This window comes from Psammomys obesus, unplaced genomic scaffold, assembly GCF_907164565.1.
Source record: "Psammomys obesus unplaced genomic scaffold, mPsaObe1.curated_primary_1811, whole genome shotgun sequence".
Lineage (NCBI taxonomy): Eukaryota > Metazoa > Chordata > Mammalia > Rodentia > Muridae > Psammomys > Psammomys obesus.
This window is the reverse complement of record NW_026596256.1, coordinates 7,509,423-7,581,511: the sequence shown is the minus strand read 5'-3', so window position 1 is coordinate 7,581,511 and position 72,089 is coordinate 7,509,423. Positions and strand designations below refer to the sequence as shown.

The 72,089-nt window shown below is 41.0% G+C and overlaps 3 protein-coding genes across 5 annotated transcripts in view; 2 read left to right on the top strand and 1 right to left on the bottom strand.

Annotated features, from left to right (window-relative positions):
- The window catches only part of Rnf13 (ring finger protein 13), an 81,638-nt gene extending 72,296 nt beyond the window's left edge, over nt 1-9,342 (bottom strand). For all 3 annotated transcript variants that reach the window (XM_055596860.1, XM_055596859.1, XM_055596861.1), the window contains exon 1: nt 9,208-9,342. The gene's annotated coding sequence lies outside the window, so the exon portion shown is untranslated. The remainder of the gene's footprint in view (nt 1-9,207) is intronic.
- A 21,911-nt stretch (nt 9,343-31,253) lies between these two features.
- Ankub1 (ankyrin repeat and ubiquitin domain containing 1) lies at nt 31,254-48,949 on the top strand. Its single transcript, XM_055596718.1, has 5 exons — nt 31,254-31,343; nt 32,286-32,429; nt 39,170-39,386; nt 45,102-45,216; nt 48,010-48,949. Exons 1-5 carry the CDS (start codon nt 31,254-31,256, stop codon nt 48,947-48,949), a joined length of 1,506 nt encoding a protein of 501 aa, XP_055452693.1.
- A 10,637-nt stretch (nt 48,950-59,586) lies between these two features.
- On the top strand, nt 59,587-63,534 carry Commd2 (COMM domain containing 2). Its single transcript, XM_055596831.1, has 5 exons — nt 59,587-59,703; nt 59,784-59,861; nt 60,462-60,544; nt 60,984-61,157; nt 63,008-63,534. Exons 1-5 carry the CDS (start codon nt 59,637-59,639, stop codon nt 63,203-63,205), a joined length of 600 nt encoding a protein of 199 aa, XP_055452806.1. The 5' UTR covers nt 59,587-59,636; the 3' UTR covers nt 63,206-63,534.
- The last annotated feature ends 8,555 nt before the right edge of the window (nt 63,535-72,089 follow it).

The window sequence follows — 72,089 nt, the reverse complement described above, 5'->3', positions numbered from 1 at the left end:
TTGGTAGACAGAGGCGGGTGAGGTCTGTGAGTTCTAGCCAGCCTGGTCTACACAGCAAGCTCCAGGCTAGCTAAGACTACATACTAAGACCCTGTCTCAAAAAACAAAAGGAAAAGAAGAAAGCAATATAGACAGATAGCTGAGTTAAGATTCCATGTTAGCAATGAATTCTTAGAAATGATGAATAAAAGAACATGAATAAACATAAATTCAGCTTCCTCAAAATTGAAAACACCTATGTATCAAAGAACATTATTAAGATAAAGAGACCACACACAAAAGAAAAAAAAATCTGTATTATCATTTATCTGATAAGGATCTCATATCCAAAGTACAGAAAGAAGCTGGAGAGATAGCCCAATCATTAAAACTACTTATTGCTCTTTCAAAGAACCAAAGTTCATTTTCAGGTTCCCAGCATCTACCTCAGACCACTCACCACAACCTGTAACTGCAGCTCGAGGATCCAACAACCACTTCCAGCCTCCAAGAGCAGCAACACACACACACAAGACACACAAAAATAAAAAACAAAATAAATCTTTTTTAGTTGGTTGGTTGGTTGATTGGTTAAACTGTATTTTGGTTTGGGTTTTTTGGTTTTTTGGTTTTTGGTTGGGTTTTTGTGTGTGTGTGTGTGTAGGGTTGGTTTTTGAGACAGGATTTCTCTGTGTAGCCGTGGCTGTCCTGGAACTCACTTTATAGATCAAGCTGGCCTGGAACTCAGAGATCCACCTGCCTTTGCCTCCAGAGTACTGGCATGAAAGATGTATGGCACTACTGCCCAGCCAAATAAACTACTTTTTAAAAGAGGAAGGGTGGGACGGGAAGGGGAGGAAGGGGAGGTTTACAGGAGGATACAAAGTGAATAAAGTGTAATTAATAAAAATTAAAATAAAAAAGGGAAAAAAATCAATTATCAGAAAGACATTTTTTTTAAAGAGGCAAAGAACATAATAAACAAGTCTTCAAAAAATATGTAAATGGAAACAAATGTATGAAAAATATTCAAAGTCATTCATATCAGGAAAACACAAATCAAAAACATGAGTAGGACTGGGCATAGTGGTGCATAGCTTTAATTCCAGCACTTGGGAAGCTGACAGAACTCTACAATTTCAAGGCCAACCTGGTCAACTATGCAAGTTCCAGGCATAGTAAGACCTTGACCCAAACAAACAAACAAACAAACAAACAAAAAAAAATAGGTACCACTTTACACTCACAAGGGTTACAATAATATATTTTTTTGAGACAGAAAAATAGGAAGCTAGAGAAGGATCAGGAGATAAAGTGCCTGTCACACAAATATGAGGAACTAAGTTCAGATACACAGCACTCAGAAAGTTAGCCATGGTGGTGCACAACTATCTCCCCAGTGCTGAGGAGACAGGAAGAGGAGGACCCTGGAGCTTACTGTCCAGGTGGCTTCCTTAACCAGCAAGCCACATGTTAGTAAGAGGCTGCCTCAATATTAATGTAGAAAGAGACTAAGGAAGGCACTCACCCCCACACATACATGCACAGGTAGAAACCACAGACATACACACACCAAAATGGAGGGAGGGAGGGAAAAAGAGAGGGAGAGAGCGAGGGAGGGAGAGACGGAGGGAGGGAGGAAGGGAGGGAGGAAGGGTTACAAAGATGTAAAGAAATTAGCAACCTCACACATTGCCAATGCAAATCCTTATTTAACAGAAATACTACACACAACAGGTAGAGTTGAAACAATCCAAATATCCATCAATGACTGAATTGTTTGTGTTTGTAAAGGAATATTATACAGCAGTAAAAAGTGCTGGTACATGTTACTATATGTCACTAAGTGAAGGAAGCCAGGCATAAACAATCATATAACATTTGATTCCATATAAAATACCCAGAGTGAGTAAATACATAGAAAGAGAAAATAATTAGTAGTTGATATGGCTAAGGGCATTAGGAAATAAAGATAAGTAACTGCTAACAGTATAGGATTTTTATTTTGCATGAGGAAAACGTCTTAAAACTAAACAAAAATGGTGGCAGGCAAAACTGAAAATATGCAAAATGCCACTGAATTGTTAAATCTTAAAGTGGCAATTTTTGGAGTGTGGGGACATTGCGGGTGTGTGGTGTGCGCATGTGAGTGTGCTGATATGCAACATATGCACACATATGTGGAGGCGGCACAGGAAAAGGAATGTGTTCCTCCATCCCTCTATGACTTACTGCCTTAACACAGGGTGTCTCACTGAAGCAGAAGTTTACCCTTTCAGCTAGAGTGGCCAGCCAGCGAGCTCTCAGTATCCGCTTGCTATTCACAGCCTTGCTCAGCTTTTTACATGGATGCTACTACACATTAGAACTCAGGTCCTCATGTTGCAGGGCAAGTGCTCTTACCCACTATGCCACCTTCCCAGTTCCTAAGAGCTTAATTTTGTTAAGTGAATATAATTTTTTAAAAAAATCAATTAGCATTTATAATTTATAAGTATATAATGCTTTCTTTGTAAAAGTCAAACATGAAAATTACAAGAACAGTGGCCAGATAATCTTGAACATTAATGAGATGTTTTATATAAGAAAAGCTGAAAAAAAAAAAAAGAAAAGCTGAAGTTCAGTGTCTGCTTTCTCTCTCAGAGCTTCACTCAGAAATATTCATCTCTCATCAGCGCAACAGAATTTTTCCCCAGAGAAATTCACTCCCTCTGCAAAGTTTAAGTGGCTATTTCAATCATTAGAAGCTGAACTTAAACTAGACATCACTTACATAATGAAACATTAACACATTTCTAATTTCCTTAGAAGTTATTTTAAATCAAATTCTTTACCCAGCCAGAAGTCCTTATATATTAGTAAACAAAATTATCCCCAAATTTGTTGCTATTTTAATTATGTAAATGTGGCTATATATATTTACATGTTTAAATGTGTGGATGTTTCATAATTATCAGCACTCTAAAAATAAAAACAAGATTTTGCAGTTAAAAGACTGATTTCCCCAAGAAGGTCTATGATCATTACTGAAATAGTATAAATGTCTTCTAGTCTCAGCTTCTTGTAAGAGAAAGGGAAAATTACACATAAAAATGTCTCAACAAGAGTAAAAGGGGTATAAGAGAGAATAATAGTAAATGAACCTGATCATTAATAAACATAAATAAAAATATCATAATGAAACCTACCATTATGTATAATTAATAGAGATTGGGGAAAAAAAGGAAAAATGTCTGATCGTATCATTTTCTGTGTAAAATTCTCTAACAGATTCACATGGATGTCAAAATACAGTTTGTATCCAGCTTGTGATTCAGCCCAGGAGCTCTACATACACACTTGTTCTCTCTTAACTCAGTCCCTGCCATCCTCCATGCTCTCTCTTCTCTTGTACCTCAATAAACTCTGTCTGCTCCTAGCCTCCCATTCTGTTCTTTGTCTGTACCAACCACAAGATGGTACGAACTGTTCATCCTCTTGTTCTGTTAGCCCCTCATGCTAGGGATCCTTTTTCTTTAAGCGTCTTCAAAATAGGGACTGACATTTTCTGATTCTATACGCCAGGAAATGACACAGGTGGACACTGCATAAACTTAAAACATGAAAGGGTGAAAAACTACCATGATCTAGTACTAAAGCTAAATAAAGTACTACGGCTCATTTTCCTCCCTATAAGACAGCTGGCAATTGCATAGCAACTACATTTTACCATGTTTTTAAAAGGTACACAGCAGTCATTAGTAAAGAGCATCAAACCATAATAATGATTTTCTAGAAACCTAGTCTTAAAACCTATTTTGTTAACCAAAAGCATTATTTAGCTTGATTTGTATTCAATGAAACTTTATAATCAGCTCTATTTTATCTATGCTAGTAAAGCAAAATATTAGTGCAACATTTTTGTAAGGCACCTAAAAAGCTGGTCTTTTAAGCTGAAAAATTCCAATTGTCTTACCAATGAGAAAATTAACTGAAAGGTTTAAAAAATGTTATTTCTAGTGAAGAATATCCCCAAATTCCCTTAATGGTGATACTTTTGTCTCCAATAACCTTATTTTCATTGGTCTCCTAGATCAGCCAAAAATACAATTCACAGCACTCTTCTCTTTGTTCATCTAGAGAATGCATGGCCTTTAATACTTAACTGCGTACAAACTTCCTTCAAAACCTGGTCCCTGCCTTGGCACGGCTTCTGCTTATTTATTGTAAGCATCTGATGTACACCTACATTTGCTGTACATTAAAAGCTTTCTGAATTGAAATGTTTTGTCTAGAGGAGACAATGAAAGTAAATTTGGGAGAGACATTTAACATTCAACATATGTATAACATTTGGCACTGTTCAAAGGGTAAGCCATTGCACAGGGAGGGAAGAGAAAAGAAAGGAGACATAAAGACATGATCCCTTCCTTCAAAGTGTTCTACATGACCAACTGGGGCCTGGTATCATTATTCTTATCTGCATAGTATAGCTTGAACATGCAGTACAAAAAAAAATCTAATTATCATTATTAACAAGGTACCCATTTCTCTCACAAAAAGACAAGCTTCATACGGACAAGGGTTTCTGTCCCTTCAGTTAAGGGATGCTCCCTAAGTGCCTAGAGCACTATATGACAATGAAGGTACTGAATAAATATTTGTTCATTGAAAAGAATGCTGGAGGAGAGAAAAGAGAAAAAGAGGAGGAGGAGAAGAGAAATGCAAGCAGCAGAATTCAAGTAATGTTTTCTACTGAGATGGCATATATGCAAACCTTCTGCTCTCTCTTCATGCTCACTAACAAACACATTTTTGTTTGACTGGTCAGTTACTCAGGCCTAACATGACAGCAGAGAACTAAATATGATTCAGTGACAAAGTTCACTGCATAATTTAAAATCAAGCAATTGCATGTAAGCCCTAGAAAATACGCTAAGAAAAGAAACTTACGGGCCCTTCTATTACCTAGTTCTGAGTTCTTTTGATGTTAAAGAGGGCTTTCAGATGTTGTTCCTTCTTTGTTACCACACATTCCATTAGCTAAGATATGATAGCTACCATTTTTCATATATTAACTAATTTTTAAAACAACTCCAAATCAGTACTGTTATCATTTCACAGAACAGTAAAACTGAAGCCAGAGATTGGAAAGAACAGGACCTCTTCACAGGTCTTTATTCTGCCCACTGTCCCATGTAGCCTCCCTATCCCTTGAAGTTCTTTCTGTGCACTCTCGGATAGAACAGAGTAAACACTTTTAAGTTGTGCACCCTTTTTGTTGTCTCACCTAAAGTCTCACCCCATCTCTGAATAAAAGGATTCACGTTAACAAAAAGATAATAAAATTCGACTGGAAATGTTGTTGAAAACATGTTTAATGCCTTTCAAAAAACAAAAGTCAAAACATCTTTCAACATTCTTAGTATGAGAATCTCTAGTCTCCAATTTATTGTTCTTAAGAAATGGGAGCCTTGTATGTTTACAACTTTTCCTTCCCATCACTTTCCCTCCTGTTGCCCTGGAACACTAATAAAACACAGTACAGGGGAAATAATCAGTGCATTCTTACAAAGTGGGGAATTTTCAGTCCTGAGGAATTTCAGGAGTTGAGTCAGGCCAGTGACCCAAATAAGATGGCTGTTTGGGCCATTTCCTCATGCTGTGAGCATCACTCCTCTGTTCATTGAATACAGAGATTCCAGCGTCCATTTTATCTTTTCACATGCTGAGTATCTTAAAGGTCCAAAACTAAATGCTCCATCATTCAGTCTCTTTCTAAATATCAGCACACTAAAATTTGTTTACCGTAATATCCTTTATTTACATTAATAACTTCAATACCCCACTAGGAAATTTGCCCAAAGCCATGTCAGTTCTTAGTGTTATTTTAAACATTTCAAACCCATCCTTCATTACAATCTTCACACTTTGTCTTAACTCTATGGAACTCCCACCTGCAGGCTTCTGCTTTTCCACTCAGCCTCTGTTCCCAAGTTAATATTCATAAAAGAGGGTTAATCTCAACTAAAAATCACATACAAAATTCTTAATCTGGAATTAAGAATCTCTACAGTGTGTACCATTGATCTTCATCAGCCTGTTCCCTAAATATTACAGCCCTGGCAAATGTGTTGACTCTTCCTTCCTCTACACTTTTTCCCTGACCATGTCTTTATTGGGACTGTTCTATCCCACTCTCCTCTATGTACTAACAATCATGCAAATAGCCATATCCTCAATGTAAGAACAAGTTTGAGGCATATCAATCAATAAACACGTTCTGTCTAGTGCTTTATAAATTGTCCTAGCGCCCACATTATAAGGAAACAGTTAAACAGACTACCCAAAGTCACCAGAAACTAAAATAGTATTTGGGAGTAGGGGTAGAGTTATGATGTGTGTAATATATGCATGTATACACGTGTGCGTATACTTGAAAAGAGAGGGACATAGGGTGTCCTTTATCAGTCTACAAGTCTACACTTTATTTCCCTGAGACAAGGTCTCGTACTCTGGTTTTTGCTAGTCTGATGGCCAGCAAGCCCCAGCCATCTTCCTGTCTCAGACCATCTCCTAAGGCTAGGGTTACAGGTGTGTAGACCACTCTCAGATTTTCACATGTGTGCTGACGTCCTTATGCTTGTGCAGAACATCCCCTTATTCACTGATCCATCTTCTCAGTCTCACCCTGGCTTTTGTTGTTGTTTTCATGAAAGTGACACAGAGAGGCTTTATATAGTCAGTTGCTGTCAAATTGAGAATTCATTTCCATCTACTCCACAAGCTACATGCATGAACTCATGTGTGAAGCCTTAGCTTCTCATCTGTAAGAAAGGTATAATTGGGGGCTGCAGAGCAGGCTCAGCAGTCATGAGCATGGTCTGCTCTTCCAGAGGACCTTGATTCAATTTCCAGCAACCAAACGGGAGCTTCCAATTGTCTAGAACTTCAGCTCCTCCATTCTTCTCAAATCAATCTTTATGCAGTACAAAATCTTCATAAAAGTTTAATTCTATGTTTTATATGTGTTCAATAATTATCAACAGAATACAAGAATTTAAAACCATGTCTACTAATTCTGTTTCTTCCTCTGAGAAACAGCGCTTACGAACTTCCTTCCCCTTTTTATATCACAGGAAACCACCATATGTGGCATCATATAGTAACAAGTAAAACAGCGTAAATCACTATTTTGATTTACTCCTTTTGCTTTCGGCTATACACTATTAATTTCCAATTTTAAAATGTCCAAAGTCATAATTTTTATTTTAAAAGCCAACTTTTTAGTTAAGGCTAACATAAGTATATTTTATCAAGCCAGTTAATACCTATTCGTAATAAAAACTACAAAACATAAAGCGTCTTGCTCAACCCTATAAGCCAACCCCTAGAGTCAAACCCCTACTCTGCCCTCATTTTGCTGAAATTGGGGCCTGAAAGCTGATATAAAAATCTATTAATCTTAGATGTAGAAACATCAAAGGAAATAAGCTGCGTGCTAGCAACAAGCTAGGCTCCTCTGAAATCCTTAAAGAAACGAGGATACATGAGAAGTTAGCCCCCAAAGCCTTCCATATTTAACTTCCCTAACCATGGTTTTCACACATTACTTACACTTCACATCAAAACATCACACTGCCTTACATCAAGTAAGGCAGAGAGGAAAATATAAACAGTCCACTAAGAGAACTGCCATTCCTTATACAGAGACAACTGTGGTTCTACACAAACAACTCAGTAAAGCTTAACTATGTAACAGACAGGCTTTATTTCATTTAACCTTCAGGTTTCTTTTTTCCATTTTTTAACTTTTTTACTTATTGTGTGTGTATGGCTTGGTAGGTAAGGCACATACCACAAGGTTCACGTGGAGTGAGTTCTCCACTTGCACATCTACATGGATACTGGAAATCTAATCCAGGCCATTATGGGTGCACAGCAAGTTCTATTGCTCACTGAACCATCTCACCAGCCCTTTCCGTATTTCATACATAACACTAAAGAGTTAAGTCTAGTCTGACTACCAAATTTGAAACTCCAGTCTTTTGAAACATTTGTTTTTCCTGAATCTGCAATGACACATTTTACACCTTCCTCTTGACCCACATTAAAAAAAAAAAAAAGTAACTGAAACCAATTAATGAATCCTTGTAGTCCCGTATATTCAACTCCTGTTTAACTACCACAGTCCAGCTGTATTCCTCTAAAATGGAGTTAGTTTTTTGAGCCATTAAAAACTATCTTTAAACAAGGCTTGACGGCCCTGCAATTCCAGTACTGGGTAGGCTGAGGCAGAAGAATGGCAAGTTTGAGGTCAGTCGGGGCTACACAGAGGGACCCTGTCTCAAATATATAAATAATGACCTTCTGAACTATTAACTCGAAAAAGCTCTTCCCTAAACCTTTAAATGACCTGTTTCTACCGGCTCTTTGGAGGCACGGCCACTTTACTGTATTGTATCAGAAAGTGCAGCTGTCTTCCCGTCACTGCTAGAAGGAATGCAGTTTCCACCGTAACTGCTGCATCACTGGCAGCAGCAAACAGTAACACCCAGGCAGGTTTGGGGCAGACATCAGCCCCTAGCAGCTGCCCACGGTGCTGAAACTGAGGATAAAATGGGAATTATGGAAATTAACTACTGCCAGATTAGAACAAAAACAGGGCAATTTACCATAAGCAAGCAGAGAACATGCAGCAGAAGCTACCAAAGTTGTTTCCCTCTTAAGTACAGGTCAATTCAACAAGCGAACTCACAGAAGTTCGGACTTTCAACATCGGTTAAAACAAACAAAATGCAAAACAAAACCAATAAAAAGGCGGTGTGCAGCCCTAGCAAGGTCACATCCAAGCCTGCAAGCTGAGCTTTTAGGAAAGGAAAGGGGAGTGGGTGAGAAAGGAAGGTAGCGAGCGATAGCATTTTTTCTTTTTTTTTTTTCAAAGACAAAACAGCCACAACCGAATTTTCGCCGAGGACTTAGAGAAGTGTTAGACTAAGAGAAGTCTTCTAAGTACCCCTCCAGGCCACAGGCACCTCTGAAATGGAACTTGGGAAGCAAAATCCATAACCCGACAACTTCAGACCTACAAGCCCACAGGATGGGGTGCTAAGGACCAGTCTCCAGTACGGGCCTAGGCTGTCACTGCACCGAGCCGAGGGGCCGCCGCACCCAGGCCGGAGGGGGTGTGTTCTCCCGGCCAGGCCCGACAACCCCCGCCTACCGCTGCGGAGCCACTCCGGTTCTTACCTGAAGTCCGGCCCGGGACCCCAGGCTCGCGGCCACCCAGGAGAAGTCGCTACCCGGACTTCATGACTGAGTATCCGCACTGAGCCGCTGCCCAAGCAAGTCGGAGAAGAGACGGCAACAGCGGGCGGGCGGAAGTCCCGCCTCCCGCTCCTCATTAGTCTACGCTTGGAGGTAGAGAGACACTATTGGTCCGTAACGTTGCCCGTCAAGGTCCCGCCCCTCTCGCAGAGTTGCACCGCCTGCTTCGGCTAGGCTGGGAAAAGTGCCCAGTAGTTGAGTGTCATTCTGAGCCTCGTGATCCATCATCCCTACTAGGGAATTGATGAGGAGGGAGGAGCGACTTTTGGAAGCCCTGGGTGCGGTGGAGAAGCCACCCTGCACTGCCCCGGGCTGGTGGGCGGAGGATTGGCTCGCGGGGCGCGAGGCCCCAGCGAAGGTTGTGTGTCTGAGTGGCCCGCGCCTCTTCGCAGCTCCCACCCCGGCCCGAGGAGCCGCCGAGTGCCTTGCGCCCCTCCAGCGAGCAGGCCTGCGAAGGCGGGGAACGCTGGGCGACGCCTCGCGCTGGAATCCAGGTCGGGTTAGAGCGAGCTGCCCCAGGTCAGAGCGTGAACCCCGAGGCCTGGCAGGGAGCCACGCAAAAGTCCAAAGCACGTGATTCAGTCCTCAAAAGAGCCTTTTAAAAACCTTGTCACTCTCTGAGGAACTAAACTCATCCCCCTGGCTTCTCCTTATACCTTTTCTCTCCTAGTCTGACTCTTTAAGAACTTGGATTTAAATGACGTATTGGGCAATAGCCCTGAACAGCTACTAAACTACTGCTGCTTGTTTTTAATGCGGTTTAATGCAAAGATTGCAAGATACTGACATACCCTACTGGTCCTGCTGTAGCTTGAAATAATAAAGCGTCTTGGAATGATGCCCATTCTGGCATCAAATCCTTTAACATGGGTGTTAGGGAAGAGGAGTTATAAAAAGCAATATCGGTAGTTTATAGCCTCCTTTGCTTCAAGAGGCCTAAGTAAGTGGGGAACAGGAATAAAAAGATGTCCTGCTCTTTCTCCTTGTTCCCTTTTAATTAGAACCTACTGTAAGTAACACAAGCAATTGAAAAAGCAAGTCTAACGCGTTGACGACTTAATTCAGTGGCAGAGAACTTGCTCAGCAAGCAGTAGGCTCTAGGTTACAAAAAGAGAACAAAAAAGAATCCAATTTGAAAATTTAATTCATCAAAAACATTTTTACCTGGTAGCCCACAGTTATACAGTCAATGTATTTCATTTATTGAGAAGACATTTACTACTTCATAGTTCTGCTGTGACAGAAGTCATAAATATCAGGTTTGGGAATATTGCTATAAGGGCTAGAGTAACTACTATAGATAGACTTGCCATACCTTTAAGTGCATTTTTTATTATATTCTCTCAAAATGATTTTCTATATTAAATCAGATTTCTTACGTGATATAAAAGCTTTTTTTAAAAAAAAAAACAGCACACATGAAAACCAATTGTTAATTCCTTAGACTCTTAAGAGAACATTTCGCTTCTGTTTTCAGTCTGCTCTGTAGACCACGGTAAATATGTGGTTCTCTCAGTAATAAGCATGGTAATGAATTTGTGTTGCAAATGCTATAGTTTATAAATATATACCCCCTTGTATTGAATGAAGGCAAATTAGAAGACAGATTGGAAAATTGTGGTTTTTCAAGAATATAAAAAGTTTAATAGAGTACGTGACGATTTAAAACAAAACACTAATTATCTCCTCCTAAAAATAAATCATCTGGGTAAAGTGGGATAGGCCTAAATTCCCAGTCCTCAGTAGGATCAGAAGTTAAATGGCCTCTTGAGCTTTATAGCAAGTTCAAAGCCAGACTAGGTAACGTAAGACTGTCTTATTTACTGTGTCAAAACATCATGACCAAGGCAACTTATGAAAGAGTGTATTTGACCGGGCTTTCGGTTTCAGAGGGTGTATTAGCCACAGTTCTCTAAAGTAACAACTTATAGAATTTATCTCTATATATAAGGGGAGGGGGGGCTATTAGAATGACGGAAAAGCTGCTGTCTAGGTAATCCAATAATGGCTGGCTATGAACAGAATGTCCAAGAATCCAGTCATCTCAGCTGGGCTTCAGTATATGTTGGAATCCCAAGGAAGTAGGCTCTAATGCCAGTGAAGGAATGGACTTTCTAGCAAGGCGAGAGCAAATAGACAAAGAGCAAAAACTTCCTTCTTCTATGTCCTCATATAGGCTTCCAGCAGAAGATCAGATTATAGGAGAGTCTTCTCACCTCAAAATATCTGGATTATAGGTGTGTTTTCCCAAATAAAAGCTGGATTAAAGGCAAGTCTTCCTATCTCAAAATTCTAAATTAGAAGTGGATCTTCATACTTCAAATTCAGCAAAAATCCCTCACAAGTGTGTCCTCCATTTTGAGGTTTTAGTTCATTTCAGATGTAGTCAAGTTGACAACCAAAAATAGCCATCAGATAAGCCTTTTATTGTAATTTATATTTAATTTTACTTTGAGACATGGTCTCTGTGTGGTTTGAATCAGAACGACCTCTGTAGGATCACATGGTTGAATACTCAGGCGTAGATAGATAGATAGATAGATAGATAGATAGATAGATAGATGATAGATAGATAGATAGATAGATAGATAGATAGATAGATAGGCAGACAAATTCACTTTATAAACTCTGGAGAACCCTGACTAATACACAGCATATAAAAGTGACATATGCTGGTAATTCCACCAAGTGGCAACTAAGCAAATGGAGCACTACCTGACCTATGAGGTAAGATTTTACTTCAAGAAAAAATTTAAAATAAAAATAAAAAGAAGTGAGATTTCCAAGCTTGGTGGCTGTCAGTTCTTGTTCTTCCTTTAAAAAAAAAAACAAAGGGCATCTATGGCAACCCCTATCCACACCCCTATCACAACCTCCACCCCAAAAATGTAACAGCCTAAAAAGAAAGCCAGCAAAGAAAATCCATACTCGTGATTGGGCTGCTGGGGTGTAGCTCTCCACAGCTGATGACATCTAGAGGGGGTTCGTGGAGAAGGACTCAGTTCTTTCTAGGAAGCGGGGCACTGGGAGTTTGACCATCTCCAGTGAGTATACAGACAACACAGGTTGGCCTTGAGGTTTTCTTTCTCTCTCTCTCTCTCTCTCTCTCTCTCTCTCTCTCTCTTTTGGAAGGTGGGGGTGGAGAAGTCATAAGAGTGGGGAGCAGACATGGGAAGACTGGGAAGTGAGTATGATTGGGATACATGCTGTGAAATTCCCAAATAATAAGTAAAAATATTATGATAAAAATTAAATCAAAAGAAAAGAAAAGAAAACAAGCTGAGAAGCCCTGAGGAGCAATCCAGTACTCAACGCTCTATCATGACCTGTGCATCAGTTCTTACCTCCAGATTTCTCCCTTGAACTACTCGCCATCTTTCTTCTATGATGGGACTATGATGTGGAAGTGTAAGCACAATAAAGGCTTTCCTCCCTAAGCTGGTTTTGGTACGGTGTTTTATCACAATGGAAACCCTAACTAAGACACCTCCCTAAATACAAGATAATATTGTAGTCATTTTTTAAAAGATAAAAGACAGAAGTTAATAAATGGAAAGAAAAGGATAGAATACTTCTAAAGAAATGACAACTTGTTTCTCAATAACAACAAAACAAACCAGAGTTTAGTACAGCATCTGCTAATACTACCAAGTAATTGCACTCTGAATTAACCATTTGAAAGTAACAGTAAAATAGACTTTTTTAGGCGGGGGGAGGTGCCAGCATTTTTCACTAACTGACTTCTGCTTAAAAAGAACTTTCAAGGATATCTTCAGTAAGATGAAAACCTCAGGGGGCAAAAGAGAGTGTGTATGCTTCAGTGGTGACATGGGTAGCATTGGAAAAGCATAGCGGATAGAAATATTAAGTACAATTTCTGCACCAGTAGACATAAAAAAATGGAGTAAAGAAGTTAAGCATGGTGGCACATGCCTACAATACTAACACTAAAGATGTTGAAGTGGGAGGATTGCCAGAATTTGAGGCCAGCCTAGGCCATATAACTTGTCTCAGAAATACCACAAAAAGAAAAGGGAATAAAAGAAACATCATTACTGAAAAGCAGGGAAAGACTGATGCAAAAGAAGCAAATAAAATGTACTACAGACACCAAATTCAAAATTAATTGGCAGGGCATCACCATCAAAATGGCTGAACGGAATTGTGGTGATTGGAACGGGAATAGACCCCATACAGTCATATATTTGAGTGCTTGGTCCTCAGTTGATGAGCTGTTTGGAAAAGATTAGAAAGTGCAGCCTTGTTGGAGGAAGTGTGTGACTAGAAGTTTGCTTTGAGTTGAACATCCCATGCCATGCCCAGTCTCTCCTTCTCTCTGCCTCCCTTCCTGTAGATCAGGATATAAAGCTCTCAGCTACTGCTCCAGTGCCCATGCTACTGCCTTGCTACTGCCATGATCCCCTCCACAATAATGGACTAACCCTCTGAAACTGTAAGCATGCCTCTAATTAAATGTTTTATTTTATAAGAGTTACCTTGGACATAGTGTTCACAGTAATAGAACAGTAAGAGAGGGATGTTCCTTCTGTCATCCCCCTGCACCCTTAAAAGCCCAAGGACAAACAATGCAAAAGAGTAGGAACAGTTTCCCCATGTATGACACAGCTCCATTTTGATACTCCTTAGGTCTGTGATTTCTCACACAGAAAACAGCAAGAACTTAATGTGCATTTGGGACATTCCTCAAGAAGCCCATAGGGCAGAAAACAACAAATGGCAATAGAAAACACCTAACTACTGTGGATGGAATTGACTCAATTCTTCAATCAAGAGTTATAGAATAGATGACTTAGCAGTTAAAAGTGCATGCTGCTCTGATAATGCCAGTTGAGTTCCCAGCTGCTTGGCAGCTCATGCCTGCCTGTAACTACAGCTCAAGGGGAATCCCATGCATCTGGCCACTAGGGCATCTGAACTAATGTGCACATGCTGACACATAGACACATAATTTAAAAACAAAATAAATCTTTTTAAAAAGAAAGATATCAATTGTTTGAAAGATGAGAAGAGTCAGCTAATAATGCCTACAAGAGACTCTAGTCAGCCTCCAGAACACACCTGGACTAAAAGTGAAGAAATGAAAACAAGATACTTCATGCAAGTAGAAACAAAACAAAAAAGCAGAGTAGACATGTCATTTAAAAGAAAACCTGTAAATGTTGGTCTGTAAACATTTCCTCAGCTGTACCCAAGCTCTCATCTTGCTGAGCCCAGGACATTTCTTTCTCTGTTCTAGCTATTTCTAGGCCTAGGCCTGGAAGCTTCTAAGCTCTGTACAATCTAATCTTCTGTAAGCCCAGACCTTGAAGGCTTCAGCTTCCAGCCTCAGTCTGCTAACCTAGGCCTAGAATATTTACAGCCTCTCAGACTTACTGCTGAATAAATTCACCCTTTCTAGTTTGTTTGTTTTGTTTTGTTTTGTTTTGTTTTGTTTTGTTTTCCTGAACTCTAGCTGGCTGGTTTAACTCTCCCCTATGTGCTAACTGATTCAATCCAGCTTCTCTTGGCTTCTGACCAAATTGTTCTGCTTGGATAAACTGCCTCTGATGTCCACAAACTGAACTGCATGATTATACTGACTTCACACACGAACTGAATGAAAATGTACTGTACTACCTAAGCAAACTCTACTGTACTGTTTCCATAGACTCTCTTTCTCTGACTATCTGCACTGTTCTTAAGTAGCCTCTCTTTCCTGACTCTTCTCATGAGAATTGGGCATATCCTATTTCTGACTCACTCTGTCAAATCATTTTCTAATTTGTCACTTTGTCTGCTCCTCAACTAGATGTTATTGCTTGGGATTAAAGATGCACACTAAAGGTGTGTTTGTACTCCAGGCAGAGGGATTAAAGGTGTGTACTAAGGTAATGTCTGTACTCCACCTGGATCACAAAGACCAGGTCTTTGGATGTGATCCCTTGCCAAAGTAGCCATGTTGCTGGATTAAAATTCCTCTATAGGAATCAGCTAATTAAGATGAAATAACTACAAATTATATGCACCCAACATTAAAATAGCAACATGTGAAAGAAATAATTAACTGATCTTCAGGGAGGAAAATAGTAATGTGATACTACACTTCAAAATCCACTTTAACAATAAATTGGTCAAACAAAAAACAAATCAGTAAGGAGAGACCGGATTTGAACTTCACTTCCAGGTATGTCTAGCCTTTTGACACTAGGATACCATATTGTCTTCTACAATTTGTTATTCACACTTGAAAATCACACAATAAAATAACAAAAAGTGCAAAAAAAAAAGTTTAGGCCTGGAAGCCATCCTGGCACCAGGAACCCCAGGTAAGACCCTGTTCTATGCCCTTTGCCCACCAACTCCCTTTAAAGCACACCCAAGAGCTGTAAACTAGACCACCATTTTCCAGCCCACAACTCTGCCCACTTTCCCAGAGGCCACACTGGCACCAGGAACACCAGGTAAGGTCCGATTCTATGCCCTATGCCCACCAATATGCCTCAAGGCACTCCAACAGTCGTAAACTGCAACCCATCACCAGGTTCCATATTTCAGCTCTCAACTTCAAGAGAAGACCTCTGCTTTCCTGGAGTTTCCCAGGAAACTGCTTTCCCAGAGGCAACCTTGATACCCAAGACCCCAGAGGTCACTCAGGCTACAAAAACCCCAGGGGAGACACCCTCCTGGATCTGGACCTGAAGTCTCACTGCTCACTAGAGTACCAGGTCACTCAGGCCAGAAGACAGAAGATGAAACAGAACAAAAACATCCAAAAAAACAAAACAAAATAAAAAACAAAAAACCCCACCCATCTAACAAAGATAAACGCAGAAATCAGCACCTAAACTCACAATAATCCCCACACCCAGGTAGCTAGAGGCCAGCATAAGAACACAACAGCCAGGGCCATATGGCAACACCAGAGCCCAGCTATTATACAACAACAAGCCCTAGATATTTCAACATAGCTGAAGCACAAGAAAATGATCTTAAATCCAATCTTATGAAGATGACAGAGGCCTTTAACAAGGAAATAAAGAAATCCCATAAAGAAATTAAGGAAAATACAAAATAAGGAAACACAGGAAAATTAAACAACTGCAGGAAGTGAATAAAATTGTCTAAGACTGAAAATGAAAATAGAAACAATAAAGAAAACAAAAACTGAAGGAATCCTGGAGATGGAAAACTTAGGTAAGCAAACAGGAACTACGGAATCAAGCATCATTAACAGAATACAAGAGATGGAAGAAAGAACCTTAGGTATAGAAGATATAATAAAGGAAATTGATACATCAATCAAAGAAAATGTTAACTCTAAAAAGTTCCTGACAGAAAATATATCCAGGAAATCTGTGGTAATATGAAAAGACCAAACCTAAGAACAATAGAAATAGAAGGAGGAGAAGATTGCTAGCTCAAAGGTCCAGAAAATATTTTCAACAAAATTGTGGAAGAAAATTTCCCTAGCCTAAAGATATACATATAAAAATACAAACATAAAGCTTATAGAACACCAAATAGACTGGAGCAGAAAAGAAAATCTACCTACCATATAATATTTAAAACACAAAATGTACAGAACAAAAAAAGAATATTAAAAGCTGCAAGAAAAAAGGCCAAGTCACATATAAAGGCAGACATATTAGAATTACATGGGACTTCTCAACAGAAACTCTAAAAGCAAAAAGGGCCTAGGCAGATGTCTGGCAGACTCTATTAGACCACAGATGGCACCCCAGACTACTATACTCAGTAAAATTTATATAATCACCATAGATGAAGAAAACAAGATATTTCAAGACAAAACCAAATTTAAACAAAATCTATAAAAAACTACAGCCCTACAACAGATAGTAGGGAAAAAACGCCAATCCAAGAAATCTAACTCCACCAAAGAAAACAGAAAATAAATGATTTCACACCGTCAAAGCCAAAGAAGGGAAGAGCATGTGTGCACACACACGGGCGCGTGCACACACACACACACACACACAAACTACCACCACCAAGATCAAAATAACAAGAATTAACAATCATTGCTCATTAATCTCTCTCAACATCAATGGACTCAATTCCCCAATAAAAAGACACAAGCTGACAGAATGAATGCAAAAACAAGATCCACCCTTCTGCTGCATAAAAGAAACACACCTCAGTATCAAAGATAGAAATCACCTCAAGAAAAGAACTAGAAAAAAATTTCCAAGCAAATGGACCCAAGAAGTAAGCTTGTGTAGCCATTCTAATATCTAATAAAATAGACTTTTAACCAAAATTACTGAAAAGAGACGGGGAAGGACACTTCATACTCATCAAAGGAAAAATCCACCAAGATGACATCTCAATTCTTGCCCGAAATATAAAGCCACCCATATTTGTAAAAGAAACATTACTAAAGCTTAAATCACAATCAAACTTCACACATTCATGGCAGGAAACTTCAACATCCCACTCTCACATCTTGACAGAAACTAAACAGAAAAATAATGGAACTAACAGACATTAAAGAATATACCTTCTTCTCAGAACTTCACAGAAAATTCTCCAAAATTTACCATATGCTGGTCAGAAAGCAAACCTCAAGAGATATAAGAAAATTGAAATAATCCCTTGTATCCTGTCAGATTACCATGGATTAAAGTTTGACTTCAACAAGAAGAGAGACAACAGAAAGCCTACAAATTCATGGAAACTGAGCAACTCTCTGCTAAATGACCACTGGGTCAAGGACCAAATAAAGAACTCTGACTTCCTCCAGCACCTCCTCATAGTGCACATTCATACATGTAGGCAAAACCATTCATGCACATAAAATAAACAAGTTTTTAAAAAAGTGTTTGGAATATAGTCCTATAAAGATCGAGGAACCCCAATTGCTGTACCTAATCAATGTTTTTACCTGGTAGTACTATCCAGGCATTTTCATCATTCTGTTCCTTGTTGAAAACACAGTGAGATAGATATTTATTGAGGCAAGGTGAAACATATGACCATCCCTTGCCTAAGGTGTTCTCATTAACTGTCCCACCAAATCATCCAAAATGGCAGAGGAAGGGGGGAAAAAAGAGCCAATGTACATTCCGTAAGAATGAATGGCATGCTAGACAGAACACACTTTCAATCCCAGCACTCAGGAGGCAGAAGCAGGTGGACCTCTATGAGTTGGGGTCCAGCCTGGTCTACATAAAAAGTTCCAAGACATCCAAGAGTACATAGAGAGACTAAAAAGAAAGAAAGGGAGGGAGGGAGAAACAGAGAAAGAGAGAGATTCAAAAGCCCTGAAACTGGCACATCTTGTCTCGCATACCTGAAGGTATAAGGATAAGAAAGACTTTTACAGGGGCTGGAAAATGGTGATTTAATGGCAGACTGATGGAAGATGAGCATGGAGTTGGCATTGTTGTTCAAAGTATGGTCCTTGACTGACCATATCAGCCTCATCTGGAGGCATGTCAGACAATCCCATTTTGGTCCAGGATAAGTATCAGATTTTACAGGAGTCAGAGACAGGAATTTATGTTTAACCCACTTTCCTGGTGATTCATTATCCTGGAAGTACCTAAAATCTTTTAAAACAACAGTAAAAATTCAAGCTGTATTTTAAAGGCTATTGAGAAATTCAAATAAAGCCAGGCGTGGTGGCACACACCTGTAAGCCTAGCACTCAGGGAAGCAGAGGAAGAAGATCTCTGAGTTCGAGGCAAACCTGCTCTTCAAAGCCAGTCCAAGATAACCAAGGATACACAGAGAATTCCTGTCTCAAAAAAAAAAAAGGAAAAAGAAAAAGAAATTCAAACTATAAATTTTATGAATTTTAAACTGAAGGAATTTAATTTTACTTTATTAATTTAAAATTAATTTTATTGGTATCAATACACTGCTTTCATCAATATAGTCCTTCAATATACTGCTCACATCCTACTTTTATCATTGGCAAAAAAAAAAAAATTAAGAGAAGTAAAAATAAACCACCATTTTGTGAAATTATGTTTAGTGAAAGTTACAAAGCAATATTTTTCTCTCTATTAAGTTAGAGAAAGCTGGATCAAAATCTTTCCTTATAATTACTTTTTAAAGATTTATTTTTATTATATTTAAATATGTTGTAGGTGTGTGTGCTTGCACGTGGGTATGTAAGTGTGAGATTAGATACTGGTAGAGGCCAGCATCATCAGATCCCTTGAAGCTAGAATTACAGATGGTTGTGGAGGACCTGACATGAGGGCTGGGAACAAAACTTAGGTTCTCTAGAAAAGCAATGCTTTTATCTTAGCCAGCTCCCCAGCCCCTGGAACTTTATTATTATCCAGATAAACCACTTCTGATGACATGCCCAAAACAACCAATCAGCTCACCACAGGAAAACTTGAATACCACTACTGCTCACAAAAGCTAAATAATGAAATCAGCCTACGTGCCATCACGCGAAGAAAATGTGGTGCATACAAACACAATGGAGTTTAATTCAGATATTTTTTTTAAAAAGCAAAATTAACCAAACGTGGTGATGTACACCTTTAATCCCAGCAGTTGGGAGGCAGAGGCAGGAAGATCTTTCAGTTCAAGGTTAGCCTGCTCTACAGAGTGAGTTCCAGGACAGGCAGGAATACACAGATAAAACCTGTCTTGGAAAGGAGAGGAGGAGGAAAAAAAGAAGGAAGGAAAGACAGACAGAAAGAGAGAGAGAGAAAGAGTGGAAGAAACTATCATTTATAAGCAAAATATATGGAACAGGTGATCATCATGTTTAATATAAAAAACAAAACTTATAAAAGCAAATATCACATATTTTCTCTTATATGTAAAATGTACTGGGAAGAAAGTACATGAAGGTTAAAGGACTCCTCATGATTTGGAGCAGTAAAGATACAAAGGGAGAAAGGGCACAAAGGAAGATAATTAGGAGGTGAATAAGATCAAAACACAATATATGCATGCATGAAAATATAATGAAACACATTACACTGAATAATTAATACATGCTAAAAGTGGTTAAGTAAGTTGTTACTAAAACAGGAGCCACTATCCATCTCAGCATGTCACCGCTGACATTTTAAATAACAAAGTAGGTATCAGTGAGGTAAAGGACTGTCAGTCATTCAGCATTTTTTAACTCCCCAAATACTTCTATTTTATTTATAAAACAAAACAAACACTAGCTTTAACAAAATTATAAAGGGTTAAAGAGATGGTTCCTTGGTTAAGAGCATATAATCTTTTGTTTGTTTGTTTGTTTGTTGATACAGGGTTTCTTTGTGTAGTCCTGGTGGTCCTGGAACTTGCTCTGTAGTCTGAGCTCGAGATCCGCCTGCCTCTGCCTCCCAAGTTCTGGAATTAAAGACGAGTGCCACCACCACCCAGTGGTACTGCTCTCACAGGTGATTCAAGTTCAGTTTCCGGCACACATGTGTGCAACTTAACAACTACCAGCTCCGGGGGATCTCGTGCCTTATACTATCCTCCAAGAGCACCTGCACGCGTGTGCACATACACACATGAATATACATATAATTAAAAATGAAAATAGATTGGGGCTGGAGAGACGAGTCAGTGGTTAAGAGCACTGTCCGCCTTTCGAGAGGTCCTGAGTTCAATTTCTGGCAACCACAGAGGCTCACAACCATCTATACTGGGATCTGATGCCCTCTTCTGGCATGCAGGTGTACATGCTGATAGGGCGCTGTCATACACAAAATAAATCTTCTGAAAAAAATAAAATAAAATATTGAACAATCCCCGAATCCCTGGGATAAAGACTACTTGATCATGGTGGATGATGAATGATGTGTTTGGTGTGTTCTTGGATTTGGTTTGTATTTTACTGAGTATTTTTGCATCAGTGCTCATGAGGAAGATTGTTCTGAAATTCTCTTTTCTTTGTTGAGTCTTTGTGGTTTTAAGTATAGGGATGACTGTGGCTTCATAGAATGAGTTTGGCAATGTTTCTTTTTTGTGGAATAGTTTGGTATTAGTTCTTTGAAAGTTTGGTGGAATTCTGTGATAAATCATCTGTCCCTGGGTTTTTTTGTTTTGTTTGTTTGTTTTTTGGGAGACTTTTGATGACTGCTTCTGCTTCTATTTCCTTTGGGGTTATAGGGCTGTTTAAACTGTTTACCTGATCCTGATTTAGCTTTGGTAAGTGAAATTTATGAAGAAAATCATCTATTTGCTTTAGGTTTTCCAATTTTGTGGAATACAGGCTTTTGAAGTAAGACTTAATGATTCTTTGGATTTCCTCAGGGTCTGTTGTTATATTCCACTTTTCATTTCTGATTTTGTTAATTTGGATACTGTCTCTACCTTTTAGTAAGTTTGGCTAAGGGTTTGTCTATCATGTTGGTTTTCTCAGAGAATCATCTCTTGGTTTTATTGATTCTTTCTATTGTTCTCTTTGTTTCTAAGTTATGGATTTCAGCCCTGAGTTTGATTTATTTCTTGTTGTCCACTCCTCTTTTGTGTGTTTGCTTCTCTTTGTTCTAGAGCTTTTAGGTGTGCTTTTAATTTGCTAGTAGGAGAACTTTCCAATTTCTTTATGAAGTCACTTAATGCTGTGAACTTTCCTTTTAGCACTGCTTTCATTGTATCCCATAAATTTGGGTATGTTGTGCCTTCATTTTCATTGAATTCTAGAAAGTTTCACAGTGGTCATTGAGTAGGGAGTTGTTCAGTTCTCCTGAGTTAGTAGGCTTTCTGTTGTTTCTATTGTTGTTGAGTTACATAGCTGTCTTCTGAGAGGCTCTACCCAATAAAGGATGGAAACATATGCTGAGACTCACAGCCAAAGACTGGATGGAGCAAAGGGAGCCTTGTGGAAGAGTTGGGGAAAAGATAGAAGGACCCAAAGTGGACAGGAGCTTCACAAGAAGACCAACAGAGACAACCAACCTGGGTTCAGGTCCGGCGGTGACTGAAGCACCAACCAAGGACCATGCATGGACTGGATCTAGGGCCCCTACACATATATACCCTATGGACAAGTTGGTTTTCTTGTGGGCACCCTAATAAGGGTAACGGGGGCTGTTTCTGACATGGACTCTGTTGTATGCTTTTCTATCACTTCCCCCAGTGGGGCTGCCTTGCCAGGCCACTGTAGAAGAGGATGTGCTCAGTCCTGATGTGACTTGAAGTGTTGGGGTGAGTTAGTGGTGGTAGGAGAGGGGGAAAGTGGAAGAGGGTGAGACAAGCAGGAGAGGAGGCTGGGGACTATGAATGGAATGTAAAGTGAACAACTAAATAAAGTTAAGTAAAGTTTTTTTTATGGAAATAAAATAGATCTTTCAAAAACATTATACAAGACTTTCACAAATTCATGTCAACCAACATTCTAGCATAAAGGGAAGGAGAGGTTCATGAGTCCACATCCTTAATTGAGTAGCTATTGACAGCTGGTGGCTCCTGAGGGAGGAAGAGCAAGGTTTGTTGTTGTTTACTCGGAGCCTGGTACCTGGTACTACACTCCAGTGGATGGCTAACACCTAGGAAAATTAGGACAGTACAAACTGGCTTCTGTGAGTTATTAAAAACAAATGAAAAGACCACATGAAGTTGTGAGGGGTGGGAAGGTATGGGTAGGTCTGAGAGGTATTAATAAAGTTATAATAAAAAAATTTTAAAAAGATAAAAAAGAACCTAGAGAAAGTAAAATTCCGTCTGAAGTCTCATCATTACACCAAATGGGAGATGATGAGCATTCTTAGCATAATATGTGCTAATAAAACATAATATATACATATATGCACATAATTACTATGTGTAATAATTGGTTTGATATGATATTTTCATACATATGTATAATATTTTGTTATCCTCTCTCACTCTCCCTGATGCCCTTCCTCTTGCCAACTAGTTCCCTTCAACTTACATGAGCACAAGCTACTTATCAATGGCTACATCCCTGGAGAAATTGTCTCTCCTTCCCCCAGTGAAGAATTAAGTATCTCTAGAGACTCTGGGAGGGGTCAACCTCATAAGTCCCAACCCCTTGCTATTGTTAACAGCCTATAAATTTCCGGGGGTAGGGGGAGAGTTCTCATGAGCTGATAGATTCGATTCTGTACAAGTTATCCCAGGTGCTGAGAGTTCCGGAGTGCAATGTACACATTCTGCCCAGAACACAGTATTTCACAACAGCCCTTCCTACAGCTCTAAAATTCTTCCCATTTCCTCTTATGTGCTGAGTGTGGGGGAGGCTAATGGAGATGTCCCCATTACTGTGACCAATAAGGAGTCTGTTCAGTAACCACTGCCAACTACAGAGAAGGAAGCTTCTCTGGCCAAAGGTGACAGGATCATTAATCTCTGGGCATACTACAAATACTTAGAAGCCAATTTGACAGGCATGTGATGCCCATTTAGCAAAACAACAGCTGTAATTTCCACTCCAATGCCTGTGACTCAAGCTATAGGCTTTTGAACTCTGCCCCATGGCAAGGGCCTCAAATCCTAACAAAAGCTGTTTAGTTACCCTCAGAACAGACTTTCTACTGTTACACTAGGTCTGCCTGTCTGATAACTCATGGGAAGGTTACCCACACCCAGCACTGAAATTTTTGTTTATAACCTAATGGCTTCTGGGAGCAGCTTCATTCCCCCATAAGGAATACCTAGGTTTCAACGTACTTTTATGGTGTGTGTGTGCGTGCGTGTGTGTTATCGCATATACCTGGCAGTCAGGGCTGGTTCTCTCCTTCCACCTAGTGGGTTCTAGGATTCGAACTCATGTCATCAGGCTTGGCAGCATGTGACTTTACCTGCTGAGCCCACCTCTCCAGCCCCTTGCTTTCATTTTAGTTTATTAGTTTTCTTTGTTTGTTTTTTACTTGTTTTCCTGTGTGTATATGTATGCACACACATGATGTGTGTGGGGAGAGGGAGTGTACATGCCACAGCATATATGTGGCAGTCAGAAGGCAACTCTGTTGAGTCCTCTCCTCCTACCTCTCTGTGGGTTCTTGAGATTAGACTCATACTTGTGAGGCAAGCACCTTTACTCACACAGCCATTTCAGTAGCCTCTACATTTTCATCTTATGTTTTATTAGCTCACAGACCATCAGCTTTACTTTTCATGTCTTCGTACATTTCCAGTTAAAACTTTCCACTCCCAGGACTCCACCTCCCACTTTCTTGTCATAAGGGTACTCTTATCCACCTCCTTTGGGTGCCTTTCTCTTTTCTGGCTTCTATACTCATTCCCACATAAATACACATTTATAAAAATTAGAAGCTTCAAGACATACAAGTACAACTGCATATATATATATATCCATATATATATCTTAGTTGCTGTGAAGATACACTATAGCCATACAACTCTTACAAAGAAAGGCATTTTAATTGGTGCTGGCTTGCAGTTTCACAAGTTTATTCCATTGTCACTGTGGCAGAAGCATGGTGGCATGAAGGCAGACATGGTATGTTATGCCTAGATCACGAGACCCCTCAAGAGACCACCAGGAACATGACTCCGACACAAACACAAGAGAGTTCTTTTATTACAAGCTCGAGCCCAGATCGTAATCCTTCCTGACACAACAGGTTAGGAGAGCGACCCCAAGGTCTGGGGAGACAGGGTTTTTGTTTCTTTGTTTGTTTAGTAATTTGAACATTTGTTTATGTATTTCAGTTTATTTACTTTGTATCCCAGCTGTAGCCCCCTCCCTCAGCCCCTCCCAATCCCACCCTCCCTCCCTCTTCTCCTCTCATGCCTCTCCCCTTCCATCTGACCCTAGTCTATCAAGTTTCATCAGGACTGGCTACAATCTGGCACTTTCTCAGACAATTAGGAATAGTGGTACCTCAAGATCCAGCTATACCACTCCTAGGCAAATACCCAAAAGATGCTGAAGTACACAACAAGGACATTTGCTTACCCATGTTCATAGCAGCTTTATTTGTAATATCCAGAAGCTGGAAACAAACCAGATGTCCTTCAGTTGAGGAATGGATACAGAAGTTGTGGTACATTTACACAATGGAATACTACTCAGCAATTAAAAACAAGGAAATCATGAATTTGCAGGCAAATGGTGGAAACTAGAAAAGTTCATCCTGAGTGAGGTATCCCAGAAGAAAAAAGACACACATGGGATCTACTACCTTATAAGTGGATATTAGATATATAATATAGGATAAACATATTAAAATCTGTACACCTAAAGAAGCTAAGCCAGAAGGAGGACCCTGAGTAAGATGCTCAATCCTCATTCAGAAAGTAAAAGAGGGTGGACATCAGAAGAGGGAGAAAACAGGGAACAGGACAGGAGCCTACCACAGAAGGACTCTGAAAGACTCTACCCTGCAGGGTATCAAAGCAGATGCTGAGGCTCATAGCCAAACTGGGCAGAGAGCATGGAATCTTATGAAAGAAGGGGAGATAGGAGGAGACAGGAGCTCCACAAGGAGAGCAACAGAACCAAAAAACCTGGGCACAGGGGTCTTGTCTGAGACTGATATTCCATCCAAAGACCATGCATGGAGATAACCTAGAACCCCTGCACAGATGTAGCCCATGGCAGCTCAGTGTACTACTACTACTAATGGGAACAGGGACTGTCTCTGACATGAACTCAGTGGCTGGCTCTTTGACCACTTCCCCCTGAGGGGGGGGAACAGCTTTACCAGGCCACAGAGACAGGGTTTTTAAAGGGAAAAACTGCAAGCAGGGACTTCCAAGCCTTGGCATTACATTATTGGGTAAGGGACAAAGGAATGCAATGTACTGTAAACAAATTGGTTGATCACATCCATCAAACCACAGAGAAAAACAGTTAGTCCAAAAGATGTATCTTGATCTGGGAGCAACTCAGGTTTTTCTTGACCATCCCGGTCGTTATCTGTTAGCCTCAGTTGCTATGTCTGGCTACAAGCTGCTGAGGACATTCTGCAGCTTTTCCTGGAATTCAAGCATGGGAGCCAAGTCACTCTAAGGACAGTCAACTTAAGATGGAGTCTGAGAAAACAAAAATGGAGTTGGCCCTGTTATTTTTAACCTCTTCATTCCCCCCTCTTCTGGTAACTATGGAGGCCAATCTTGGGCTCCCTAGAGATCTGATAATTGAATATTATATTTGAGTTAGGACTCCCTTGGCAATTCCTTTATGTTCATCCATGAACAAGTGAAAGGGCTTGGTAATGCCCAGCAACCCTAAAGCTGGTGCTGACAACAGGGCCTGCTTTAACTTGTCAAAAGCCCTTTGCTGTTCTGGGGTCCAGTTAAAGCTCTCAGTCTCTTTTGTGGCCTCATAAAGGGGCTTAGCTATCTCTGCAAAGCCTGGGATCCAGAGCCTGCAAAATCCTGCTGACCCCAGGAACCCCAGGAACTTTCTTACCTAGCAAAGACTGCTTGGCTCTGGAATGCTGAGAACAGCCTCTTTTCTATCCTTGGGGAGCCATCATTGTCCCCCTTTCTGGATGTAGCCAAGGTAGGTCACTTCAGTCCTACAGAGTTGCACTTTTTTGGCTGAGACCCTGTACCCTAGGTCTCCCAGGACTTGTAGGAGCCACTGGGTCCCTTCCAGACAGCTTGCCTGGTCTTTGGCTGTCACCAAGAGGTCATCTGCATACTGGAGAAGGATAACATCCAGGTTGTTAGTCCGGTACTCATGCAAGCCTCATGCAGGGCCTCAGTGAAGACAGTGGGTGAGTTCTTAAATTTTTGGGGCAGGCATATCCAAATCAGCTGTCCATTGATATCTGCCTCTGGATCATGCCATTCAAAAGCATGATCTTGGCTTTTGAGTGCCAGGGGGAGGCTGAAGAAGGTGTCCTTCAGGTCTAGGATGGTATATCAGTTTCTTTAAGGTGGTAGGGAACTCTGCAAAGTATATGGTTAGGTACAGTGAGATGGAAATCCATCACCCACCGGTTGACTTCCCTCAAGTCCTGGACTGGCCGATAGTCATTTGAACTAGGCTTTTTAACAAATAACAGGGGAGTATTCCAGGCAGATTGACAAGGCCCGAGAATCCCAAATTTGAGTAATTTATGGGTGCGAGGAGTTTTTCCCCTTTTTGCCTCCAGAGACATTGGTTATTAGTGTACCCAGGCTGGATCTGCCCCTGGCTTAACCTCCACAAACACTGGTGGCCAGTGTTTGGCCAGTCTCATTCAGCCCAAGCCTGAAGAAATTCTTCCAGCCAAGGATCCAGATTTTCCCTCTGGGCAAGAGGTTGCTCATATAATTTGTATTTAGATTAGGGGGCCAAATTAGCTGTTAGGACTTAGATAGGCCTTCCTTTATCATCTAGTAGCTAGGCTCTTTATGGCCCAAAATGATTCTGAGCCCTCATTTTGGTTAATAGATCTCTCCCCAAAAGTGGATAAGGGCATTCAGGAATGACCATAAATGGTGAGTTACTCGTCCTATTCCCAAGTCCACAGATCTTTGGGTAGTCCATGAGTATTGTTTAGTACCTGTGGACGCTTGGACCCAAGATTTCTTTGAGGTGAGGGGCCCATCCGCCTTTTGGAGTACCAAGTGTTGAGCTCCTGTGTCCTCCAGAAAGTCCAAGGGTTTTCCCTCTGCCTTAATACTTACCCTGGGTTCAGGAAGGGGATCCGAACCCCAGCCCCTTCGATCACTCTCTCCTTCAGCAAACATGACTTTGGGCTTGGGTCTTTTGGGCACTCCCTTACCCAAAGGCCCTCCTCTTTACAGTGTGCACATTGATTCTTATTTAATGGTGTTCTGCGTCTTCCCTCCCAGTTTTTCCCATTAGCAAGTTGTTGGAGCTGCTGCTTTCTTTTCTTTGGGCTCAGCTGTCACAGCCAGGAGTACTTTAGCCAAATCTCTATTCTACCTCTTCTCTGCCTTAATCTGCTTCTCCTCTGGGCTATCTCGGTTATTGTAAACTGTTGTTGGTTATTAATATTTATTATTGATTTATCTTTTAGTTAAGCAGCAGTTATTCCTAAACCAGCTGTATACCCAAATCCCCACACATAGACTAGGATTTATTTAATTAACCTAGAGCACAATGCCGTCCCAGAAGCAGAAAGACACACACGGTATATACTCACTCATATAGACATGTAATATAGGATAAACCTACTAAACCCTGAACATCTAAAGAAACTAATCAAGAGAGAGGACCCTGACTAAAACGCTCAATCCCCATCCTGAAAGGCAAAGAGGTTGGACATCAGAAGAAGAAGAAAACAGGAAACAACCTAGGAACCTGCCAGAGGGTCTCCGGAAGCCTCTGCCCTGCAGACTGTCAAAGCAGACGCTGAGACTTATGGCCAACTGTTGGGCAGAGTGCATAGAATCTTAAGTAAGAAGCGAGAGCAACAGAACCAGAAAATTTGAACACAGGGGTCTTCCCAGAGACTCATACTCCAACCAAGGACTATTCATGGAGATAACCTAGAACCCCTGCACTGATGTAGCACATGACAGTTCAGTGTCCAAATGGGTTCCATAGTAATAAGAAGAGGGACTGCCTCTGACATAATCTGATTGGCCTGCTCTTTGATCACCTCCCCCTGAGGGGGGGGAGCAGCCCTACCAGGCCACAGAAGATGACAATGCAGCCACTCCTGATATGATCCATAGACTAAGATCAGATGGAAGGAGAAGAGGACCTCCCCTATCAGTGGACTTGGGGAGGGGCATGTGTGAAGAAGAGAGAGGGAGAGTGGGTTCGGGAGGGGAGGAGGGAGGGGCTTATAGGGGGATACAAAGTGAATAAAGTGCAATTAATAATAAAAAAAAAGAATCAAAAGAAATGCAAAATAACGGCTCTAACCTGAGTCAGATATATTTTAGGAAGAAGGCCCATCAGCCATTGTTCTGAGTGTCTCATACAGAGGATTTCACAGGAAAGATTCAGTTCTAGGGAAATGTTCAGCCTGTAGCTTGAGCAACGGTGCTTAGTATCGTCACTTGGTGAATAGGGTTTGAAATAATTCCCACCCAGCATTGGCTGGCCACTCCCACAGGTTCTGTAGCACCATTTCCCCTGCACGGCTTGCAGGCAGGGCAGGTGGTAGATAGAGGGTTTTGTGGCTGCCTTGATGTCCAGGTTTCTCTTTCATTTGTCTCCAGGGTGCCTTCTCATGTAAGAGACTAGAACAGTGGCTCTCAACTCATGGGTTGTGACCCTAGTGAGGGTCGAACAGTCCTTTCTAAGGGGACACATATCAGATATCCTACATATCAGAAATTTACATTCATAATAGTAGTACAAATTACAGTTATGAAGTAGCAACAGAAGTAATTCTATGGTTGGGAGTCACCACAACATGAGGAACTGTATTAAAAGGTTGCAGCATTAAGAAGGTTGAAAACCATGGACTAAAACATAGGGACGAAGTCTCCATGCATGTGCCATCTCGACCTCTCTACATTCAATGAGTTGTATGGATGTTGTCCTCAACAATGTTTGCTCTAAATTAAGGCCCACACCTCAAGAGGAAGCCCATGCACTACATTGCCTGGATGGCCAGAAACCAGAGACTGATAGCCCTGAGACCGAGGGTAGAACCAAACACAACTGACAAAAAAAAAAAAGGAAAGGAAAGAAACTCCGTGAAATGATTCCTAATGATAGTCTTCTGTACTCATGGATCAGTGCCATGCCTTGCCCAGTTGTCATGAGAAAGACTTCCTCTGGCAGCAGATGGGAGAAAGTGCAGAGAGCCACAGCCAGACAATACACACACACACACAAAAAAGAATCTAAATTTGGGGCCTCCATTGGTTCCTTCCTCTGGGAGATTGGGGAATCCCACAGAAGAGGGGGAGGAAAAAAATGTAGAAGTCAGAGAGATTGGAGGACAACAGGAAAACCTGGCCTACCAAACCAACTAAGTAGAACTCACAGAGAATGAAGTGGCACGCACGAGGCCTGCAAGAGTCTGCACCAGGTTCTCTGTGCACAGGTTATGGCTGTCAGCTTGGTGTTTTTGTGGGACTCCTAACAGTTGGAGTGGGTGTATCTCTGACTCTCTGTTCTGGGGACTCTTTTCCTCCTATTGGGTTGCTTTGTCCAGCCTTGATAGCAGAACTTTTGCCTTGTCTTACCATGTTTTGTTTTGTCCGATTTAGCTATTGTCTCTTGGAGATACACTTTTTTTTCTGAAGGGAAAAGGAGGGGGAGTAGATCTGGAGAAGAGGGAAGGAAGGGAGGAGCTGGGAGGAGTGGAGGGAGGGGAAACTGATCAAGATGTGTTGCATGAGGAAAGAATATATTTTCAGAAAGAAAGAAGAAAGAAAGAGAAAGAATCCCCACTGACATCAAGAAGGGTGGAAAGAGATTACAACGGCAAACAGTTCTGAGTAGTACAAAGGCTAAAAGAAATTTAGTTGTATTGTGTTGCTATGCAGCAGATTTTTTTTTATTATGCAAAGATGGGAAGGGAAAGCCGCATTCGTTTCCCTGGTGCAAATGGGTATTGTTCTGTGGACCTGGGGCAGGCTTGGACACAGAGTCTGAGAACAAGTACACAAAGTTGTTACGGAAACTAGAATTCTTCCATGCAGATGTTTACAGAGAATTTTCAGGACCATCTCACTCAACAAAATCAACTCCATTTACTTTGCTGTATGCCAGTGAACCCCAATGAAGATGGCTTTCTTATGCATCCTTGAGTAAACTATAAATTCAGGAGTCTCTGGATGACGATTACATCACCAAGGTGTTAACTTGTGTGTAGAATGTTTGTATTGCATGTCAGAAGCTTGCTCATGCTTGTCTCAGCCATTGTCAGGTGCACTGGTTTCTGCAATCTGAGAACAAGGTGGCTGTTGTGAATGTCTTCTGAAACATTTCCTTCAGCAGAGCAACTGTCTGGGCTGTCCCATACTGGGATACTGTGGATGTGTCTCTTTACGCCATGGAGACTAGACAGTGACAGCTGCCTCTGGCCATCAACTTTGTCTAATTGTGATTTGGAAATTTTTCCAGCTATTTTTAAAAACAGGTGTTTTTTTGTTTGTCTTGTTTTTGAGAAGGTAATTGCATGATGAGGATTTTCATAGCCTTTGAAGGATCTTTTGAGGCATTTGAAGTTTCAGCACATCAATCTGTGGAAGCCATCAAACAGATGGTAAAGGTATGTGCTTAGTCAAGGTCACCAAGATGTACTTGAGTTTAATTATGCCTAACAGTTTAAAAGTGTGCATAGGATAGAGATATTATTTGGTATTTAAACATAAGGAACAAAGAGGTTTCGGAAAATATCACTATTTGTTTACATACTAGATTAATAAGAATATGGTATATTTGGGGATCTTAGATAAGAAAATAAACTGAGCCAGTAAATTTATGACAGGAGGCAAGGAGAGCAGTTATCAAGTTTCACTTTTCTTTAGTGAATTCATGGGTTGTGCCTGGACCAGATAGCTTACCACATTGTTCATGAAAGGACAAAAATATGACATTAACTTTAGCATATGCAAAGAGTGTGCCAGTAGTCTGACAGATATAGCTGTCTGTACAGATAATGGCTTCATTAAACATAATTAAAAAGGAAAAACATCTCAATTTTACATAGAATTAACAAAAATAAAGCTGTAGGCACTGCAAAGGTAGCTTAGTGGTTAAGAGCAACGGCTATTCTTTCGGAGGACATGGGTTCAATTACCGATACTCACCTGGCAGCTTACTCCCATCTGTAATTCTAGTTCCAGGGGATCCTTTCTCTCTGGTAGTGTCCTCAGGTTCCAGGCACACATGTGGCACACAGACATACATACAAGCAAAGCACTCACACATAAAATAAAAATAATAAATTTTTAAATTAAGGTGTATGTTTTTTTTTTCAACTAAAATCTATTTGTACACTTGTAGAGAACAATAGGGCCCAAGTTAAGGACCTTATCCAATCTTTCTTCCCTTTGTTCTAAAACTATTATAATACCATATGGCAAGGGATGAAAGGAGGGAGTAAGAAAGGAAAAGAAAGAGAGGGAGGAAAGGAGAGAGGGGAGCACTGTGTTTCTGGTCTGCTGATAAAGAGACAGACTGTTTTCACATGATGTCATTGCTCTTTAAGGATTACTTCCACATTCCTGTTTCTGAAGACAAACAAGGCAGGTGTTATCTAGAGCTGATGTACGCTGGAGCTGCCCTAAGGAACAGTTGGAGACTGTCGGATGTGGGAATATCTTTCTGTTCAACTCTCAAATGCTGTGTTAAGGTATGGTAGTTAGAATAATCTTTGCCCAAGATGTCTCTCTCATTTGGAGGTATGTTGTGGATAGTTCAACTGAGTAACTTCCTAACTTAGGAAAAGCGTTTCACGGGCTGACATAGTTGATGCATACCTATAATCCAAGTGTTCATGAGACAGAGGCAGGGGGATCGTAAGTCTGAGAACAGCTTATGCTTTATAGCAAGATCCTGCCAAAAGGAATAAAATAAACAGGGCTTTCTTTTAATTTTTTTTTTTTTTACTTTTAAACTTATTTATTGCATTCTATGTGTTATGAGTGATGACTGCTGTTTGAGGAGGCCAGAAAAGGATGTTGTTGCTATAGTTGCAGGCGATTATGAGACACTAGATGTGGGTTCTGGGACGCAAGCTCAGGTCATCTGTAAGAGCAACACATCCTATTAAGCTCCGAGCCATCTTTCCAGCCCCCTAAAGATTTATTCATGTGTATGTGTGCACATGCCTATGGGTGTACAGATGAGCCATTGGGTTCTGCAAGAGCTGAAGTTATAGACAGTTGTCAGCTCCCTTGCACGAGTGCTGAGAACCAAACCTAAGTCATCTACAGGAAGAAGAGTAGTACACACTTGGGCTGGAGAGATAGCTCAATTGTTAAGTGCACTGTCTGCTCTTCCAAAGGTCCTGAGTTCAATTCGCAGCAACCACATGTTGGCTCAAAACCATCTACACTGGAATCATATGGCCTCTTCTGGCATGCACGCATACATGCAGATAGAGCATTTATGCATAAAATAAATAAATAGAATCTTTAAAAATTAAAAAAAAAAGAATAGCACATACTCAACCACTGAATCATCTCTCCAGCCATTCTTGTTTTGTATTCTCTTCTCCATTGTACACAAGGTTTTATGCAGGCTTCATGCATAAAAAGAGCCATAAGATACAAATACAACATTCCTCCTGACCCCTGTCTGTTCTCTATTTCTTGCCTTATCCCCTGCCATCTGCCCCATCCCATCATTGCAGGACTCACCATAGACTAGAAAGTCTAAAGGATGGCTCTGAAATATCTGTAGAGAATGGAGCACATGAGGTCACTTCCTTACTCATAAGGATTAGAGGCAGTGGCACGATGAAGAGGGATTGTCAGTAATAATAATTATGGGGAAGCATCTGTACTGGCTAGTTTTATGTCAACTTGACAAAAGCTAAAGTTATCTGGAAAGAGGGAACATCAGTTGAGAAAATGCCCTACAAGACCAGCCTGTGGGCAAAGCTGTGGGGAATGCTTTTGACTGATAATTGATGTAAGAGGACAGAACACAGGAGGTGGTACCACACTTGGGCTGGTTCTCTAAGAAGTGGGTTCTATAAGAAAAGAGGATGAAGCCAGGTGTGGTGGCACATGCCTATAATTCCAGCACTCTGGGGGGCATAGACAGGCAGGTCTTTGTGAGTTCGAGGCCAGCCTGGTCTACAAAGTGAGTCCAGGACAGCCAAGGCTCCACAGAAAAATCCTGTCTCAGAAAAAAAAAAAAAAGAAACAAACAGAAAGAAAGAAAATAAGAAAGGAAGAAAAAAAGAAAGGAAGAAAAAGAAAGAAAGAGAAAGAAGATGAAAGAGAGAGAAAAAGAGAGAAAGAAAGGAAGAAATCTCCAGATTCCTGCCCTTCTTCAGTTTCTGTCCTGACACTCTAGTGATGGATTATGATGTGGAAGTATAAGCTGAAATAAACTTTTTTACTCCCCAAGTTGCTTTTGGTCATTGTGTTTATCACAATAGAAACCCTAAGATTTGTAGACTAGGCTAGCCTGGAACTCACAGAGATCCACCTGCCTCTACCTCCTGATTACTGGGATTAAAGGCATGTGCCACCATGCCCTGGCTCAAAATGTTGACATCTTGTTATAGGATGTTCTTGTTTGTTTGTTTTTAAGAATTGTTTATTTATTTTACATATATCAGTGTTCTGCCTGTATGTCACTTGCATGCCAGAAGAGGGTATCAGATCCCAGTAGAGATGGTTGTGACCCACCATGTGGTTGCTGGGAATTGAACCCAGAACCTCTGGATGAGTAGACAGTACTCTTATCCACTGAGCCATCTCTCCAGTCCTTACTTTTTGGTTTTTAATTATTTTTTTTACAAAATAAAATATAAAAAGATAAAACAAGTCTGAATATTGGTGGCACACACCTTTAAACCCAGCACTCAGGAGGCAGAGGCCGGTGGATCTCTGTGAGTTTAAGGCCATCTTTGTCTACAAAGTGAATCCAAGACAGCCAGTGCTACACAGGGAAACCCTGTCTTGAAAAACCAACCAAACAAACAGACAACCAAGAAGATAAAACAAAGGCCATCCTATCAAAGTTGGAGAAAACAAGCCCACAGTAAAGAAAAGAGCCTCAAGAGAAGACATAGGAATCAGAGACCTCATTCACACCTTCAGGAGTCCCATGAAAATACTAAATTGAAAGCTATAGTATATATGCAGAGGACCTGGTACAGATCCATGCAGGCCCTGTGCTCACTACATCCGTCTCTGTGAATTTGGATGAGCTTTGCTCAGTTGTTTTAGAGGGCCTTGTTCTTCTGGTGCCCTTCATCCTCTGTGTCTCCACCATTCCCTCTACCTCTTCTGTGGGATTCCTTGATCTCTGACAGGAAGGATTTGACGGTACCATCTCATTTAGAGCTTTGTGTTTTAAGCACTGTCTTTCTCTCTCCCTCCCTCCGTGTGTGTGTGTGTGTGTGTGTGTGTGTGTGTGTGTGTGTGTGTGTGATGTCTGGATAGAGATCTCTGTATTTGTTCCTGCCTGCTGCAAGAGGAAGCCTCTCAGATGATGGCTGAAAAAGGCCCTTTCTATGGGTATAGCAGAATATCATTAGGAGTCATTTTATTGTTATTTTTTTTAGACCAGTATATTTGATTTTACCCCAGATTTCTGGGCTATCCAGACTCTGGTTCTTCATTACTCAAGCAGTATCAGATATGGGTTCTATCTCATGGAACGGTAAGTCAAATCAGATACTGGTTGTCTACTCCCACAAACTTTGTGCTACCATGACCTAGCATGTTTTGAAGGCAGGGCAGATTGTAGATCAATGGTTTTGTGTTTGACTTGGTGTTTACTTTCCTCTTTTGGTAGCCTGTAGAGTACTTTCCTATGTCATAGGCACCGAGCCATAACAAAGTTACAGAAATAATTTGTTTGGCCCAGCTTCCACGTACACCATTTTCTGAACAGCTGCTATACAAAAAGGGAAGTTCACTTGATTTCTCAAGTGAAATTCAGTCCATTTAACAAAACCAGACATTACTTTCCCCTTCGTTCACTCTGGAACAGGTGGGGCAGGCTTCTGCTTTTTTGCTTTCTGCATTTTTTAAGGCAGAATTATAGCAGAATTTTTAAGGCAAAATTATATACACTGACTGCCATTTGTGTTGTCTGGTTTAATAAAACATTTCTATATCACTGCTAATGTACACATATCATTTGCGTCTACTTTTTGAAGACTAAATATAAATTATAATATTGAAATAGAATATATTTGTTTGTACTGAAAAATTGGATATTTTGAGTTTGTCCTCTACTATGATGGTTTGTTTGTGGTTTTCTTTCCGAGGAGAAAAATGTAACCTTTTTGTTGTTGTTTTTGTTAGTGAGTCCTTATTCACTTGTATGTTTATTTGTGGCACTGAGTGTTGGAGATGGATTCCAGAGCCTCATGCATGCCAGGCAACTGAGCACTTCACCACGACTAAGCTCCATCCCCAGTGAATTTCTTTCTTCATCTTCACAAAAGTGAATAATTTGTTGCTCATTGTTTGAACAAGCTGAGAGACATGCTGATGTCCAGGGTGTAATTCATTGTCTTTGTGAGAAGAAATTATATGTATCATGCTCTTAAAAAGGTTTTATTGATTCTTTGTGAATTTCACATCATGCACCCCAGTCTCACTCATCTCCTCATCCCTTCATATTCACTCTCCGCCCTTGCAACCTCTGCTCCAAAAGAAAACAAAAAACAAAAACAAACAAGTAAACAGACAGAACAATAACAAATCTGCAGTGTGTCTTAGTGTGTGCCACAGGACACCCTCTACTTGCAAACGCCCATTGCAACTTTGAGTCATTGGTCTGCTTCCAGGCCTCCGGCTTCTGCTACACTACCAATACTGGATCCTCCCTAAGGCTCCTTTGCGATATCCTGTTGTTGCCCTGTGTCATGGAGATCCGCAGTTTTCGATCTGCAGGGGTGGCCCCTTCATGCACTCCAGGAATTCACAGATGGAGTAGATGTTGGAGTGGGCCAACTCAAAGCCCTGGATCTGGGCCTGAGTGGGAGCTGAGTTGGTCAGTTCACCAGCTCTCTTTATAATCATCGGATAATTAATATTCTGGCCTGTTTTTAATTATACATATATAATATATATGTAAATATATAGTTTGCTGTTGAGATCAACTTAGCTGTTAAGATGTACTGAAGCCTCTAAAGTTTTGTTTACGTGCTGTTATCTGTTTATTTGCATTTCATTTGCCATTTGCTTGCACTTGCTGATAAATTTAAATTAAAGAGTTAGAGAGAAATCAGGAGGTTCTAAAGAAATAAAAAACTGCTATTGTGTAAATTGTAATTTTTCTTTCTCCTCCACTACTTTAAAAAAATGTATATGTATGTGTCTGTAAACACACAAACCATGTATGTGCACACGCCTGCATGTGGGCGAGGAAGACGTAACCAGGGGAGCTGGCCTGGAGCAAAACTGAGGTGGAGATGTGTCCAAACCCCACAAACTTTATTTTGAGACTGGCAGGAGTAGGACTCCTCCCTCCCTGCCTTGGGCCTGCATGTCCCAGTATACTTACAGCCCCCCCCCACAACATCTGCCACTTTTAGGGTGGTCACGTAGCCTGGTAGCCAGATTATAGGTTAAATTTCCTTTCTCCCTGGTCCAGCAATGACCTGTGATTCCTCTTCCTGCAAATAAGGCCTTCCCAGCACCTCGGCTCCCGCCCATGTTGTACACTCAACCCGATAGTCCCTACCCACCCCCCAAAGGTTTAAATGGCTTTGTTCCCTGCAATTAAATGAGCTGTCTCACTGAAGCTGTCTCCTGAGAAGGCTATTTCTCCAACACTCACCACCAACCAAGATTCTGCATTGTGCCCACCCATTCCAGCTAACCTTCACTTCCTCCAGTCCAACCCTGTGGGCAAAGAGTCTGGATACCTTGAGAACAGAAGCAGACACAGGGCGGCACCCACAGAGGTGGGTGCATCAGAGAGAAGAGAGCATCAGAGCCCCTGAACAGATTTACAGGTTGTTGTGAGATGCCTGATGCATTGATGTGGGTGCTGGGAACTGAACTTGGGTTCTCTGGAAAACCCAAGTGCTCTTAACCACTGAACCATCTCTCCAGCCCCTCTCCACTGCCTTTTAGTTACACATTTATAGTAATTTCTGCCTGACAATCAATATTTCAGGGATAGATATGGAAGACCTTACCTGAGGGAGCAGAAGGGAAACATGAGTATTCTTACTAAGTGAAATTATTATAACCTATATTCAGAACATTTAGCCTGCTCAGCACTAATGGCATCTCAGCTTGTTGGGCTGGCTTCCTGTGTTAGAGAAAAAACCCTGAACTTGTTCAACTGGTTTGAGTCAATGAAATGGGCCTTTGATCAAAACACTGGAGAGTCGTATTTCATCAGTAACACCATTCCTCCAAGAATTTTTGAGATGTGTATATTGATTATATTATGACAACAGTATCATAGAAAGTTTTCTATGTAAATGAGGCTGGTCTTGAACTCCTGATCCTCCTGCCTCTACCTCCTAACCTCTCAAGTCCTATAACTACAGGCAAGATATGGTAAGTACCTGGGTTGGCAGAAGGGTGCACCTAGAAGCCGGTATTCACTTCTGAGAAAGCTGCCATGATGGGGAAATTCTGGGGTAGTGCCATGCACTTGCACATGCCCAGTAAACAACAGGCCACTGAAGAAAACAGTTACGGTCCTGCAACCACTGAAGGAGAAGCAAAGCCGGTTTCACTTCTCTAGACTGGTGGAAAGGTATTCAACTTTCCCCACCTTCTTCAGGGCTTGCTTGGTTAAAATGTTGCCGAAAGGATTAACATTCCCCCAAACTTTCCATCTTTACTTAGAATGTCTTAAATCTACTTGCATTCCTAATTGGACTCTAAAATAAAAGGAGTAAAAAAAAAAACTTAAAAAAAACCTATATTTTGTATTTCTGTATTTAAACAGCAAAAATAAATGTAAGTGGTTAGTGAATTTTATAAAAAGGCAAACCACACAGACAAGGATGAACACACAACAGTAAGAAAAAATGTCCCTCCTGCTCTCACTTGGATCCAGCCTCCAGAGTGAATCTCAGAAAAGGGCCTTTTTTTTAATTGGCCACAAGTTAAGAGCTCACAGTCTCTCCACCTTATGCACAACATAGTAGAGGAGTGTTCTCTGCACTGTCTCCTCAGTAAGCATATGAAACAAACTGGCAACACTTGATTCTGTATCTGGATCTGTAGAATGTCAGAGCCCTGGAGTTTTCATCCCTTTACTCAAAGCAGGGGACATGTTATGTCTTCAGGATAGAGAGTAAAACAAAGTCACAGAAGAAAACTGGTTTTATTTTTCCCCTTTGTACACATGTCATGGGAGGTAGAGGTGCTCAGAGTCTAGTGTCCCTAACACAGCCTTCAGACAATGAGTGTCCCCTCTTCTCTCATGCAGAAAGAAGACAAGCCTACTCTCTACGTGTTCAATGCTGTGACCAAGGAGATGATGCCGATAATGGAGGCCATGTCTATCCTGGAGAAGAAGGTGTCTGACCTGAGGATGCTGGTAACTCAGAGATGTGGCTTCCCCATGGGCGTCTACTGTCTCCGGACACCAAAGGGACAGGAGATGTATGACTGCAACACCCTCAGGGACTACCAGACTGATATCGGTACTGGCACCAACAACCAGGGCTCTTGTATACCAGATTGTGCAGCTTTCAGAGAAAACAGAAACCTAGGGTTTTATAGGCAGACTGTCGAGTTTGCTTATTTAACCTAAAAGAACTAACATGTTATGTGAGTTAACTATCAGAAGTATAAAAAGATGTATAATGATAACTCTCCCTGGCCTCCTGGCCTCCTGGCCCCCTAAGCACCCAGTCGCCTCCCTACAGGAAACCATGATTGCTATCAAGGTTTAAAATCACAGATTAAATCACAGCAAGTGGAGCTGTGGCAAACTGAAACCTCAGGAGGCACACCGAGGTGGTGAATTACCAATATCTTGTTCTTTCATTTGGTTTTGTAGAATAGGAAATAAAGGTCTCATAGCTCGGCTTATTCCTATACTTAATTAACTTTTTATTTGTGTATACATATGTATATGTGCACATAAGTGAGTTTATATATGTACAGGTACCTCTGAAGGCCAGAAGAGGGAGTCAGATGCCTTAGAGTTGGGGTTACTGATCTTCAGGTCCTCTGCAAAAGCAGCCCTCATGCTCTTAACGGCCAAGCCACCTCTCCAGCACTGCTCTGCTAATTCTTAAAGCAGCATTTTGCTAATATCCTCAGGGTGGAAGGGCAAAATTCAAGGAACATCATTTTTGTCTTTCAAAGTATATTTCAAGCATATATAGGACTTGAGGTTTTTTTTTTTTCTTAATGCAGGTGGCAGCATTATAATATAGTTCTGACCCTTGATTTGTATAATCTCATTTTAAAATGTTGCCAGTTGTATTGAAACAACCTGCTGTGCAGGATGACAAGTTGCCTTAGTTGACTGGAATTTACCCAACAGATCACTCAGCAACTTCTCTTTCAATACCATACATTCAGGTCACATCTTCTGTGGCCAAACATCAAGAAGGAAAAGTACTAGATTTGGCTTAAGGTGTGCTAGAGACTGACTCCATCCTTGGATTACTGCTGAGAGGTGAATGAGTGCTTGCTGAAGAGCTCCCCGCCTCTGAGTGTGAAGGTGCTATAACACTTGCTGCAAGGGATTTGGAGATCTACACACACACACACACACACACACACACACACACACACACACACACACCTCTGGAAGGCATGCTTGAGTTCAATAGTTTTGCTTTCTGTAACTGCTGAATCTACACTTATTTTGAACTGAGGATCTAAAAACTTTGATATCAGTTATTGCCTTCTTTTTTTTTTTTTTTTATTCTCTGTGTAGCCCTGGCTGTCCTAGACTCACTTTGTAGACCAGGCTAGCCTCCACTGTGCCTGGCATTGTCTTTATTTTTGATCAGAGAAAGTAAATTTGTGGGATTTGTCCCCAGAGTACTACTGTAATTCTGAGTACTTGGTGGAGGCTCAATGGCCTGAAATGTAGTGTTCACACTGTCATCTGTGCTCAAGCAACTGATAATCTAATTCTTTAATTAAACATCAAATGACAAAACAAAAATAGGATAATTCCTGGAGGGCATTTTTTTCACTTGCTTCTTGGATTGTGATATTTTAAAGCTGGAAAGAATTTAGAAATTACTTGGTCCAAACTCACATTTCACAGAATTTTTAAAAAATCAAACTTTTTGAATGTTTCACTCATGATATGTTAAAAGAATCCCTTAAAATAAGCATTTGAAGATGTGAGGGCAGTGCTTTAGAGACAGGATGTCAGATACAAAGTCTAGAGTCCAGGAACCATGTAGGTAGATCTTCTGACTACTTGAAGAACATAGAACATTGAAGGAAAGGTTCAAAAAGAAGGATGGGGATGGGGTAATGAGACTTTGGCCTGCTTCTCACCATTCCTAAGGCATACCCAGCTTTCCCTGGGTACCCAGCCCACTTGCTTTAATTAGAGAAATTCTGGCCAGCATTCTCATTGGAAAAACTCTCCACTCCTTACTCAATCAAGGATTTACTCAATCCTTGCTGCTATCTGCAGGTAAACTCTGAATCACGCTCCGAAAGCAGTGGAGAATACACTTTCAGATATGCAATCAAGTCCAGGTGGAGAAACCAAAGATTTTAAGTTTCTCGTGAGTCAGCATACATACTAGCTCATACAGAAATGTCCAAAGCTGCCTCTGTACACTGGGCACTTACAGTAAAGTGGAAGAAATGAGCCATGGGCAGATCTTCATTTATAATCCAAGTTGGTGTCAGCTAACAGGATCACAAGGAGGCATCCAGGAGAATGTGGGTTGGAATACATGAGATACAGGACTATGGACAGTCAGAGAGGAAAGGAAGACATTCTGGGCTTCCAGGCCGGGAGAAAAAGTCTAGCTCCAACAATGTGAACATACACTAATCCGAAGGAGATGCTGAAAATAAGAGACTAAGCTGAGAGGATTTCCCCGACAACACAGTAAAGCACAGTTCAATGAGGCAACCATGATGTCCCATGCAGATAATCCTAGCAGTCAGAAGGCATAGACAAGAGGATCACCATGAATTTAAGGTTGTTACTCTGGTCCATGTGTCAAGTTCCAAGCTAGCCAGAGCTACATAGAGAGAGACTGACTGCTCCCACCTCAAAAAGAAAAAAAAAATGTTAAATGGTAAGTTGAGGAGAAGGCTCAGCTGACAAAGCGCTTGCCACGCAAGCAGGAGGACCCATGTTTGATCCCTACTACCCACATAAAACCCAGGTGCAAGTGCGTGTCCATAGCCCCAGCTCTAGAGGACACAGGCAGGAGGCACTGCGGAGCTTGCTGGCCAGCTCGTCTGGTTAAATTACTGAGTTTTTCATTGCTGAGTAATACTCCATTGTGTAGATGTACCACAATTTCTGCATCCATTCTTCAGTTGAGGAGCATCTGGGCTGTTTCCAGTTTCTGGCTACTACAAATAAAGCTGCTACAGACATTGTTGAGCAAATGTCCTTATTGTGTACTTTAGCCTCTTTTGGATATATGCCTAGGAGTGGTATGGCTGGATCTTGAGGAAGTGCTATTCCTAGTTGTCTGAGAAAATGCCAGATTGATTTCCAGAATGGTTGTACAAGTTTATATTCCCACCAGCAGTGGAGGAGGGCTCCCCTTTCTCCACAACCTCTCCAGCATGTGTTGTCACTTGAGTTTTTCATCTTGGCCATTCTGATGGGTATAAGGTGAAATCTCAGGGTCGTTTTGATTTGCATTTCCCTAATGGCTAATGAGGTTGAGCATTTCTTTAAGTGTTTCTCTGCCATTCGATATTCCTCTACAGAGAGTTCTCTGTTTAGCTCTGTTCCCCATTTTTTAATTGGATTACTTGGTTTGCTGCTTTTCAGCATCTTAAGTTCTTTATATACACTGGATATTAGTCCTCTGTCAGATAAAGGGTTGGTGAAGATTCTTTCCCAATCTGTAGGCAGTCATTTTATTTTGATGACGGTGTCCTTTGCTTTACAGAAGCTTTTCAGCTTCATGAGGTCCATTCATTGATTGTTGCTCTTAGAGCCTGTGCTGTTGGTGTTCTGTTCAGGAAGTTGTCTCCTGTACCAATGAGTTCTAGGGTATTCCCCACTTTTTCTTCTAACCGATTTAATGTGTCTGGTTTTATGTTGAGGTCTTTGATCCACTTGGACTTTAGTTATAAGGAAATCATGAAATTTGCAGGTAAACGGTGGGACCTAGAAAGGATCATCTTGAGTGAGCTGTCCCAGAAGCAGAAAGACACACACGGTATATACTCACTCATATAGACATCTAACATAGGATAAACCTACTAAAAACTGTACATCTAAAGAAACTAATCAAGAGAGAGGACCCTGACTAAAACGTTCAATCCCCATCCTGAAAGGCAAAGAGGTTGGACATCAGAAGAAGAAGAAAACAGGAAACAACCTAGGAACCTGCCACAGAGGGCCTCTGAAAGCCTCTGCCCTTCAGACTATCAAAGCAGATGCTGGGACATATGGCCAACTGTTGGGCAGAGTGCATGGAATCTTATGTAAGAAGTGAGAGCAACAGAACCAGAAAATTTGAACACAGGGAACTTCCCAGAGACTCATACTCCAACCAAGGACTATTCATGGAGATAACCTAGAACCCCTGCACTGATGTAGCACATGACAGTTCAGTGTCCAAATGGGTTCCATAGTAATGGGAACAGGGACTGCCTCTGACATAATCTGATTGGCCTGTTCTTTGATCACTTCCCCTGAGGGGGGAGCAGCCTTACCAGGCCACAGAAGATGACAATGCAGCCACTTCTGATGAGAACTGATAGACTAAGATCAGATGGAAGGAGAAGAGGACCTCCCCTATCAGTGGACTTGGGGAGGGGCATGCGTGAAGAAGAGGGAGGGAGAGTGGGTTCAGGAGGGGAGGAGGGTGGGGCTTATGGGGGGATACAAAATGAATAAAGTGTAATTAATAAAAAAAATTGCTGAGGCTTAGATCAAGTAAGAGACTGCCTCAAAAAATAAGGTAAAAAGTAGATTAAGAAAGAGCCTCAACAATGATTCCTAGCCTCTACACACATGTACCTGTGCACGCGCACGCGCACACACACACACACAGTTAAATGAATTTTGGCTTGAGATTAGGGGCAGAATTTCCAATGATTCTGAAATGGCAGGATACATCCTTCAGCATTTGTGGTACATAGCTGTGTGAAGCAACACTTTCAGCAGTGATAATTAGAAAGTTAAAATATCAGTTAAATCTGAAAAATATAGAAGATAATATACATCTGGATCAAATTTCCAGCCAAGATTTAATTCTCTTTAAAATTACTTATCTGTCAGGTGGTGGTGCCACGCACCTTTAATCCCACCACTCTGGGAGGCAGAGGCAGGGGGATCTCTGTGAGTTCGAGGCCAGCCTGGTCTACAACGTGAGTCCAGGACAGCCAAGGCTACATAGAGAAACCCTGTCTCAAAACACAAAGATAAAAAAAATCATCTTATTATTATTTACATGTGTGTGTGGGGGGGTATGTTCCCAGAGAAGGCAGAAGAGGGTATCAGACCCCTCAGAGCGTAAGTTACAGGCAACTGTGGCCCACCCTGTGGGTGGTGGAAACCAGATTCAGGACTTTTGCAAGAGCAGCACATGCTCTGAACCACTGAGACATCTCTCTGGCCCTGAGATTTAAATCTTTATGTCAAACTAAATAAAGATTTAAATCTTTATGTCCAAATCTTTATGTTAGAGGATACTTGCAGGAGTCAGGGTTTTTTTTTCCTTCCACTGTCTGGATCCCGGGCTGAGTCAGGTAAACAGGTTTGCATCAAGCACCATTGCTTACTGAGCTATCTCACTGGCTCCTAAAATAAAATTCTCATGATTGATGATAAGTAAATGTCTGATAGGTATACCTATTCATCCAAAACTGCATAAAATTTGTTGGGCAAAAGGACTTGCTATTGCAAAGAGTTTAAGAAGCTCTGCTTTAGGTGTGGGCATTAAAAAAAAAATGAAAAACTACTCATAAGTGATGGAATTTTTTTTTCATGACAATCCCTGGCATTTAGGCATTCCATGCATACACTGAACAGAGGAAAAAGCAGAAGTTCATGATGTTAAAGGACTTTTCCCAACCAACAAAGGCCTAAAGGAAAAAGATAGCATCCCATCCCTGCCTCCTGATTCCAAGGTTTTATCTCGCTATGTTTGGAGAAAGCCATCACTAAAACTTAATGTGTTACTGAGCCACAATGACAGACTGGACCATAAACTGTCTCTCTTGATCCACAGGTACAACACTTCGTTTGGATGTCTGGGATGGATGGAAGGAATTTCTCATGGGATGTCTTCTTGGGCAGAAACTTAAAGTCCAACGCTACTTATCAAAAGAAGGACCAGTACTCAAGTATGAGAGCTAATGCCGATGTTATATGGATTTAAGTCACTTTATTCTAAGCCTCCATTCAACCTTGAAACTGAATTCTCTCTATAGAATTCTCTATAGAAACTGAATTCTCTCTATGGTCCTGCTGCTAACCAATTTCACTCTACACAATTCAATAAGATTGTTTTATTATTATTGAGATATTTGATGAATCAAGATAGGAGGAGTGTCCTCAAGGCTGTTAATGTTTGCAATCCAGGCAGATTTATCCTCTGAAACACTAATTAAATCTGTGACAAGTTTAGTTTGCATATTATATTATATTTTGTTTGTTTGTTTCTTTTTCAAGACAGAGTTTCTCTGTATATCCTTGACTGTCCTGAAACTTGCTCTGTAGACCAGGCTGGACTTGAACTCAGAGATCCTTCTGAGTTCTGGAATTAAAGGCATGTGCTACCACCACCCTAAATATCCTTATCTTCAGGATAAATTTCTTGCCACTCACATTTAATTATTTTATTAGGTAGCAATATTAAAAAAATATATATCCGCCAAGTAATAGGCTGAAAATAGTGGCTACTTCGTCCTAAGCCCACAAAGGTTTTTTAGCTAAATTCAATTATTAAAACAGCTTAACCCCAAATACAACTGTTGGATTTGCATTGAGTTTTGACTGTAATTGGTTTTTTAATTGAAATGCCAGGGTTTAACCTCAGACATTGTTACAAAAGCATATGCTGTTATTCAGTTTTAAATGTTTGGTTGTATTAGAGCTTAGAAATGACAGTGAGTCAGACTTCTCTGTTAGGGGCCTTATTAAGAGTTGACTTGGTTAATGTCATTACTTCCACCCAGCCCCATACAGCATATTCCTAAACAGGATACCAAGCTGCTGGGTTTCTCTTGACATGAATCTCATTCTGCTTGAGTGAATGTATTTGCTGAGGACTGGATAAAAAGCTCCTTGCTCACTGGAGCATAGTTCACTCTTTTTCCTTACATGAAGGGGTATTGTATGTCTGGGGCTGTGGAACATAGTTAGCTTGGAGAACTGGTGGCATTTTACTGTGTTTTCACAGCCAGCTGCTACCCAAAGGTCTCAGTTGGATTGGGTGTTAGTGGTCTCGTGTTTTAGAACAGTGCCCTCTTGTGGGTGATTTAAACATGCTTTACCAAAGAGCGAACACCAGCAGCAGCTCCAAGAGCTTCATGGAGTGAAAGGCAGGAGGCAGAGTTCTTACAACCATGAAACATACCAAAATTTCCATTTCTGTTTAGTGTTAGTTGTAATCCTGTTTCATATTCTAAATCTGAACAAATAGTTGTGTTAACGTTTAATATTGTGTTATTGAGTGCACTGCCCGAGATCAAACACTGTACTGTGTTCATCAACTTCACACATACAGTAATTTTATGATGTGGGTACTCTTTACTTTGTTTTACAGGTAAAACAAAACAGAGATTTCAAAGTTCATGGTCAGACTGAAAGTCTCTTTTTATTCCTCTCTACCTAGTCAGCACATACTTATTAAGTACTTACTATGTACTGTACAAGCTCCTAAGAATTCAGGAGAAAAAAAGACGGTTGCTGTATTCTGTAAGCTTACAGTACAGTACAGAAGAGAGACAGACAGAAAGAGAGAGAGAAAGTGACCAATTCCTGAAGAAGCAAAATTTCGAAACATTTCGGGCTATGAATTCCAAAGCTCTTTTGTTATGGTCTGAAGCCCTGTTCTCTCACTACTTAGCTAGGTACACTTGGGTATCTATCTCAGAGAACCTCATAGGCGTGAAATGAGTCAATAATTTTAAGTATGTTCTGCACACAGTGATCAGGATACAAAGCCACACTTTGTGGAGATTACTATTGAGTATGAAAGGGGCTATGACAGGGCACAGTGCAGATGACACATCATGGGAACAGTGTGAAGAGTGCCCAAGAGAGGTAAATATGTGTAGGGAGCCAAAGGACTTGCATTCAGATAGGTGGTGAGAAGAGTTGAAGCAGATCTTCCAGAGCTATATGCAAAGACTCAGGGGCAAGATCATAGCTCTGAGGAACTGGATGGCCTGTGAGGGATGAGTAGGCAGAAGTAGCTGAGATCTCTTCATGAAGGCCTCTTCACAGAGAAATATGAAGGAATTTTGACTCATCTTCCAGGTTTTGAGAAGAAATTGGTAGTAGGAAGGATCAAGATTGATCTACTTAAAAAACTATAGCTCAAGCTAGGTTCAATGGCTCATGTCTGCAATCCCAGGACTCAAGAAGGTAGAAGCAGGATCAGGAATCCAAGGCCAGATTTAGTTGCATAGTGAGTTCAAAACTAGTGTGGGCTACAGGATACCCTGTCTCAAAAAAAAAAAAAAAAAAAAAAAAAACCACCTAAAAACCATAGCTGCTGCTGCTGCTGCTGCTGGTATGTGTGTGTTGGGGGGATATATATGTGTGTGTATGGTGGTGGATTCTCGAATGTGTGGGCTCACACATGGGAGCCAGAGGAGGCTATCCAGTGTCCTGCTCTATCCCTCTTCACCTCCTTTTCTTGAGATATGCTCTCTCTGTCTCTGATCTTCCAGCCAGGCCAGTGGGCAGCAGGTCCTAGCAACTCTGTGTCTGCCCTCACAGTGCTGGGTTGGTTACCGATTCACCTGCAGTGCTTTTATCCACTGAACCAATACCCGAACTCCTCTAAACCACGTTTAGAGCTAGAGCAAGGAATGAGCATTGTAAGGAGAATTTTTATCTAGCACAGCTGATTTTGTCCGTTTGCTGATTTAATAATCCTTTCCGCCAAACTTGCTCCCCCCGTTCAGGTACCAGAAGAGGGTAGCCCTGTACGTCGCTGCTTTTCACGGACACACGGAACTCACGGAATGGGCTCTGAAGCAGGGTGTGCAGCCCCACGAGGCGGTTGGTGTTCACCCTTACCGAGCATGGTGCCATGAAGCCCTTCACACAGATGTCTCTAATTGCCCTATTCACGCAGCTGCAGAAGCTGGCCAGCTGTTAATTCTGAAGGCCTTTGTCAACTGCAACGTCCTGTGCCTGGAATGTAAAAACGCAGCAGGACAAACGCCGCTGGCCATTGCCACCAAACACCAGCATAAAGACTGTGTATTGTATTTACTGAGCAAAACGTGGTCCACGGTTTCCTTTCTAAAGCTTTCCATCTCGATGAGGATTTATATTAAAATAAAGCAGTGGATCCTCCGAGCTCAGAGTCACGGGTGCCATAAAAGCCAGCTTGGAAGAGCAAAGGTCTCTGGGGCAAAAGTTGGAGACACTGTGATGGTGGATGGCTTCACTCAGCCGAAAATGACCTCCAAGAGCTGGTACAAGGCTGGAGATAAGAACTGGCAAAGCACCCAGAGCAAACTAACACCCTGCATGCGACAGTCAGTCAGGGAGCCTGTCGATTCTTTATCAATTTCACAACAGGGCACCAGAAAACAAATCCTCACGTTTCCATCGTTAATGGATACAAACACGTTTTCAGAACTACAAAGTCATCAACAAGAAAACCAGAAAAAAGACTGTGCCCCAGCTAGGATTAAAGAAAAGCACATAAAAAATAAGTATCTTCCCCAGGTCCCCCTCCCTCCTGTTTCAAGAGTGAATTACTCACACCCCCAGTTCTACTGCACTCCACCCAGTGATGACCGTTTGGTTCGGTCCTTCTTCACCTCTTTCTCAGAGCACAGTGGGAGGACCCCGAGAGAGAATGCCATCTACTGCTTGGCTGTGGCAAGGTAATGTTTGTTCTTTAAATATACAGGGCAAACCTTTCATAAGAGAGGTCTAGGACAGAGAAATGTCTGTGAAGCCCTACTACGGTATACTAAGTAATACAAATTGTTTTAAATTTTCAGTACTTAATTAGCATCAAAGACTTTGTCTCACTGAGCCTAGTGGCACTTGCCTCTACTCCCAGCATGTGGGAGTCAGAGGCAGGGGGAAATCAAGCCTTTGATTCATTGTAAGACCCTGTCTCAGAAAACAAAATAACAATAACAAAAGGATCTCATCTCAGCCTTAGATCTAAAGAAAATCTCAACTGGTGCTATCACCCAGTCCGTGTGTCAGCCTTTGCTTCTCAAGGTCTTGGGAAAGGGGCACAGAACAAAGAAACTTGAAACATGGGAGGGTGTCATCAAAACTACCCCCCAAAGGCTGACCAGCCATGGAAGTTGAAGGGGGGAAAAAAAGAACAAAATAGCAGATTGAACTATAAAGACTTAAGGAGGCTTACAAGACAAGATTTACAGGAGGGAGGACATCCGTCCTAGGTAGAATGGTAGGATTGGCATTGACACTCAAGGTGACGGGACTCTCACAGTTGGAGGACACAAGTCTATCAAGCAGGCTCTCTGGCACAGTCACTTCCATGACAAGTTAAAACTTTCCCGTGAAATCATTTATGTCCTACTTTACATCTGAGGCATAATAGATTAAAGAGTTATAGATGTATGATTGGCCTTTTCTCTTGCTCAGTATCTGGAGAAAGAAATCTAAAACAAGGCTACATCATTTAGTTTTCCTTCCTGGTTTTGTTTTGTTTTTCCCTTCTGACTTGTCGCCATCTAGTGGTGAGAGTAATTTAGGCTTTCAAATTCAGAAAGATCCAACTTTATATGTCAATTTAAAAAAAAATAAGAATTAAAGAAAATTCAACACATCCAAGTGTGGTGGCTCATGCCTATGATCCTAGCCTCTTTTTAACTGACTCCAGTTAGAAGACTAGTCACCTGCTGCACTTCATCTGCATTTATTAAGCTAATGTATCTCTAACGTAGAGTAATGTACTAATGTAGAGTTCAGCAGGAAGACATTACATTGATCAATCTAGTTAACATCAAGGAAATTCTTGTGTAAAATATGTTTTGAAAAAAAAAAACAGTAAATCTTTTCAGAAACAACCATCAGTCTTACTCAAGATTTATCCTGTTTTTACTTCCACTATCTGGCTGTTTTGCTGAACATATCACCTATGAAACTAATTTGCATTTTGTGGGTATTGATTTTTCTTATTTTTGCATATTCCAACTCTCTGTAATATCCCATATCCTAATGTATTTATCCATTTTTTTTTTTTTTTTTTTTTTTGTTCTTGGTTTTCGAGATAGGGTTTCTCTGTTTCCTTGGCTGTCCGGGACTCACTTTGTAGACCAGGCTGGCTTTGAACTCACAGAGATCCACCTGCCTCTGCCTCCCAAGTACTGGGATTAAAGGCATGCACCACCATGCCTGGCACATGTTTTTTGTTTTTTTCATAATAATCTGTTATTCTTCTCTCACATATTGTATCCCGACCACAGTTTCCCTTAGGGGCCCTCCCCACAGCCTCCACCCACCTCCACCCCCTATTCATGTCCCCTCTCCCCCCAGGTCCACACCCATTTTCTCCTCTGAGAAGAGAAGGCCCTCTAGGTATATCAACCAAACACAGCCAAACAAAAATAAGCTACAATAAAAAACCAGGTTAGGCAAGGCAATCTAGTAGAAGCAAAAGCATCCTACCAGTAGACAAAAAAGTCAAGGACATCTGCTGCTCTCACTGTTAGGAACCCCACAAGAACACCAAATTACTCAGCCATAACATATATGAAGACGTCACAGGTCAGACCCTTACTGGCTCCCTGATGTCTTGAATCCCTCTGCCCTCAGTTTGATTATTTCTTTCTACTTCCTCCTCTTGAGTGTGCTTGCTTCTTTTTGTTCTATAGCTTTCAGGTGTGCTGTTAAGTATGAGCTCTCACTAATACTTTATGAAGACACTTAGTGCTGTGAACTTTCCTCTTAGCACTGCTTTCATCGTGTCTCATAAGTTTGGATATGTTGTGCATTCATTTTAAAATCTAGGAAGTCTTTAATTTCTTGCTTTTTTTCTTCCATGACCCACGTCATTTAGTAGGAAGTTGTCCAGTTTCCATTAGTTTGTAAGCTTTCTGTTGTTTCTGTTCTTACTGAATCCATGGTAGTCTGATGAGATACAGAAGGTTATTTTAATTTTTTTTGTATCTGTTGAGACTTGCTTTGTGACTGAGTATGTGATCAATTTTTGAGAGTGTTCCATGAGGTTCTGTGAAGAAAGTATATTCTTTTGTGTTTGGGTGAAATGTTTGCTAGATATGTTAGGTCCATTTGGTTCATATTGTCCGTTAGCTCCAATATTTCTCTGTTTAGTTTTTTTCTGGATGGCCCGTCCATTGGTGAGAGTGGGTTACTGAAGTTTCTATAATTGTGTGATTTAAGCTTTAGTAAGGTTCTTTTACAGATGTGGGTGCCCTTACATTTGGGAAACAGATATTAAGAATCGAAATGTCACCTTGATAGGTTTTTTCCATTGATGAGTATGAAATGTCTTTCTCCATCTCTTTTGATTAATTTTGGTTGAAGTGTATTTTGTTAAATATTAGAATAGCTACACTAGCTTTCTTCTAAGATACATTTTCTTGAAAAATCTTTTACCAACCCTTGACTCTGAGGTACAGTCTATCTTTGACGTTGAGATGTGTTTCTTGTATGTAACAAGATACAAGATCTTGAAAGATCAGGACGTGAGAGTCATGAGCCTAAAGAACTGAGGTAAAGAATAGAGGGGCCAGCATAAGGTCACTAACGGGAAAGAAAGATCTCTACAGATAGAATCTTGGATGACACCAACATTTAATACGGTGTGAAATCCTTTTTCTTAAATAAGATTTATATTTCTGTGCATAGGTATTTGGCCTGCATGTATAGCTGTATACAATACACATGCCGTTCCTGTGGATCAGAAGAGGGTATCTGATCCTCTGGAATTGGAGTTACAGATGGCTGTGAGATGCCATGTGGGGCCAGGAGCTGAGTCAGGGTCCTCTGCAAGAGTATCCAGGGCTTTTCACCACTGAGCCATTTCTCCAGTCTGTAAGGTCCTTCTTTAATGAAACACATTTTAACCCTACAAAGTGGAACAGCTGTATTGAAACTTCCAAGTCTTTCTTAGTAAAGACATGGAGCAAGTGTAGTAAGGAATTAGTTCCCTAGCATTTCAGTTGAAGAGTACCAAAAGCAAAGCTGTTTTTAAATGTAAGAATCCTACCGGGGGAAGGAAGGAAAAGTAGTGAGGGAGGGGGTGCTACTTAAGAGTTGCCTAGGAAACACAGAATTTTCTGTTATAGCCCAGAATATTCTGCATGACCTTACATGGCTGTCAGTGTCTAGGAGTGGACTCTAAACCTCTAGCACTAACTGAAGACTATCTTTCCTGCCCTATATGAGGGATTAGCTTTAGAAACACTGCTGTTTATACATCCCCTTCGACCTATGTGACAAGTAAATTAACTGGTGATGAACTCTCCCTCAAGACTTCCATTCAGCAACGTACAGGGAAGAGATTGAGCCTCCTGTGAGTTACGTCTTTGTATTGTTTTGTTTATTTTGCTTTGTTTTGTTTTGTAGTGCCTTTAAAGAGAAGCGATGGCTTCAGCAGTTAGGAATAGCAAGAGTCCTAGCCAAAAGGAGCATTGCTAACCTGACTATCCAAGGAGGTCCAGCAAAATCTGAAAATCCTCCAGAAATTATGCTTTGAAAAGTCATGGTGGCCCTGGTTTGAACAGAGATATGGTCAAAGAGAATCTCCAGTTCTATGTCAACATATCTAATAACAGTTCTAATGCTACACAAGTCCGATGGGATGTTGAATGTTTAACAGGAAGCTTTCATGGACACTGCACTGCTCAACCTTCTCTAGAGGAGCAGAACCCATAGGATGAATATGTATTAAAATTGTTTATTGGATTAGCTTATGTGATGATGTTTAGATAGTCCAACAACAGCTGCCTTCACACTGGAGAACCTGGTACCTGCTCAACCCAAGAGGCCGGATGGTCCCACAATTCCAACCTGGTGCCAAATGTATAAAGGATTCCTGGTCCTCCCTCCACATCAGTAGCCAGAAGAAGGTGGATTTTCCTGTTGGGGAAGGAACGAAGAAGCAACAATGGTAAAACTGAGGCACAAAGGCAAGCAGGCAAGAAGCAAAGCTTTTCCCTGGGATCTCCTTACACATGGCTGCTGCAGTGGTTTGAAAAGAAGCCCCCCACCCCCCAGGCGGCTCATATATTGGAATGCTTGGGAGGTGTTGTTGTTGTTTGTTTATTTTGTTTGTTTGTTTTGTTTTGAGGATGTGTGTTACTGGGAGTGGATTTTGAGGCTTAAAAGCCCATGCCAGGTCCAATCTCTCTCTCTGCCATGGATCAGAATGTAGCTCTCAGCTACTGCTCCAGCACCTGACATGGTCTCCACTATCATGATAATGGACTAAACCTCTGAAACTGTAAGCCAGTTCCCAACTAAATGCTTTCCTTTATAAGAGCTGCCTTGATCATGGTGTCTCTTCACAGCAACAGGATCATCCCTAAGAGAGCTGCCATTAGAAGATGCCATTTAAGGTGTATCTACTCACTTTTAAATAACCCAGTAAGAAGGCCCTTGACACACATTCTTAGGGGCTAACCTTTATCCTTATATCCCCTCACAGCTGTGCCCTGGAGGCTTATCTCTTAGTCAATTCTAGATCCAGTCAGGTGCACATCCAAGGTTAACCATTAAGGATACAGGCATCCAAATGGCACTTAAACCCTTAAAGGACACTGCTGTCTTCTGATGACAAAATTTGCAACCCCCCCCCACATACACAACCCAGAGTCTCAGAAAAAGAACTTATAGTGAAAACAGACAGACATAAGGTGACAGCAGAAGTTGCCTGTGGGTTAGGAAACTAAGGAGGATGTAAGAATGGGAGTTTAGAGTTTTTATAGTATTTTTTTACCTTTGTTTTTTTTTTTTTTGTTGTTGTTGTTGTTGTTGTTGTTTTTGGAGGGGGGTTGTTTTAATGTCCTGGAGTTTAAAAGTCAAGTAAATGAAGAAATAGCAATATAACTTTTAAATTACATTTTTATTTTTTATATTAATTACAGTTTATTCACTTTGTATCCCAACTGTAGCCCCCTCCCACATTCCCTCCCTCATCCTCCCATTTCCCTCTCCAGGTCCACTGATAGAGGAGGTCCTCCTCCCCTTCCATCTGACCCTAGCCTATCAGGTCTCATCAGAACTGGCTGCATTGGCAAGATAACTTTTAAATAAAATTCTGCATGTAAAAAGGTCATGAGAAAGTTACCAAAAGCTCCTATGTTCAGACATCATTTGAACTTCTGCTGGAGCTTCCCTTGTTATTATTTTTTCAAACTGATGTAAAGCTTACATACAATGGACCACATGGATGTTACATGGCCCTGTAGTGGATTTAACAAGCATGTATCTGAGATGCTCCAGGTGCACAATCCATTAGCATTAACACGAGGTACTTAGAGAACAAGCATATGTCTCTGTAAGGAGCACCCCAGTCAACACGTAAAACAGCTTAGTTACCCCTAGCAAGTTTGTTCAAGGTGTTGAATAAATCTCAACCTTAAAGGACAATGCTCTTCTGACATCAGTTTCTGGACAACAAAGCATTTGGAGCTCTGCTGTTCACGTGGACTCTGCTCTTTTGTGATTATTCTCATTGCTGCATTTATCAATGGTACTTTCTGTTTGGCCTTAGTTTTTATGAGACATGGTTTAATATGCAGTCCTGGCTGGCCTGGAACAAATTTAGTAGTCCAAATTAGTATAAAACCTGTTGCAATCCTCCTGCCTGAGCATCCCAAGTGCTAGGAATTACAGGCATGAGCCCACATGACACCCAGTATTAGGTTTTTAAAAATTATTTCCTGAGTAGTTAGGATTTTGTTTATGGGTGTATTATAATAGCTATTGAAATGCATCGAGATTTAGACTGTCACCATTTCTGAGATATTGTAAATAAAGCATTTATGGACAGTATCATCAAAGTGTCTTATGGATATCTGTTTTCAGTTCTTTTGGGTAAATACCGAGAAACAGAATTATTTTATTATAAGGTGAGTACAAAATTGACATTATATACTGTCTAGGAGTTCTCATGGTATCTTTGCGATTTCACACTTCCACTGGCAACAGAAAAGAGCTCTCATTTCACATGCTTCCTTAACACTTGCTTCAAGGCCTAACAAATGCATTCAAATATTTCCAAGCGGCTGGCCAGAGTCCTTTTACCCTACTCAGAAATCACAGACAGGAAAGAAGTTCATCCTAAGAACTAGCCTTTGGCAGTTATTGTAATCCTTGACAGCAGAAGGCAGCAGTAGATGAGCCCAGGAACAGGTGGTAGCCTCTACTGTTACAGCTCTTGTGCAGGTTTCTGGTAGCAAGACTCTTAACCCTGCAAGTGTTATGATCCCCGGGCAGGCTTTAGGTGTTGGAATAAACCTTGAGCGAACACTGCCAGACCCTGGCTAAGAAACCTTTCTCCTTGAAAGCTTGCTGGAATGCCACTATGCTTAAATTCCATCCTGTTGCCAGGCATGTTGATGGACACCTTTAATCCTAGCATTTAGGAGGCAGAGGCAGGCAGACCCCTGAGTTCAAGGCTAGACTTTTTACAGAGCAAGTTCCAGGACTATGCAGAGAAACCCTGTCTCAGAAAACCACAGAAACCAAACAAAGAGCTCCAGTCCTTTTTCTCCTCACTGCCATTGCCAAACTCAGTTGCTCGCTATGCCTCTGCATCCTGATCACCTAGGCAAGGCAGTTCTAAAGACAAACCAGGCTTGTCTGGACAAACAATTCCAGGGGAAGAAACTGCAGGCTTTCATGCAGCCTCAGCAGTTGCATTACCCAAACCTCCTGGATAAGCCCCAAGTATCCTCTTTCTCTGTTTGAAGATAGCAGTTTCCTGCTGTGCCTATCCCTCAGTGTTTGAAATAAACAGTCCCATCTGCTGAGGTCAGGCTGGTCTCTTTTCTGCCTCCTGTCTCTTAAACCGCCACATAAATTTAACACTGTACTGCTTCAGAAATCTAAGATTAGGTAGTGGAATCCTTACTTCTACAAGTTTCATGGCTCTTGGGTAGGTCTACAGTACCAGGGTCCTTGGTGTTACAAGGATTATGAGTCTATGATAGGCTTAGAAAATCAAGATTCCTTAGTCAGGGACAGTAGTCAGCACTGAAGATTCTAAGTAGGGAGGAGTCTGAGTTCTCACCCCATGGTGAGAACTCCTGGGCCCAGGCCATTTAAGGGCACTGGCTTAAACTCAAGAACTCTTCCAATAACCAAAGCCTGCAGCTACTCTTTGATTATTTTTAAAATAATTCTGTATTACATTAGGGAGAGACAGAGGGCGAGAAAGAGGGGGAGAAGGAGAGGGAGGTGTGTTGGAGAGGGAAAGTGTGTTTAGAGTATGTGAGCACATGCACTACTTTGTGCTTTGGCAGTCAGAGAACAACTTATAGAAGTCAGTTTTCAGTGGGATGTGGTGGCACACACCTGTAATCCCAGCACTTGGGGAAGCAGACATAGGTAGGAGGATATCTGTGAGTTGGAGGCCAGCCTGGTCTACAAAGCAAGTCCAGGACAGCCAAGGCTACACAGTGAAACCCTGTGTTGAAAAACAAAAACAAAATAAACAAAAAAGGAAAGAAAGAAAGGAGTCAGTTTTCTCTTCTACCATGTGGGTCCCAGGGATTGATTGGAGCAAGCTCGTTTTACCTACTGAGCCATCTCACACAGCCAGTCTGTTTGGTTCTTTACAATCTTCTATTCCTCTTTCGTTATGACAGAGCCAGCTATTTTACCATTCTTGCTTCTCATCTCCTCCTCTTCTGCTGTGAAGGATCAGGCTGCTCTGTCATTTCTATGGCTTGATATTCAGGCTGTTTTGCTGCCGCAGCTACTTCCACTTGGTTGCTTTTATCATTGCTGCTGCTGCTGCGCTACATCTGCTTCTAGAAGTGGGTAAGAAAAGACCATTGGAGAGAAGCCTTTTATTGGCTCCAAAGTTGCAGCAGCAAGGGATGCAGTGTGTGTGTGTGTGTGTGTGTGTGTGTGTGTGTGTGTGTGTGTGTGTTTCAACAGGGGTGGGTGGTCTATCCCAGCCAGCTCACTAACTGAGCAGCCAGCTTCTAAATCCAAAGAAATGGTGTTTGCACCATTCACCGCAAACCTCACATGTAAATGAAGGTTTGATCAGCATCTTCCCTTTTGTACCATATATAGAAGTCCTTTGGCTGGACCACCAGAGGAAGTGCTCCCTTTATGGCCTAAGTAGAAATGGTTACAGGCTCATTTAGTGTCCACAAAAGCTTGAAAAAGCACAAAGTCCTATATACACTGCTTTAAAGCACCCTGATTGGCGCTGGATCTTCAGAAACCAATGCAAACGCCTGTGCTCATTGTGCAGTTTCCTCAAGGTATATGTGGAGTGTAAAAAATAGTTACTACTTACATAAGAATAGTCCAGCTGTCTGTCTGTCTGTCTGGCAATCCTTTTGCTCAAGGCCTACAGAACAGAAAGTGACAGACTAACAGCTGGCAGCTGGGAAGTCAAGCTTCCCATCCGTCAGCATTTCTGCTTCTTACTGAACAATGAACACCAGAAGCCCTTCTTACAAGAACTTAAAGATTTTATCGTTAATGTTAATAACGGTTTCAACAGCACTTTAACAGTTCTTAACACGTGGCCACCAAAGAGCAGTGATCATTCGTCTCTCAGAGACATCAGTGGAGTAAAACAGTTGTAATTAGACATGAAGGATATGATAGAAAAAGAGAAGCTATAAAACCCAACTTTCACTTCTGTCTGTGTCGCAGATTGTAGAAAAGGGTGTCTCTAACTGAGGTGAAGAATAGCACCTGACTAGCGTTTAGGAGGTCTTGGGTTAAATCCCTAGCACTTCTAGATGAAAGACAGTAATGAATTCTCTCTCTCATTTCTCTCTCCCTCCTTCCCTTTCATTTTCTCTCTTTCTCTTTCTCCCTACCATAGGAGGGAGAGTCACTTGGAGAATCACTATCAATTACCAGTCTATAGTTTCTTATATATGAACCAAAGAAAAGGACGTGAACAAATTCTCACACATCACCAAAAGATAGAAATAAAGGTTTTGCTCTGAATTGTGCAAGCACATGTTATTTTCACATTACTGTTGTCTTCATCATAATTTAGAACCATATGTAAAACTTTGTTCAGGGCTGGTGATATAATTAGCAGTAGAGTCCGTATTTACCATGAAGGAAAACCTGGGTTTGGTCCCCAGTACCCCAAAACCAAGCTAAACAAATGATCAAAAAATGCCAGGGAGACAGCAAGCTTAATGACCAGAGTTCTATCCTGTGATACCACAGTGGAAGAAGAGACACTATTGCTGAAGGCTGACCTCTCCCCTTTACACACTTGGACTCACATACATAGTATACACATGTAATAATGATAATATACATTATACTAAATTAGCATACATGTTAAATGGTTCAATTTTTTAAACTTCCAGCCTGATGTGCAGAAGGGTGTGCCTCAGAAACAATAGGTGAAGCCCCTGACAATCTTCAAATTTTGACATACAATATTCTGGGTTTTGTTTCTTCATTTTAAAAAAGGAAGCCATGGCTATTGAAACTACTAAGTGAAAGTACAAAAGTTCCATCCAGGGACTGGAGAGGTGGCTGAGTGGTTAAGAGCACTGGCTGTTCTTCCAAAGGTCCTGAGTTCAATTCCCAGCAACCACATGGTGGCTCATAACCATCTATAATATGATCTGGTGCCCTCTTCTGGTCTGTAGGCACATATGCAGACAGAATACTGTCTGCATGCATGCATGTATATGTATGTATAAGTAAATAAAATATTTTTTAAAATTGTATGCAAATGAATAGTCAAAGTTGCTTCACTTCATTGTTTCCTTACAGTTAATGAAAGTGGTTATGGACCCACAAAACAAGTTTTGTATGAAGTGTGAGCTCAACATCAAAACATTCCTGACACTGATTAACAAATGCTGGCTATTTATATCATTCACCTATGTTCTACAAGCAGGCTCATGCCATAGATGCTAGAGCTGTGCACCCAGCAAACACGTATTGCACTTAAAAAATACGTGCATAATTATCTTGCTTGCATATATATGCGTGTACACCGCGTACTTGCCTGGTGCCCATGGTGTTCAGAAGAGAGTGTTGTATCCCCTACAGCTACAGTTAGTGATGGCTGTGAGACATCATGTGAGTGCAGGAAATGAGCCTGGATCCTCTGCAGGCGCAACAAATGTTCTTAACCACCGAGCCAGCTCTCCAGCCTCGCATATTACACATTTTCAGGAAGATTTACGAATGGAACACTTGCGCCTTCAGCTCTTCTCACCGGGGTCCTACACCTCTAAAGTGAACCCTGAGATTTAGTGCTAGTAAGACTGCCAGAGACCGGAACCCAAAGCATGGGCTGTACAGCGTCGCCGGACCTTGTTTTTGCGGACACAGAGGTCGGAAGTGAGGAGGGCGGGGTCGGGCGCTGTGTGGCCAAGTCAGCGGACCTGCTAAGATGCTGCTGGATTTGTCCGAGGAGCACAAGGAGCACCTGGCCTTCCTGCCGCAAGTGGACAGCGCAGGTAAGGGAGTGCGGGGCGCTTGCGGCGGAGACAGTTCGGGGGACGGACCGGCACTCACGGCCTGCTGACTTCCGTTGCAGTGGTCGCCGAGTTCGGGAGGATCGCTGTGGAGTTCCTCAGACGGGGATCTAACCCGAAGATCTACGAAGGCGCCGCCAGTAAGAAAGGGAAGAGGCAGGCTCTGCCTGTCGAGCTGGAAAGGGCTTTGCATTCTCTTTCGCTCAGCCCTGCAGGGTTCTTTGGAAGCCCTAGGGTCCTGTTCCCGTTGTAGCCCTTTAAAAACCTGCCAAGCTGTCAGTCACGGTGCAGCCTCTGAAAGCAAGCTGTGTGATTTTAAAGCTCGTCTGAAATAAGTATCTTCATATTTAAAATGAATTCAGTACCGCCTGCCTTCCAGAAATACTGTAGTGCTTGATAAAATATTGCATGCTGAAGAGGTGGAACCGTTAGATTAGCTGAGAACATCATTCAAGCGTTTGGTTGACATTTGCTGCCCAGAAACTGCTTTTGCTGAAGCTGGAAGAGGGTGGTGGTGAGATTGAGAACATGCCTGTTGAATTCTTCTTCTGCCCGGGCTTGAAGGGCCTTTGTGTCTCGCTTTCGTTATGCTTGGTTGGAGGGATGGTTGGTGGGGGAGTTGAGAAGGAACAGGAGTCTCCACTCAACTCATTTTCATTGTACTGTTTGAAAACACAGAGTAATTGAACGTGTTTATTTTTAAACAAATGGGTAATCTGTTCCTTTTTTCTTTTTCTTAGGAAAACTCAATGTGAGCAGTGACACTGTCCAGCATGGTGTGGAAGGATTAACCTATCTCCTCACTGAGAGCTCAAAGCTTATGGTAAGGCTTCTGGGAACGGTGTTGTATTAGCCAGATCCTTTCAAATAGGCACCTGTTATAATACTAGTAATTCAAAATCGAATTTGTGCAGTGTTGATGGCATTATAATTGTCTCTAATTCTATATCATGTGCCATCATACATGTATCCTAGGAGAGGAGAATGAAATATTGCATTTTGTATCAGTAGTCAGTATCTGGCTTGATGAAAAAATAGTAAATAATATTGGGCATCTTAATTCTTTTTATATTTTAATAAGGTTATTTTGTGTGTTAGAAACTTGGATTTTGGAATGGGGTCAATGACTGTCTTTAACTATAAGGAACATTATAGACAGAACTGAGTTAGATGATAGAATGTCCTTTTGTGTTCAGAAGTGTTTTAGCATTTATTAGACAAAGATAAATTCCAGTGTTCTTTTGAACTCAATCTATCTTTAGATTTCTGAACTGGATTTCCAAGACTCTGTTTTTGTTCTGGGATTCTCTGAAGAGCTGAACAGATTATTGCTTCAGCTTTATCTGGACAACAGAAAGGAGATCAGAACGATTCTGAATGAGCTGTCACCCAATCTTCCCAGTTACCATAGTCTTGAATGGCGGCTAGATGTGCAGGTATTGCTTGCTTGATTCCTTTCTTCCTACCTTCCTTTCTTCCTTCCTTTCTTTTAAATCTGACATAGACTATAAGAATTATTTATGTGCTCTGTTATTTACCAGCTTAACCAAGCTCTAGTTTGGGAAAAAAAAAAAAAAAAAAAAGTACATTTTAATGGTCATTTTGGGGTCATTTCACAAATAGCTCATTACCTTTTATTTTTAATATGATTTACTGAGTTTAATTTGCAAAGGTTTTTACTTTGTTTTTATTACATGTATTTATTTAATATAAGTATATATACATGGCACTTGTGTAGAGGTCAGAGGACAACTTTCAGAAGTTTGTTCTGAGGCATTGAACTCAGGTAGTTAGGCGTAGCAGCAAGTGTCTTAACTTTGAACCATTCCAAAGATCCTAATTTGCAAAGGTTTTAAGAAATTATTTTAGAAAAAAGTTAAGATTTTAAAAAACAGATTTGTTTGGTTGGTTGGTTGGTTGGTTTGGTTTGGTTTTATTTTGACAATGCTTTATTTTTTTTAATTCTCCTTAAACACAGCACACAAAGAAAAGTGTATAGGTCCATGTGCTCACTAAGTATCACACAGTCACATACTCATAAAATGGATGTGACCTCAGTTCTAATAATATTAGTATAAAATTTAGCCTGCAAAGCAAAAAATTTAATATCTCCCCTTTAATCCAGGTATTGCTAATAGGAATCAAAGTCTGTGAACCATTATCACAGAGGAGCCTTTGTGATATGAAGTAACTTAGTCAAAATGGGTCACAGAAATTTGGTAAGAATTTAGATGAGGTGTAGCAGACGATCGAAAGCCCTCGTAGATTCTTTGGTAAAGATTAAAGCCTCCATCTAAAAAAGTTAATTTGGCATCCTTGGGTGAATCTGTTTTCTTATCTTTTAAATTGCAGTTCATTCATTCATTCATTCATTCATTCATTCATTCATTTTGTTTTGGGGGTAGGGTTTCTCTGTGTAGCCCTGATTATGGAACTCAAGCTATAGATAAGACTGGCCTTCAATGCAGAGATCCACCTGCCTCTGCCTCCCAAGTGCTGTGTTTAAAGGCATGCATCACCACCGTCTGCTTTAAATTACAGTTTGGATTAGGACTCAACAAACTGGCCACATCTTACCTACTACTTATCTCTATAAAAGTTCAGTGGATATAGCCATGTTTATTTGCATATATGGCTACTCTCAAAACACAAAAACAGAACTGAGTCATTGTGCCAGAAACTTTATGGTATGCACAGTCTAAAATACTTGTTATCTGGCTCCTTATATGAAAAAAAAAAAAAATGTACCAACCTCTCCTTTTTTTTTTTTTTTTTTTTAAGATTTATTTATTATGTATACAGTGTTCTGCCTGCAGGCCAGAAGACAACACCAGATCTCATTATAGATGGTTGTTGAGTCACCGTGTGGTTGCTGGGAATTGAACCCAGGACCTCTGGAAGGGTAGCCAGTGCTTTTAACCCCTAAGACAGCTCTCCAGCCCTTCTCTCCTTTATTTTTTATTTAATTTAATGAATGAATGACTTTGTTTATTATATTTTGGCTCTTTGAGACAGGGTCTCCCTGTGTAGACTGAATGTCCTGAATGTTGCTATGTGGACTAGGCTGGCCTTAAGTATGTGCCTTTTTATCCTGCCTAAGGAATTATTCCATACCAAAGGTTTCATTTATAGTCTAATTTTTTTTCTTTCCAGATGTCTTAAAGTTACTTTTCATTTTGAAGTTTGTGATTCATCTCAAATTTGATTTTTACATGGCATAGTGTAATTGTAAATGCTATCTACACAAAATAATTATTAGTTACTGCACTCCTTTTGTGTTTCCAAGCTTGCAAGCAGAAGTCTCCGGCAACAAATTAAACCAGCAGTGACCATAAAGCTGAACCTCGATCAGAATGGCGACCACAACACCCATTTTCTGCAGACAGACCCAGCCACCCTGCTTCATGTGGTGCAGCAGCTGGAGCAAGCGTTGGAGGAAATGAAAACGAACCACTGCCGGAGAGTAGTCCGCAGCATCAAGTAGCTCTAAGTTCACTTCCTCTCAGCTGGCAGCACAGGAGTCGCAGTAATTCGTCTGGATTTCATGGAGTTTCTTTTCCTGTTCAAGATGTTGAAATCTTGATCAAAAGCTAAAGTACAGTTCCTTTCTGGTGCTAAATGCAGTCAACCTCTTGACAGATTGAGATACATTTTCTATTTTAAATATGTAAATAGGATGGACTCAGCTAAAAGGAATCAGTATTGTTCATGTCTTCTGTTTATATGTAACTCTTTTGGCTTGGGTATTTGTTGTCTGCTTTATTTTGTCCTTGATCAAAATTTGAAAATAAAAGTCACTGTTACTACTTAAAACTGTGTCTAGACAGTTCAATGGTTTTTTTGCTTCTAAAAGCACTAAACAATTACAGCCATAGAAAAAGATTTTTACAAGTTTGTCTATATTGTTACAGACAGCTTATATAATCTTGTTTGTATGTGAAGATGACAAATAGCATTTACCATATGGCTTACATTTGAGTTAGAGCTAATTGATTTAAGTGATAAACCAATCTGTGTGGTCCTAACGTGCATTTTATTCTCCCCATTCCCAAAGCAACTAAGACACAACATCTTTTACATTTGTAAACAATGGATATAAGGGTAGTATGATCAATTCTTTCTTAAATTTTTATTTGTTTGTTTGCTTGTTTTGTGTATAGGTGTTTTGCCTACATGTATATCTGTGTACCATGTGTGTTCAGTGCCCATAGAGGCCAGAAAAAGGTATTGTATCCCCTGGAACTAGACTTACAAAGGGTTGTGAGTCTCCACTGGGTTCTGAGGCTCAAACCCAAGTTCTCTAGAAGAGCAGTCAGTGCTCTTAACCACCAAATGATCTCTCTAGCCCCAAAAAAGCCTTTTTTTAAAAAATTAATTTTTTTTATTAATTATAATTTACTCACTTTTTACCCCAGCTGTAGGCCCCTCCTCAGCCCCTTCCAACCCCATCCTCCCTGCTTCCTTTCCTCCCATGCCTCTCCCCCAGTCCAGTGATAGGGCAGGTCCTCCTCCCCTTCCATCTGACCCTGTCCTATCAGGTCTCATCAGGACTGGCTGCATTGTCTTCCTTGTGGCCTGGTAAGGCTGCTTCCCCCTCGGGGCCCGGGGGGGGGGGGGGGGGGGGGGGGAAGGGGCGGGAAGGGGCGGTAATCAAAGAGCCAGCCACTGAGTTCATGTCAGAGACAGCCCCTGTGCCCATTATTAGGGAACCCACTTGGACACTGAACTGCCATGGGCTACATCTGAGTAGGGGTTCTAGTTTATCTCCGTGCATGGTCCTTGTTTGGAATTACAGTCTCAGAAAAGAGCTCTGTGCCCAGAGTTTTTGGTTCTGTTGCTCTCCTTGTAGAGCTCCTGTCCCCTCCAGGTCTTTCATCTCCCCCTTATCTCTAGCCCCAAAATAGCCTTAATTTTTTTTTTAATTTGTTTGTGTGTGTGTTTATCCAAAAGCTCAAATGTGGAGTTAGTTCTCTCTTCCCATGCTGTGGAGCCTAGGCATAGAACTCATGTCATCAGGCATATTGACAGATACTTTCTATTTGTCATCTTAAATGTATAGACATAATTTTGTTTTTGTTTTTCAAGACAGCGTTTTCCTGTGTGGAGCTTTGGCTTTCCTGAAATTCACACTGTAGATCAGGCTGGCCTTGAACTCCCAGAGATCTGCCTCCTGAAGTGCTGGGATCATATAGGTGTGTGCCACCATGCCTGGCAGAGACATAATTTTTAATTACACTGAGAACTAAGTTAATGAAGTTAGCACATTAGCAAACCCACAGACAAACCATGGGTTAGCAGTGCATGTCACTGGGTTTACAGGTAACCTGCCTGCCAAGCTATGTGATAGCTCTGTGAGGCTTACTTGTCCACATTTGATAGAAGATGAACTAGACTGGACCCACCAATATTGAACTATTAGCCTGTGTGCCTGAAAGCAACCTTTCTTCCACCTCTTGTTTCATGGCTCTTAGCCCAAACAAAAGGTGAATGCAGTTGGCCATAGTAGCACTTGCCTGTAATTCTAATGCCTGGGAGGCAGATCTCTGGGAGTGCCAAGCCATCTCTATAACAGGTTCTAGGCCAGCCAGGGCTACATAATGAGACCCTGCCTCAACACACACCAAGAAGAAAGCATATGCCACTTAGAAAAAAAGAAAAAATCCAATTCCCTTAACTATTTTCTGTCCTGGTTGTTTCTTTGGGGCAAAGGGGAGTTGTGAGTGATCTCCCCCCACCTTTTAGACTTTGTGCATCATCAAGCATATTCTTTTTTGTTTTCCTCAGACATTATTTTATGACACATTTGGTAACTTTCAATTTTTTAATTCCTTTTTAAAAATAAATTACCTTAGCCTACAAATTAAGGGGTTTCATTGTGTTTTCTTTTTTGTTTGTTTTTTTTTGTTTTGTTATTTGGTTGTGGTTTTTTTGTTTGTTTGTTTTTGCTTTTCTGAGACAGAGTTTCTCTGCGTAGCCTTGGCTGTCCTGGACTCACTTTGTAGACCAGTCTGGCCTCAAATTTACAGAGATCCACCTGCCTCTGCCTCCCAGAGGTATGCACCACCACACCTGGCCATTATGGTATTTTCATACATATATATCATTGTACTTTATTTCATTTCATCCTCCTCTCCTACTGTCACTCCCTCTACACCTGACTCACTCTACTCTCTTCTTACTGGGCTCCCTCTCTGAATCACCCCTCTGCTTTTATATCATCTCTATTCCATCATCCTCTCTGTTTCCCTTCTGCAAGCTCTTTTTATGGTCCACATACATCTATGAATGCATACTAATTTAAATCTAGACTGCATAATGAAAACTTGGTATTTGCCTATATTTTTCTGTTTAACAATGATTTACAGTTGTATTCATTTTCATTCAAATGTCAAAAGTCCATTTTTCTATATATCTGAATAAATTCCATTGTATAGGGGCTTGGAGAGATGACTCACAAGTCAAGAGCACTAGCTCTGCTTGCAGAGGACCTTAGTTCAAGTTCAGTTCCCAGAACCCACATGGCAGCTCACAACTGTATATGAAACTCTAGTTCCAGGGATCTGACACCCTCTTCTGGCTTCCTGGTGGTATATAAACACACATGCAAGCAAGGCACCTGTGTGCATAAAAAATCTCTTAAAAATTCCATTGTGCTTATGTATTACATTTTCTTCATCCACTCTTGGCATTAGTTTAAAAAAAAAAACTTTTATTTACATTTCTTTTATCTTTTTCTCCCTTCTCCACCCCAGTCCCTTCCAATACCCTAACACTTGGTAAGAGAGAGAAAGGGTTAGTGGGAGAGAGGCCACAGTTCTCCTGCTGCTTCCTGCTAGTTAGGGTCATAGGGTTCCTTGGAACCGGTCCAATCCTTGTTTCAGGAGATCTCCAACTTCTTGTCTTAAAAAGAACAACCAGGAGCAGCAAGGGGGAGGCAGGAGCAGCCTTGTTTTTTCTCTGGGCTCTGGCACTTATCCTCTCTTCAGAGTCCTCAGATTTAAACTATCTGCAGCTGGCAAAGAGCTCCTCTCAGAGCCCGAATGAAGCAAATAGTCTGCTGCTGTGGACCATCTGAATCAGTCCCATATCACAGCTGGGACCAAAACAAAAACATGTTTATATCCACAACAATCCACTCATCTTAATGGACATGTAGACTATTTCTACTTTTTAGCTGTTACAGGCAGCAAGCATGAGTGTGAACGTATTTCTGTGGTAGTGGACTTAGCATCCTTTGGGTATACTCAAATAATACGACAGCTTGTGGGGTAGTTCTCTTTGTCGGTTTTGAGGGACTTCCACATGAGTTTCCATAGCAGCCCTACCAGTTCACATCTCCATCAGCAGTATAGAGTGCTTTCTCTCTGACAGTCTCGGCCTTCGTTGTCAGTTGTTTTCTTTCTTTGTCAGACAGGATCCTTACCATGTAGCCTTGGCTGGCCTGGAACTGGATGTGCAGATCAGGCTGTCCTTGAACTTGCAAGTTTAATTTGTTTTCTTGATGATGGCCATTCTGAGTGGAGTGACACAATCACAAGGCAGTTTTAATTTGAAGGATTTTTAATATTTATTTATTTTTATGTATATGAGTGCTCTGTCTGCATGTACACCTGCAGGCCAGAAGAGAGCATCAGATCACATTATAGATGGTTATGAGCCACCATGTGGTTGCTGGGAATTAACTCAGGTCCTTTGGAAAACCAGGCAGTGCTCTTAACCTCGGAGCCATCTCTCCAGCCCAAGAGTTTTGGGATTTTTTGTTTTGTTTTGTTTTGTTTTTATAACAAAAAACATTTATGACTTTTAAAGTTTATTTTTAGATATTTGTATTTTTTTCTTTTTGTTCAATTCCTTAGCCTATTTATTGATGGTATGATTTGGGTTTTTTAATGATGTGGTTCGTTTGGTTGTTGCTGTTGTAGTGGCTGTTGTTGAGATGGTCTCATGTTTTGTCGTCCAATAATACCCTTGATTTTCTGACCCTCTTCTTCCAAGTGCTGGTATTGCAATGCCACCACATTCAATTTCCCATACCTTTTTTTTTTAAATTGTTTTGTTTTGTTTTTGAGACAGGTTTTGACTGTCCTGGAGCTCACTCTGTAGACCAGGCTGGCCTTGAACTCAGAGAACTGTGTGCCCCTGCCTCCCAAGTGCTGGGATTAAAGGCATGCACTACCACCTAGCTCACTGAATTTCTTTCATGTTTAATTTTTATACTTCTTTATACCTATTAGTCCCCTTTCTGAATGAAATTTTATTCCCATTCTGTCTCTCTACTACTGATTTTTTGTTTGTTTGTTGTACAGAGGCATTTAATATCATGTAAACCCATTTGTCAATTTCTGATTTTTTTTTCTCCTATGATGTTGGAATTATGTTTTGAAAAGCCTTGGCTATGTCTTGAAGTGTTACCTATGTTTTCCTCTATAACTGTCAGTTTCAGGTCTGTAGGCCATTTGAATTATGTTTGTGCAGAGTGAGAGACATGTGTCTAAATTCATTTTACAGTTGTTTTTGTTGTTGTTTGGTTGGTCTTTCTATCTTTATTTTTCTTTTCTTTTCTTTTACAGAGTTTCTCTGTCTAGTCTTGGCTGTCCTAGACTTGATCTGTAGACCAGACTGGCCTTGAACTCACAGTGATCTGCCTGTCTCTGCCTCCCAGAGTGCTAGCATTACAGGTGTGCGCCACTGCTCCAAGGCTTATAATTATATTAAAGGAACTTTTTTTTCTCCTGAGGTAATTGTTGTCTTCGAGGCTTACTGCCTCTGTTTTCTAACCTAGGCCTACTCCTGGAAGCTTTTAGCTTCCATAAAATCTAATCTTGACCTAGAATGCTTTCAACCTCTGAGACTTAGTGCTGAATAATCTCACCTTTTTTTTTAGCTCTTTCTGAACTCTGGATGGATGGTTCAACTCAGTGGTTCTGGCTCAAACTCCTCTCCAAGCTGACTGATTCAATCTGGCTTCTCTTAGCTTCTGACTGAATTGCTCTGCTTGGCCTCAAACCAGCTTTAGAAATCTGTTCTGTCTTCACCTGTGTCTAACTTGCTCTCTCTTCAAACTCTCCCAGTAAAACTGCCTCTGAATTTCATGAACTGTCACAAACTCAGCTCCACTGCACTGCCTCTCAACTCACTGACTCAACTGAACTGACTGAGCAGAACTGACTAGAACTCAGATCTGCATGCCTTTGTCTCCTGAGTGCTGGGATTAAAGGCATGTACCACTATGCCTGCACCTAAGCTTTTCTTTACTTGAAACTTGCTCTATAACAGGTTGGCTTTGGACTCAGATATCTGCTTGCCTCTTCTACTGGGATTAAAAGCATATCTGTATTTCATTTGGATCACATAGACCTGGAAGATCTTTGGAGACTGGGTTACTGGAATTTTGATGCATATTGTGTTGAAGGTTTTGCCAGAGCAGCCATGTTCTGAATTAAAATTTCTCTACACAGTTGGCCCTTCAGTTTTTCCAACACTATATGCTGAAAGGCCATCTTTTTTCTAATGTATGTTCTTTACAACCCTGTGCAAAACTAGGTGGCTGTAGTTATGTGGCTTTATTTCTGACTGTACTGTTCCATTGATCTACATGTCTAATTTCATGCTTGCCTTTCTGCCTTTGCTATTATGGCTTTATAGTATAATTTGAGATAAAATTTTGTGATATTTCTAGTGTTGTTCTTTCTGCTTAAGAGTGTTTTGGATATTGGTGTGGTGTTGTATAACTTTACTCCCAGTGCTCAGGAGGCAGAGGCCAGCCTGATCTACACAGTGAATTGCCAAATCTACATAATGAAACCCTGGTTGCTTTGGCTATTCTGGGTCCTTTGTGCTCTATATGAATGGTGGGTTTTTTTTTTTTCTAGTTCTTTAAGGAATGTTATTGGAATTTTGATGAGGATTGTGTTGAATCTATAGATAACTTTTGGGAATACAGCCCATTTTTACAGTATCACTTCTGTTCATCCATGACCATGGAAGGTTTTCCGTCTTCTAAAATCTTCTCTACTTTCTTCTTCAGTTGTAATTGTAGAGGTCTTTCATCTCTATATGAGTTACATTTTTCCTTGTGATAAAATAACAGTGACTGAAACCAACTTGAGGAAGAATTATTTTGGCTTATGTTTCCAGAGGGTTAGTCCATTATGGTTGGGAGGCATGGCAACATGCAGCAGATCAGGAAGCTGGGAGACCACTCATAGAAAGGAAGCAGAAGGAATGAACAGGAAGTGAGAAAAAAATCTGCCCCAGTGACGTACTTCCTCTGTCAAAGTTCATAACTTCTCCAAACAGTGCCAGCTAGGCACCAAGTGTTCAAACACATGTGTCTGTAGGAGACATTTTTCTTTCAAATCCCTATAACCTCCTTGGTTAAATTTCTTACTAGGTATTTTTTTTTTTAAGATATAGTGAGTGAGATTTGTTTTTTCTGATTTCCTTCTTAGCAAGTTCATTTTACATTCATACACACATAGTATATATATTGATTTTTCTATCCTGCTACTTCACATGAGTTTTCTGATGGGTCTTTAGAATTTCAAACACAAGGTCATGCCATCTACAGATAGGGGATACTTTAACTTCTTTTTTACTTCTTTGTATCTCTTTTATTTCTTTTATTGTGCTGCTGAGGACTTTCGACACCATGCTAAATAAGAATGGAAAGAGTGGGCACCTTTGTCTCTTTCCTGACTTTAAGAAGAAATTCTTTCAAACCCGGTGTGGTAGTGCCTGCCTGTGATCCCAGAACTTGGGGGCGCAGAGGCAGGAGGATCACTGTGAGTTCAAGGCCATCCTGGTCTAAAAGGTAAGTCCAAGACAGCCAAGGCTACACAGAGAAACCCTGTCTCAAAATTCCAAAAGAAGAAGAAAGAGAAGAAGGAGAAATTATTTCAATCCCCAATTTAGTATAATGTATTATAGGTTTATGCATAGCCTTTATTGTGTTGATATGTGTTCCATCTAGTCCTAGTTTCTTCACAGCTTTTATCATGAAAGGATGTTAATTTTGTCAATGACTTTTTCTGCTTCTATTGATGTGAACATGTTATTTCTGTCCTTAAGTCTGTTTATATGTTGTGTTACATTGATTGATTTACATATGTTGAAACTTCCTTGCATCCCTGGAATGAAACCAACTTGAAAATGGCATATGATTATCTGTGTGTGTGTGTGTGTGTGTGTGTGTGTGTGTGTGTGTGGACACGAGCGTGGTCTTGCACATATAACAAGTGGTGGTAAAAGGCTGATACTGAGTGTCTTCCTCAGTTGCTCTCCACATTGTGTTTGTTTTGGAGACAGGATCTCTCGTTAGCCAGTGAGCTCCTGCAACTCCCCTGCTTCTCTAAACGGGAGGACTACAGACACCCATGCTGCCACACAGTTTTTACCTGGGTGCCAGAGGTCCCAACCCAAATCCTCATGTTTGTGTGCCCAGAATTTTGCTGACTGAGCTATGCCCCCTAGTCCCCTTAATGGTTTACTTTTATACTTCTTGAACGTTTTTTTAAATTTTATGTGTATGGGTGTCTGTATACCTCTGTCAAGTGTATATCTGTGCACTATGTGTGAGCGGTGTCCATGGAGACCAGAAGACTGCATCAGACACCAGGCACCAGAGTTACGGTTGTGAGCTAGGGCATAGGTATGGAGAAGCAAACCTGGTTTTATGCAGGGACAGCAAGATACTCTTAAGCACTGAGCCATCCCTCCAATGTGTTGTAAAATTCAGTTTATTATCACCATAAATATTTTACCGTGGGGCAATATTGCATTAGGCAGGCTGGGGAGATGGCTCAGTTGGTAAAGCGCCTTCCAGGCAAGCAGGACCACCCAAGTTTGAATCCGATCACCCACATGAAACGTTGGCCATTGCGTCAAATGACTGGCACCCTAGCCTTTGGTCAGGGGAGGCAAAGACAGGTAGGTCCTGAAAGCTTGTTGTTCAGCCTAGCTGAATCAATGTGCTTGGCCATCAGTGAGAGACCTTGTCTCAAAAAGTAAAGATGGATCACAACTATGGAAAGACACTTGAATCAGCATATGTGCATACACACACACACACATGCTCACACACACGCACACACACACGTCCATAGATGACGCCCACATCTACATGAGGACCTACACACGAAGATAGTAAATAAAAATTTAGGACCAACCACCGCATTGCTGTGTATGGATTAAATGGAACTATGACTAGATAATATTTAGTATTTTTTTAAAAATACTAAAAAGATTTAGTATTTAAAAAAAAAAGATTTATTTGTTTTAGTCAGGTGATGGTGGAACATGCCTTTAATCTCAGCAGTCAGGAGGCAAAAGCAGGTAGATCTATGAGTTTGAAGCCAGCCTGGTCTATA

Excerpts from the sequence above, each read along its gene's own strand:
- Commd2 (XM_055596831.1), top strand. The coding sequence starts at position 59,637 with ATGCTGCTGGATTTGTCCGAGGAGCACAAGGAGCACCTGGCCTTCCTG. Across the intron at positions 59,862-60,461 it reads GATCTACGAAGGCGCCGCCA|GAAAACTCAATGTGAGCAGT; the intron begins GTAAGAAAGGGA and ends TCTTTTTCTTAG. Across the intron at positions 60,545-60,983 it reads CTGAGAGCTCAAAGCTTATG|ATTTCTGAACTGGATTTCCA; the intron begins GTAAGGCTTCTG and ends ATCTATCTTTAG.
- Ankub1 (XM_055596718.1), top strand. The coding sequence starts at position 31,254 with ATGAGGATTTTCATAGCCTTTGAAGGATCTTTTGAGGCATTTGAAGTT. Across the intron at positions 31,344-32,285 it reads CCATCAAACAGATGGTAAAG|GATTACTTCCACATTCCTGT; the intron begins GTATGTGCTTAG and ends TTGCTCTTTAAG. Across the intron at positions 45,217-48,009 it reads AAAGAAGGACCAGTACTCAA|GTACCAGAAGAGGGTAGCCC; the intron begins GTATGAGAGCTA and ends CCCCCCGTTCAG.